Here is a 72,089-nt window from a genome sequence, read left to right on the forward strand (position 1 = left end):
TTCTTTTAATCGTTAATATAGGAAATAAAACATCTACTAGGTTTCCTTCTAGCACGAGCATAAGCACATTTCCAAAAGACATTACATTGTGAATAAATAAAAACAATTGTAGAGACTACAACACCATCATATATACACAAAATTTCTCTCTTATAGTCAAGTATATTCTTAGTTTTCTTTATAAAAAATAAAAGCAAAACACAATGAAAGAACATTAACTATGGTGATCATTAGATTTTCTTCTAGATCTTTGTCTAGCACAAAGAGAAACACATAGCAACTTTGCAAGGTGAAAGAAATATAGAATGTGATAGAATTACTTCTAACAGGAAAAAGCATATTTCCAACAAGAATCTTGCAAAGCAAAATTAATATCCACATCCTAGATTTATTTCTATTGAAATGCATGGATATTATCAATAAAAACATTGTAAGTTGAAAGAAATCTAGCACGTGCTAGAGTTATTTTTAGCACAAACACGTTCATATTTCCAAGAAAAACATTGCAAACCAAAATAAATATAGCACAAGCTAGATTTCCTTCTACCACAAACACAAACACATTGTCATTAGAAATATTGCAAGGCGAAGAAAATGTGACTAATGCTAGACTCTATTCTATCGCATACAAGAAGATTGCCAACAACAACATTGCATTGTAAAGAAAATCTAGTGCATGCTAAAATTCCTTCTAGCACAAACATAAACACAATGTCAAAAAAAACATTACAATAATAATATTTCCTACGACATCTCCATCCTTATGACATTTGACCTTGCCTTTTAGAGACGGTGAGATTTTAGTCCATGCCTACATAGACTATTGTTACAATACAAAAAATGTTAAAACCTCAAATGATTAGAAGGCCCTTCAGATGGAATATGTGGTCCAAGAATGGGATATTGTACAAAAATAAGTAAGTTGCTAACAGCAACATTGCATTGTGAAACAAAAAATTCTATGTAACCCTCTATCACAAACGCAAACACATTGTCAATAAAAACATTGCAAGGTGAAATAAATATATCACATGTTAAATTTCATTTTAGCATAAAAACAAACAAATAACAACATTTTAGGGTGAAATAAATCTAACATGTGCTAGAATTACTTTTAGCAAAAATACAAACATGTTTCCAATGAAAATATTGCAAAGAAAAGTAAATGTAGCACATGCTAGATTTATTTCTAGTGCAAAAGCAAGCACATTGCCAATAACAACATTGAAAGGGGAAATAAATTTAAGCATGCCACATTTCTTTCTGATAATAATAATAAAAAGAAAAACTCATATCAACATTGGTAGGTGAAATAAATCTAACATGTGATATATTTAATTCTAGCACAAACGCAACTATGTTGTCAACAAGAACATTACAAGAGAGTAAAAGAAAATCTAGCACATGCTATATTTCCTTATAGCACAAACATAAGTAAATAGCATTATTGTATGTCTAAAGAAACCTAATACATGTTGGATTTACTTCTAGCACAAATAATAGCATATTACCAATAACATCATTGTAAGGCAAAAGGAATCTAGCACCCAGAAGATTTTCTTCTAGCAAAAACAAAAACATATTATGAATAATAACATTGTAAGGTGAAAGAAATCTAATGCATGCTATATTTAATTCTATCACAAACACAAGCACAAAACAACATTGCAAGGTGTCAAAAATCTAGTATGTGGTAGATTTACTTTTATCACAAACACAAGCATACTGTCAACAACAACACAACAAGAAAAAAAGAAATCTAGCGCATTCTAAATTTTCTTCTAGCATAGAGAGAATCACATTGAAAAATAAAAGCAATGCACGGCATTTGATTTCCTTCTAGCACAAACAACTATATTTTCAAAAATAATATCACATTGTGAAAAAAATATAACACATACTAGGTTTCCTTATGGTACAAATCCACAAACATATTGCCAACAACGACATTACTAAACAAAACAAATCTAACACATGCTAGATTTCCTCCTATCAAAAACACAAGAACATTGCAAATAAAAACATTACAAGGTGAAAGAAATATAATGCATACCATATTTCCTTCTAATGCGAACATAATCACATAGCAACATTGTGGGGTGAGAAAAATTTAGTCTACATTACATTTACTTCTAACAAAAACATATAAATATTTCCAATGACAACATTACAGGACAAAAAAAATCTAGCGCAAGCTAGATTTCCTTTTAGCCCAAAAAAAACATGTTAGCAATAACAACATTGCAATGTAAAAGAAAATCTAACATGTTAGATTTCCTTTTAACGTAAAATCAAGCACATAGAAGCATTGTAGAGTGAGAGATCTAGCAAGTGTTAGATTTATGTCTACGACAAATACAAGCACGCTGCCAACAACAACATTGTAGAGTATAAGAATTTTAGATTGTGATAAATTTTCTTCCAACAAAAACACAAGAACATTTTAATTCAAAAAAAATCTAACACATGCTATATTTCCTTCGACCACAAACACAAGAACATAACAACATTGTAGGACTAAATAAGTCTAATGTGTGCTAGATTAACAACATTGCAATGCAAAATAAAATCTATCATGTATTAGATTTCCTTTTAGCGTAAACTCGAGCACATAGAAACATTGTAGAGTGAGAAATCTAGCAAGTGCTAGATTTATGTCTACCACAAATATGAGCACGTTTCCAACAACAACATTGTAGAGTATAAGAAATCTAGCTTGTGTTAAATTTTCTTCCAACACAAACGCAAGCACATTTAAATATTGAAAGAAATCTAACGCATGCTATATTTCCTTCTAGCACAAACACAAGAACATAACAACATTTTAGGACTAAATAAGTCTAATGTGTGCTAGATTGACAAAATTGCAATGTAAAAGAAAATCTGACATGTGTTAGATTTCCTTTTAGCACAAAGTCAAGCACATAGAAATATTGTAGATTGAGAAATCTACCAAGTGTTAAATTTATGTCTACCACAAATACAAGCACATTGTCAACAACAACATTGTAGAGTATAAGAAATCTAGCTTGTGTTAAATTTTATTCCGACACAAACACAAGCACATTTAAATTTAAAATAAATCTAACACATGCTATATTTCCTTCTAGCACAAACACAAGAACATAACAACATTGTAGAACTAAATAAGTCTAATGTGTGCTAGATTAACAACATTAGAATGTAAAAGAAAATCTAGCATGTGTTAGATTTACTTTTAGCACAAATTCAAGAGCATAGAAACATTGTAGAGTGAGAAATATAGCAAGTGCAGATTTATATCGACTAAAAATACAACCACGTTGCCAACAACAACATTGTAGGGTATACGAAATCTTGCTTGTGTTAAATTTTATTCCAACACAAACACAAGCACATTTAAGTTTGAAAGAAATCTAACACATGCTATATTTCCTTCTAGCACAAACACAAGAACATAACAACATTGTAGGACTAAATAAGACTAATGTGTGCTAGATAGACAACATTGCAATGTAAAAGAAAATCTAGCATGTTTTATATTTCTTTTCAGCACAAATTCAAGCACATAGAAACATTGTAGATTGATAAATCTAGCAAGTGTTAGATTTATGTCTACCACAAATACAAGCATGTTGCCAACAACAACATTGTAGAGTATAATAAAACTGGCTTGTCTTAAATTTTCTTCCAACACAAACACAAGCACATTTAAATTTGAAAGAAATGTAGCACATGTTATATTTCCTTCGACCACAAACACAAGAACATAACAACATTTTAGGACTAAATAAGTCTAATGTGTGCTAGATTAAAAATATTGCAACGTAAAAGAAAATCTAACATGTGTTAGATTTACTTTTAGCACAAACTCAAGCACATAGAAACATTGTAGATTAAGAAATCTAGCAAGTACTAGATTTATATCTACCACAAATACAAGCACATTGCCAAAACAACATTGTAGAGTAAAATAAATGTAGCTTGTGTTAAATTTTCTTCCAACACAAACACAAGCACATTTGTATTTGAAAGAAATCTAACACATGCTATATTTCCTTCTAGCACAAACACAAGTACGTAACAACATTTTAAGACTAAATAAGTCTAATGTGTGCTAGATTAGCAACATTGCAATCTAAAAGAAATATAACATGTGTTAGATTTCCTTTTAGCGCAAACTCAAGCACATAGAAACATTGTCGAGTGAGAAATCTAGCAAGTGCTAGATTTATGTCTACCACAAATACAAGTGTGCTTCCAACAACAACATTGTAGAGTATAAGAAATCTAGCTTGTGTTAAATTTTCTTCCAACACAAACACAAGCACATTTAAATTTGAAAGAAATCTAACACATGCTATATTTCCTTCTAGCACAAACACAAGTAGAAAACAACATTGTAGGACTAATAAGTCTAATGTGTGCTAGATTAACAACATTGCAATGTAAAAGAAAATCTAACATGTGTTAGATTTCCTTTTAGCACAAACTCAAGCACATAGAAACATTGTAGAGTGAGAAATATAGCAAGTGTTAGATTTATGCCTACCACAAATACAAGCACGTTGCCAACAAAAACATTGTAGAGTATAAGAATTCTAGATTGTGTTAAATTTTCTTCCAACACAAACACAAGCACATTTGAATTTGAAAGAAATCTAACACATGGTATATTTCCTTTGAGCACAGACACAAGAACATAACAACATTGTAGGACTAAATAAGTCTAATATGTCATAGATTAACAACATTTCAATGTAAAATAAAATCTAACATGCGTTAGATTTCCTTTTAGCGCAAACTCGAGCACATAGAAACATTGTAGAGTGAGAAATCTAGCACTTGCTAGATTTATGTCTACCACAAATACAAGCACGTTGCTAACAAAAACATTGTAAAGTATAATAAATCTAGCTTGTGTTAAATTTTCTTCTAGCAAAAACACAAGCACATTTAAATTTGAAAGAAATCTAACACATGCTATATTTCCTTCTAGCACAAACACAAGAACATAACAACATTTTAGGACTAAATAAGTCTAATGTGTGCAATATTAATAACATTGAAATGTAAAAGAAAATCTGGAATGTGTTAGATTTCCTTTTAGCACAAACTCAAGCACATAGAAACATTGTAGAGTGAGAAATCTAACAAGTTGTGATGGATTTCTCACACAAAACAATTCCATAATCATCTCCATATCCCTCCACTTTCTCCTCCCCATCTGGGAGATGCATATACATGTTTATAAACCACATCAAGCAAATTGTCTCTCTCACTCGTGTGAAATCCTAGGTCTTTTAATATTTCCCAAACTCTTTCAATAGAGCAAACTCTAACATTATCATCAAGAAATTAAATTCCTCTCTATGCTCACTAAATTTAGAGTTAAGATGGATCTAAAATGTTTCAATTATTAATAATTATAATTCTTATTTTATTTTATTTTATTTATGTAATTTGACTAAATTAAAATGTTTAAATAACATTACATAACCTTACAACATCTCTTTCACTTTGGGCTAAAGTCTCCAGTGGAATCATTCATGTTGGACTAAAGTCTCTCCCTGCAATTATTTAAATTTGTAGATAATTAGTTTTATTTTAATTAATAATATTTAATATAAAGTAGAAAACATAAACTTGGATAAGCCCATAAATATTATAAATATCAAGTGAATTACAATGAAATTTTAACCATTTAATATTATACTTTAATATTTTTATTTTGGAAAAATTTCAAACCATAAAATTGATAATAATAAAAAAAGTTATTAAATATATGGTTATTTTATTTAATTTTATAAATATTATATACAATGATACATGAAAAATGTAATATAATTTCGAAAATTGTAATTTATAACTTTAAACTTACTTATAAAAAATATTAACATACAAAATTCTTTATTATTATTAAAATTTGTAGATATTTATTTTCATTTTAATGGATAATATTTAATATGTAATGGGAAGCATAAATTTGGAAAAGGCTACCCATATTATAAATATTAAGTGCATTATAATGTAAATTGAACCATTTAAAAATATGATTTATATTTTCAATTAGAAATAAAATAAAATTAAAACATATAATTAATTAAATTTATGATTTTACATTTCTAATTAAAAAAATTTCAAAACATAAAATTGATTGAAAACATATTTTTTAAAAATTATATGTAATTTTATTCTCAAATATAATAAGCAATATAAAATTGATTATATAGAGATTATGATTATAATCATATATATAGTTTTTCTCTTATTAAAAATATGGTTATGTCTAAGTATATCATGCATAAGAAGTTATGAACCCATCCCACTGATAACAAAATGGCCAAAAAATAGAATAGATAGCTATGTACGAAGCTTCAAATGTCGACAATCATTTCCACCGTGCTATCCTACATCTATTGATGTGAAGATATTAGATGTGAATCAATTCTTCCTTCTCAAACACCATATCTTTGGACACCTGAAGAATTTGCAGCGAGATATGGGTGAGGGTTTCGATAGGAGTGAGCTAGGCATCCCTTTTCAAATCAATTGTATGGTCGATGTATGAAGATAAAGACAAAAGATAATGGGGCAAGGTCAAATAGCATGCCAAACATTGAAAATTGAGTTCTTGTGATGCCTATTGCTCCAAGCTTGGAAAGCCCACTATTTATGTTATCGATTTACAGGTCTTCCTACTCAAAAATGGGGAGGGAGTCTTATTTAGGGATGATAAGATAGATAATTCTAATTGCATAGTGTCTAATTAGTCCTATTATTCTCGTGATTGAGCGGATTAGCCGATCGATTGATGCTCTTAGGCTTCATAAGATTTTCATTTCTGACCAGAGGGCTTTGGCGATAAGGCATCTTTTCAGTAAGCACAGAGTTTGGCGATAATTGTTTTCATCCCAACTAAAGGAGCTCAGGACTTGATGGGAAGAAATATAGGACCAATGCCTGTCTTATCTTACTTGCCTACGCCAGGAAACCCAACCAGTAATGTCCTAAGAGGTCAAGCCCTAAGACCAACTCACTGCCTGACTGGGTTGACCTTTCATGACCTTACTTGCCTAGATTGGTTGGTTGGATTGAAGGATCTGGTCAAATGCTAGTTGTTAGCCCGAGTGACGGTGATTATTTCTAGAGTTGAGATTGAAAAAACTAGAATTTCTTATTGAGAATTTGGATTGATATTTAGGACTTTGGAATGTCATAGCCACTTAACCAATGGTGGCAGCTTTCTCAGATACCATTTTAGAACTTGGACAAACTAGAAACAAATGGCAGGATCTGTCACTGTGGGGCTGCTTTACAACTCAGTTCATTTCATGCTAGCTGCCAGTTTGGAGAATGGATTGATATTCCAAAGGACTGTAGAACGCTAATTCACAACATGACTAACAAGCTATGCAAAACAACTGAACCTTCTGCAACACGTACGGTTTCATCTCATGGATCTGCACCATCATTTGTTGAATCTTGCTATAGTGGTAGTCCCCACTTGTATTTTTCTTCTAGTCTAAACACAAACTCTCTAATCTTTGAATCCTCATCTACTTTGTCATTACATAATACCTATTGTGTAGCTGATGGAGAAAGTTATGATTACCACCATGGATGGGAAAATTGAGGGATGCAGCATAATGAGAAGGAGGCAATAGCAGGATGGGATAGAAATATTGGACCATCATTGGAAACCATGGATGAGGATGCATCTCATCTCTGGGTAGAAGAAATGATAAATCCCCTGAGGAAGAGCTCTCCTAATGTACCAGTCTACCTGATTCTTAAATACTTGATAGCAGTATTTACTGTTGCAGTAACCCTTTTATAAAATCCAATTGAATCCAAACTTCTCTACTTCACACAATTTAGTGTTCTTCCAAATCATAACACACAAATATTTGACAAAAAAATAGATTAATAACTCAATCTAAAACTAGAGTTTCATTCAGGCACGACTTTGAGAATAACTATAAGGAGAAGGAAAATTCAATAGAAGAATAGAGATTAAATATGCCATCATTTCCATTGCATCACTAATTTAGCAAAATGCAAGAAACTTTGGTAAGAAGGGAAGATTAGAGATTCAATGAATCAGATGTAACAGGGAAGGAAGCTTCAGGAACAGTAAGGAATATTAATAGTCCAACTACAACTTCTCGTTCTGAAGAAGAAGGATTACATCTTCTAGCTCTTCTTCTACAATGTGCAGTGGTTGTTTCAAAGGACAATCATGAAGATGCAAACAATATCCTTCCCTATATTTATGATCTTTCTTCACCTTATGGGAGTTTAGTTCACCATGTAGCTTCATACTTTGCCGAGGCCTTATCATGTCAGTTGATTAGCTCATCACGGAACCAAAGTATTGTATCAGCATTCCAAGTATATAATGGTATCATCCCATTTGTGAAGTTTTCTCATTTCACTGGAAATTAGGCAATCCAACAAGTATTCGAAGATGAAAATAGTGTGCACATAATTGATCTTCACATAATGCAAGGTCTACAATGGCAGAGAACAAATCTAAGTTTGTAAAAACCTATCAATCTCAAGTACCACCATGGATGGGAAAATTGAGGCATGCAGCATAATGAGGAGGCAATAGCAGGATGGGATAGAAATATTGGACCATCATTGCAAACCATGGATGAGGATGCATCTCATCTCTAGGTAGAAGAAATGATAAATCACCTTAGGAAGAGCTCTCCTAATGTACCAACCAAATTCTTAAATACTTGCATAATAGTATTTACTGTTGCAGTAAACCTTTTATAAAATATGCAGTTGAATCTATACTTCTCTAGTTCACACAATTTAGTGTTCTTCTATAGAATTTCCCACTGTAGATCAATAGATTATGCAATAAACTAAAGAAAAATACAAGATCTAATTCTACAACAAACTTGCAGAAGCTTAATCGATTTTGAGCAAGATTAAATAGAGCACATATAACTAAGAATGAGAAAGCAATCACACATGACATAGAAGAATACTCTAGGGAAATCCTCAACTAAAAACCCCACTATCTGTATTATCATACAAGTGGAAATATCTTAGGATTACACAAAGCTTTAGCTCACAAGGTATCTAGCTCTCAGTACAATCCCTCACTACTACTCATAGACAAAATAGACACAACACCTATGCCTTTCTGCAGTCCTCCAAGCCTCCTATTTCCTTCCGCAGTTTCTCTTAGGTCCTCAAGCTACAACATGTGTGATTCTCACCTCACACAAAACACTGACCTCTGAAATAGCTGCACAATCCTAAAGGAGATAATTCCTTCTGCATGGATGAGGTTCCTGTATAGGAAAATTCCTCCAACTAATAGTACAATGTCCCTTCCTTTAATCTCAACTGGGTCTCTGTCTGAACTAACATGCATGAGTTATTTATGAGAGAATATTCAGTTATCTGGAGAACACTAGTTGCATGCATGCATGCATTAACTGACTGAACTCACAATCATTTCCACAAACTGTTGGAACTAATCTAACTGGACTTAACTCAGTTAACTGAGCTAACTAATTACAACTCAAAGTACAACTCATCCTGGTCTCCTTAATTAAGTGATAACTTCCTCAATAAAAGGAATAACTATTGCATGTCTTCTCATAGACTTCACGTTTGATTTTCTCCAACTAATTAACTCAAGATGAATTAATTAATTATTTTTCAAATAGCTAGTGAGACTAAATTCGAATTTTAATTCTCAATTTTAATTTAGGGACTAATTAAAATTGGAATGTATCCTGAAATGCTACTTATAGCAATTTTATTTTTAGCATTTATATTTTTTGCTATTTCCAATAGAGTTGGACTATATCCTAAAATGCTATTTATAGCAATGCTATTTTTAGCATTTCTATTTTTAGCATTTATTGTTGCTATTTTGAACACTTCCTCTCAACAAGAAAGGCATTCAACTCGAACCTGATCCTAAACCTTTGGAATGTCCTGCATGTAGCACTTCTCTCAAGTGTTGTTGCTCCAGCAACTCCAGAAACAAAAAAGTATCCAACTTGAACTAGAATGATGCCTCTGTCATCAAAGTCTCTAACTGCAATTGCCTCTGTCAATTGAAAACTCTGTACCTTTGTGCCCTTCAGTATCTAACTGCTCTAGCCTCTGTCACTTTGATCTTTGATTGCGTCAATCACGTTGATTCCTCCTGCTACATCCATGTTGTTGTTGGTCCTGTCTCCCAGCACTACATCCGCACTGCACCTCCTCTCATCATGTTGCATCATGCTACTCACTGCTGCACTACAACTTAGTTACTAAGAAGTATGTAACTGGTCTCCCAACTGACCTGCCTGTTAGGCTAGAAACACCCTCTGATGTTGAAGCTCCCTCTGTCGCTCCATCCACATCCGTCTCTACCAACTCAGCCAGTCTTGCTACTCCACGTCGGAGCTCCTGTAGCAAGGTATAATCAAAGAGGCTGGGTACCTCAAGGATCCTGCCCCCATTTCAGCCTTCTTCGGACTATCACTTCACATCACCCCACCTCTCACCTGGAGATATGGCTGCATGTGATCCCTCTGCCCACATGGCTCAAAATTTCCCCCTACTAGAGGTCTCTGCATGAGTGGATGCCTCCACTCGATCTCCTCTCGGTTTCTCCTGTTGTGGCTACTCCAAAACCTCCTAAAGCTGCTTCATCAATTGTGGCTCCTCCATAATTTTCGGAGACTTCTTCTAGCACTACATGTTGAGAGGTAATGTACTCTCTCTCTCTACCACCAAGTATCTAACCTCTGCCTTGCTCCTGAAGGCTTTGCATGCATCTTGAACCTCAAGAGCATACAGGTTCTTGGCTAGCACACCAATTTGTTTCATCTTTCTCGAAGTCACGAAATTTTCTAGAAGAAGAGCTAATTTTAAATCAGTGATATCTCCCTCATCCGAACTCCAATTCAGCCAATTTTTTTTCGAATTTGGGTATTTTTCTGCAACGAATCCAGATCTGCTATTTTTTCTGAAAAGATTGCAAAAAAATTTTTAGATCTACTCTTAAAACTTGGGACCCAATTTTTTACTTTTTTTTTACTTTGATTTTTCTTCTTCATATATTATTCACTGCTTCGATCACCTTTGCTCTAATACCATGTATAATTTCCCACTGTAGGTCAACATATTATGCAATATACTAAAGCAAAATACAAGATCTACTTCTAAAACAAACTTGCAGAAGCTTAATAGATTTTGAGCAAGATCAAATAGAACACATATAACTAAGAATGAGAAAGAAATCACACATGACACAGAAGAATACACTGGGGAAAGCTTCAAATAAAAACACCGCTATCTGTATTATCATACAAGTGGAAATATCTCAAGATTACAAAAAGCTTTAGCTCACAAGCTATCCATCTCTCAATACAATCCCTCACTGCTGCTCATAGACAGAATAAACACAACACCTGTGCCTTCCATCAGCCCTCCGAGCCTCCTATTTCCTTGCGCATTTTCTCCTAGGTCCTCAAGCCACAACCTATGTGATTCTCACCTCACACACAACACTGACCTCTAAAATAACTACACAATCCTAAAGTAGATAATTCCTTCTGCATGGATAAGTTTCCTATATGGGAAAATTCCTGCAACTGATAGTACACTATTGCTTCCTTTAATCTCAACAAGATTTTTGTTTGAACTGACATGCATGAGTTATTTATGAGAGAATATTCAGTTATCTAAAGAACACTAGTTGCATGCATGCATGCATTAACTGACTGAACTCACAATCAGTTCCACAAACTGTTGGAACTAATCTATCTAGACCTAACTCAGTTAACTAAACTAACTACTTACAACTCAAAGTAAAACTCATCTTGATCTCCTTAATTAAGGGATAACTTCCTCAATCAAAGGAATAACTGTTGTATGTCTTCACATAGGCTTCATGTTTGATTTTCTCTAACTAATTAACTCATGATGAATTAATTAATTATTTTTCAAATAGCTGGTGAGACTAAATTCGAATTTTAATTCTCAATTTTAATTTAGGGACTAATTAAAATTGGAATATATTCCGAAATGATAATTATAGCAATGCTATTTTTAGCATTTCTATTTTTATCATTTCTATTTTTTGCTACTTCTAATAGAGTTGGAGTATATCCTGAAATGATATTTATAGCAATGTTATTTTTAGCATTTCTTGTTGCTATTTTCAACATCTTCCAAATCATAACACACAAATATTTGACAAAAACAATAGATTAATAACTCAATCTAAAAATAGAGTTCCATTGAAGCATAGCTTTGAGAATAACTATAAGGAGAAGGAACATTCAACAGAAGAACAAAGACTAAATATGCCATCATTTCCATTGCATCATCAATTTAGAAAAATTCAAGAAACTCTAGTAAGAAGGGAGGATGAGAGATTCAATGAATCAAATGTAGCAGGGAAGGAAGCTTCAGGAACATTAAGGAATATTAATAGTCCAACTACAAATTCTTGTTCTGAAGAAGAAGGATTGCATCTTCTAGCTCTTCTTCTATAGTGTGTAGAGGTTGTTTTAGAGGACAATCATGAAGAGGCAAACAATATCCTGCCCTATATTTATGAGCTTTCTCACCATATGGGAGTTCAGTTCACTGTGTGGCTTCATACTTTTCTGAGGCCTTATCATGAAGGTTGATCAGTTCATACTTAGGAATCTACTCCCTTATCATGGATGAATCACAGAACAAAAGCCTTGTATCATAATTCCAAGTATATAATGGTATCGAACCATTTGTGAAGTTCTCATTTTAATGCAAACGAGGCTATCCAACAAGTATTCCAAGGTGAACATAGTGTGCACATCATTGATCTTGACATAATGCAAGGTCTGCAGTGGCACATAGCAGATATCAGTTTGTAAAACCTATCAATCTCAAGATTTTAATCCTCCATGGCATGCATGGTTTGAAGTTTGTTTTGATACTTTTCTACCAAATTGGGATTTTCCACAAGATGAGTAATCACAACTTGTCTTTTGAATTTTCTAAAAGGATGAAGAGCGTAATCACTTGGGCAGTAATTTAGTGTAAATAGTTTCAAGTCCCATGAATCAATCTTCTCTAGCCACTCCTGGACCTTGCTCTGATCTACCCTTTTATGGCATACGAGCTTTCTATTCTTGGAAAGATACATTTTTACCAATAAAAATTATGGGATACAAATCATGAAATAGACTTCAATACTGTCTCTCAAAATAATTCTCATAGTATACATTCTGTAGCTGAGAAAAACTTACTAAAACATAGACAGTGAGTCACAAAAAACTTGATTCACAATGACTAGTACAACAATGCTACCATTAGAACTTTGCCCGAAAAACTCTGCATCCAAATTCCTTGCTTTGAAAGTATCCACAATGCGTGGGTTATACTTTGTATTTTTCTCTTCCATCACAAAGCATACCTTTTGGCAATCAAGTGAAAGGGGATGGTAATAAAAACCCATCAAGTTCATAGACCTTGCAACTAATAATTCTTAGATCTGCTTCATATTGTTGTTTCCGACAACAATGGATGTGATGCATATAACAATATGAAAGGGACATAGGGTAAATTTTATTATGTATATTGCATGATGAGCTTGATCTATTATAGAAAAGGGAAAAATCCCAAGGAGACTATACATCGATTTCTCTTCAATCCAAATGTGGCTTTGTCTAATGGGGTGCACTATTCTTAGCAATGTTATCCGTGCATGATGGCAAACTAATCTAGGATATTTGGGTTAGATTTTTTTGACATCATCATCTAGGGCACATCATTGGATTTCTACATGCAATGTATCTTCCACTAGTATGGTTAGTATAATTAGGTGTTGTACTATAGCAATGTAATTTTCTTCTTTCAATGAAGTCAAATATCATATTGAGAGCTCCACATCTCATGTTTGATGTTAATATTTACAGTGGTATGTGTTTATGGATTGACGTATTCAGAGGTTGAAAATTTGATAAGAGATTTCATGTTTTAGCTACCTAATGCTCAGGTGAATTCTTTGGGTGGAGAACTTGCTTACCATTCTTGGAATTGATTTCTGTCCAAAATCCCAAATGCAAAAAAAGGACAGAGCATCACCATCATTCGGCGCATGCAGATCTAGAGATCTCCTAACAAAAGAATCAACCTTAGCCGTGCTTGGAATTGATTTCTATCCAAAATCCCAAATGCAGAAAAGGAACCAAGCATCACCATCATCCATAAATGGCAATTCATAAAGTTGAGGGACAGAGCACCTATATAAGCATATGAACTAGTGAAATAAGTTCTTAATGGCTCTTTGAATTTTCTTTCACAAAAGGAAATGGTTGCATTCAATAAAACAATGGAGAAGAAAAGGAATGAATCTAAATCCCTATGACAAAAGGGGACAAAATGCAAAACAATGTTGATCTGGATGTTAAAAAATAGATGCGGTATTTATATATTGATTCAAAATCACAAAAGTTTTAATTTTTTTTATTTGTTTCTTCTATTGATTATGATGTGTCATAGTGTATGTTCTCATGAGATCGTGTAGAATGCAGGAATGATATTTGTTGCCAAAAAAAATTGAATAGAGGAGAGTGAAGAATTGGTAGAGTATGCTCGCCAGGGTAGTTTTGTCGAGACCTCCCATACCATGCAAGCCAACAATGGTCGCCTCACTATGGAGCAGAGATTGCTTTAAATTCCAAATATTTTTTTCCAACTAGTAATAAATTCGAGGCCAAATCGGTCCATTGAAATCGAGTAAGAACAATTCAAAAACTTAGTTTAGACTAAAAGTGTTAACAAGTTTCTATAGTGGCATGGCTACTAAAGAAAGAGTCCTGACAACAGACTCGCAACCGATCACAATTTTTTTCTGTGCATATGCATTGTATTGTTTAAGGACTAAATGCAGCCTGAGCAGATAATTAATGTGTCAACAAAGTGATCAAACCAACCTATATCAACTAAGAAAATTGCAAATACTTACAACCCATGATGGACAAATTATGTGTAAAAGTATTTTTCATTAACAAAAAAAGAGATTATATTAAAAAGACATGACAGAAACTGTTTTAAAAAGTGCACAAAGGTAATAAAAATTGCAATCAGAAGTAGGAAAAAACCTATATTTTGTATGAACTCTCACTTTCAAAAGAGAAAAATCTGAACCAAAAACTTGTGCTGCTTGTAAATTTGAAGATTTGTTCTTGTGAAAATCAGATAAAATCATGCATGGAAGTAAGTTTAATAGCTCAGTTGTGGTGGGATCTATTGTGAGATCAAAACTGCCCTATTTTTACTGACTGATGAGATCAGATCAGATATCATATGATGCGGAGGGGTCAACACTTAGTTCACTATGAGTGACTTTACTCTTACTAACTACTTTCACCTACTTCAACAGTCTATATTTACTGACAAAATCGTGCATGTAGATATCGTGCTTGTGACTTTCTAAAATCATGTCAATGAAAACTTTTAAATTTTAAAAAATCATGTATACTTTCTATTTATGTAAAAAATGGTATTTGGAATGGAATTGTAAGTAAAAGTTCGATATGCATGTAGTGAAAAATCTAATTTTCTATTTTGTTATTTATGTCAAATAAGGAATTTAGTAATTATTAAAAGAAAGAAAAAAGTAGAGATTTTTCCTTATTTCAAATAAAGAATTAGTTCAAATAAAGAATTTAGTAATTATTAAAAAAATTAAAATTAGAGTTTTTTTCTTTATTTCAAATGACGAATTTAGGAATTTATTAATTATTCCTTATCTCTACTTTGCTAGAAATATATGCTTGTCTCATATAAAACCTCAAGCAATACGCTTGGTAACACCCTTGAAATAATATATAATCTCATTTATTAAATATTTTGTATTTCCACTTTTCAACTTCAAACACAAAGAAATAATAAATCTAGTTAACAATAAGTAAAATCCATCAAAAATGCTGCCTAAAGTCGTAGTTATTTGATCTATTACAGATAATGAAACTATTTGTCAAATTAATGATTTCAATATGTGACATAGTAATCAAGATCATTTATGGGAATTCTTACCTATAACTATTCATGTGATACATAACTTTGGTTCCATTACAAGAGATATTGAATAATCAGGCCATGTTCATTTTAGCAATGATATAAACAATAAGATGGGATCCTAGTATCTTCTTTACAAATTCTCATTTTGGATAGTCTAAAAAAAGGTGTTTTATTTGACCTTTGGTATTATTTAAGTTTATATTGTAACTTCTCTCCTATACATATTTATTTGCTTCTTGTCAAACACGTGGCAGCCCTTTGCCCACATGTCACCATTATAAGATGGCATATCAACTTCCACGATAGCTTACCTAGTCAATTCATTTGACTATTATATCCACTATCAACCACTTGGGAAATATCACATTAGTTTAAAACTTGCTTACTCAGTCTTCACATAACCAAACAATGGTCATCAATTAACACAGCTGCCTTTCCATCATCTACCTTATCCATCTTCTGGATCACTAAGCCCCTATCCCCCCAGGACACTTAATGCTATATATATGCTTACTGTCTTGATACTCGACACCTAACATACAGACGAGATTTTAGATTGAAGCCCTAATGCCTTAATACCCAATATCTTGAAAGGCCAATAGTCAGACTATCAAGCCACCGAGCCCTTGGAAGAGGCTAAAGAGTGTCATTGATACTAATTAGATGATATATTAACATCCAAAAACCCAACATCCACATCATCACTATATGGTTACCACCTAGACATCACCTTGGTGCCAAGTCAACCTTCCATTTCCATGTCAACATGCCACATCACTTGCCACATTGGTATGCCATGTCATCTAGACCCACACTAGTGCCACATCATAATGAGACGTTAGCATGTCAAATCAATAACCACACAATTGATATGTGTTATCCCCAGGTCCACATCCACTCACCACATCATTACTCTATTGATATCAAGGTTTCTTGTTGGTGGGTAGTGTCGTACTTACTAATGTCTACTACCCAATATTGTGACATTTTGATCAGTTGATGTACCAACAACTAATACATTGAATTACTGTGGATTGACCTTGAGGTGTCCTTAATACAATTATCCCAACATTTGACCTCTCGATGGACTATAATCCCCAACCATCAAGTGAGAGTCCTTGAACCATCTATCTCCATGAGCTAATGGATAATGTAGGATGATATGATAATATTGAGGACATGTTTGACATGGCATCTAGGTTAGTTGGGGATTTTTGCACAATTAGGTGATGGGGAGCACTATTTTCCATCATTATAAACCATAGGTATATAGATGTTGTATGGGTGTTAATGTGAGGATAATTTTGCCCAACAAGGATGGATTTGTTTGGGGCCTTGGAAATCATCTAAGGAGAAGCACCATTATCATCCTAGGGCCTACGAGTGGCTTTTAAGGCTTAGTAATAATACAGATTATGCACATGGTACAAAACGACCTCCTGGTGCCTCTAAGGTGAATAGTTGGCCCAGTGGTGCTCATCGCCAATATCAAGGTTTCTTTTTGGTAGTTGGTGTCATACATACTAATGTCTACTACCCAATATTGTGACATTTTGATAGGTCAATGTACCAACAACTAATACATTGCATTAGTGTTGGTTGACCTTGAGGTGTCCTTAATATAGTTAGCCCGACATTTTACCTCTCGATGGACTATAGTCCCCAACCATCAAGTGAGAGTCCTTGAACCCTCTATCTCCATGAGCTAATGGATAATGTAGGATGATATCCTAATATCGAGGACATGTTTGACATGGCATCTAGGCTAGTTGGGGCTTTTTTCACAATTAGGTGATGGGGAGAACTATTTGCCATCATTATAAACCATAGGTATATAGATGTTGTATGGGTGTTAATGTGAGGACAATTTTTCCCCAAAAGGGTGGCTTTGTTTGGGGCCTTGGACATCATCTAAGGAGAAATACCATTATCATCCTAGGGCCTACGAGTGGTTTTTAAGGCTTAGTAATAATACAAACTATGCACATGGTACAAAACCACCTCCGAGTGCTTCTAAAGTGAATAGTTGGTCTAGTGGTGCTCATGGAGACCATCTAAGGGATGGTTCTTAGGCCCTTGAACATTTGTCAAGGATGAAAACTAGTCCCTGAGGGCCCAAAAGAGGTGTAAGATAATGTTCATGGTCCATGTATAAGCTCCTAAGCCACTTCAATACAAAACCTACACAGCAAATATTTCCCCCACTTATGTTGTATAGACAATGTTTATTTCCCTTTAGTGGTTAATTCCTATTGACTGCTACTACGGATTTTGGAATATCTAGCATGGAAAGGTGTTTGAAATTTTTAATGTTATATGCTGATGCCCATTGCTACACTTTTTATCTTTCAATCTCTATTCTTCTAGAAATATATACTTGTCTCATATAAAACCTCAAGCAATAACACCCTTGAAATAATATTTACTGTCATTTATTAAATATTTTGTTTTTCCACTTTTCAACTTTAGTCACAAAGAAATAATAAATCTAGTTAACAATGAGTAAAATCCATCGAAAGTGTTTCCATAACAACAAATGGTTGTACAATATCCTCCACCTCCTCCTAACGGTAATGCGGGGAAATGGTAATATGGTCCTAGTAACAATGCCTAGGTCCTCATGTTACATTCTAACATTTATTTTTACCATGAGAGAAAAATCATATGACCCACCTGAGTCAAGTTCTACTTTTAAGGACTTGACCACCCCTTTCACTTCCATTAGATCTCTCACGTCAGATAAACCTATGGGATTGCTATATCACCAACCTAATGGTGTAGTCCAAAAGTCAACAAACAATCTAGATGCGCGGGCTTCCCAACATTATAGTATTATTGAAGAGTTATTTGAAGCATCATGTGTCATGTCTTCCTTAGAGGATTTACAGTCTTGCCCTATGTAGCACAAATCCTTATTGGCTACTATTGGAAGGGTATATCCCTTGGAATATGACTAGGATAATTTTACCACAGGGGCTTTCACTCTACCTATTGAGCATGACTCCCTGATGACGAATCTCCTTCTGAAAAATTCATCATGGAGGTCATGGATTCACTTGTTGATAATCCTAGGGAGATTATGCGTCTTGATGCATCTAGTCTCCCGAAATGGGAAAAAGTAGAGATTGGTAAACTAAATCTCGAATTAACCTAGGGGGCATTTTCTCAACCATGCTTGGAATTTCCACCCTTGGACCAAATAATGTTTTTGGTTTCTAATGTTGAACTTTCCAGTGAATTTTCCAACACACATCCATAATTCAATGATTTTCTTGTCACCACTTTATGTCTTCATAGTCCTTATCATGGAGCCATAGTAGCTCACAAGACCACTCACTTTTTATGTCCTCTAGTTATTTCTAATAACACTATGATCCTAGGTTTTCCTTGTTATCATCAATCTTTACGAGTCTCACAGTTAAAAGTTGTATGGCATGGCCCCATCATGGCACACCATATGGTTCCTCAACTCCTCCATGAATTCATGTACAAGAATCCTTTTCTTGCATCCGAAATAGGCACACCTTGACATGATCATTTTGATTTAGTTGTGATTGTACCTTGTACATAGAAGTGTGTGTGATGTTTTGTATCCTTTTGTTTTGATGTGTGATGCGAGAACTTTTCTACTATATAATTTTTGAGAAAAAATACCAAAAAATTATAGGGAATGAAATATTCTACAAGAAATATATGGATGTTGGTTAGAAATGACTAATTTGACGCTCTGAATGCCAAACAATACACTAAGTATGGATGTTGGTTAGAAAAGACTAATCTGACGCTCTCAACACCAAACAATACACTAAGAACAAATGGAGGAGCCATATTCCTAGTGTTGAACCAATGTTCGTGCTCCAACAAGCTCAAAATGAAGGGCCCAAGATATGCAAAAGGGTCAAAAACATAATGATGACTACAAATAAATGTAAGGAGGGAAATTGGTTGACAACACTTCATATTATTTTCTTATGCCATACATAATACACTAGTATTATATTTAAATTTTAAAATTAATATTAAGTATAAAAACTATTAAATTGCATAATAATTGATAAATTCAAAATTTGTCTTCTCAATTACATGTGATGAGTCACCCATAAGGTTTTTCTAACCACTCCTAGGAACATAAAGGCTATAATGAACCTAACTTTGTTCACTTAATAATACTTTCCTAGCTTAATGAGTTCTTAGGAGAGTCCAAGATATTTTTCATACTTTATGTGCGTAACATGACTATTGTGTAATATTTGAAGGGATTAGATACACAAATTTCAAGGAGAATCATATAGAGATATTTGTGGGACCTACTACCTTCTACAAAATAAACCCAACATGACTTCCTAAGGATAGTATATCCTCCTTACTACTGCTACATGGTGATCTAAGAAACAAGATCTAGGCTTTTATTTCTTTTTGGAGGGAAAGCAGTTCTCCACTCAAGGATTTTCCCTCCTATCCACTTGTACAAACAATAGGCTTGAGTATCATAATAGGATTAGAAGAAAATCATAGGAAAGCATGTGAATAATACGATACATTTATATTCCAAGCATTTTTTGTAACTTTTTCATGTACAAACAACATTTTTGTTAATTGAAGTGATATTTGATTTCAGCTCTTAGTTTAGCTTTCTTCTAATGTTTTTAAGTTTCCTTGTGTTAAGGTCCAACATAGGTGGTTGATATCCCTCTTGTATCATTTCTATTCACACATCTATTTATGTCTACAAAATATTTATGAACGTTACTTTCATGCATCTTTATTTAGATAGTTTATCAGCAATTTTTTCTTGCAAATTATCTTAACATTTGTTGATGATAGTTGTAGCACTGTTACATTAATTATATAGAATTTTTACTTTGAATTTAGTTCATTTTCATCACCTTTTTTAATTTTTTGTTCATTATGTATTATTCATTGTTTCTTACACTATACTCTATTTTGCAACTACAAGAAACACTACAACCTTGCATTTTGTTAGATTAACCCTACCACAAGTTGTTTTGATGCATTGGATAGGCGCACTTTCCAATTTTCCAACTTCTCCTTAGCATCATTGCCATCTAATATCACATTTAGCATATTCACCTTCACATTAGACTGTTTCTTGTAGAAAAATAAGGACACTTGTAGCAGTTTTCAACTCGACTTCTAAGCTTGCCCAAATTCACACAAAACAAATGATTTTCCTTAATGCTCTACACATACTTACTATCTCGATACTCGACACCTAACATACAAACGAGCTTGTAGATTGAAGCCCTAATATCTCAATACTTTATCAAGCCACCGGGCCCTCGAGAAGAGGCTAAAGAGTGTCATTGATACTAATTAGCTGATACCTTAACATCTAAAAGCCAAACATCCATGTCGTCACTATATGGTTACCACCTAGACATCACCTCGGTGCCAAGTCAACCTTCCATTGCCAGGACAACTTGCCAAATCACTTGCCACATTGGTATGCCATGTCATCTAGACCCACATTGGTGCCACATAATAATGAGATGTTAGTATGTCAAATCAACTACCACACAATTGACATGCGGTATCCCCGGGTCCACATTCACTCACCACAACATTACTCTATCGATATCAAGGTTTCTTGTTGGTGACTAGTGTCCTACTTACTAATGTCTACTACCCAATATTGTGAAATTTTGATAGGACAATGTACCAACAACTAATACATTGCATTAGTGTTGGCTGACCTTGAGGTGTCCTTAATATAGTTAGCCTGACATTTGACCTCTTGATGGACTATAGTCCCCAACCATCAAGTGACAGTCCTTGAACCCTCTATCTCCATGAGCTAATGGATAATGTAGAATAATATGATAATATCGAGGCCATGTTTGACATGGCATCTAGGTTAGTTGGGGATTTTTGCACAATTAGGTGATGGGGAGAACTATTTGCCATCATTATAAACCATATTTATATAGATGTTGTATGGGTGTTAATGTGGGGATTTTCCCAACAATGATGCCTTTTTTTGGGGCCTTGCACATCATCTAAGAAGAACCACCATTATCATCCTAGGGCCTACAAGTGGTTTTTAAGGTTTAGTAATAATATAAACTATGTACATGGTACAAAACCACCTCCTGATGCCTCTAAGTTGAATAGCTTATAGGATGCGAATGTGAGTTTATATAATTTATAGGATGCAAATGTGAGTTGATATTATATGGTTTGTATTAATAAAATAAAAGTGCCAATTAATAGAACTACTAGCCAATTAACATTTAAAATAATATTAGGATGGAGACTTTTCAAACATTTTTGTGGGAAAATTTAAAATTTCAAGTTGCGCTCTAAATATTTGGTGTCCAATGATTTGGGAAACTTTTGAGCAGACAGATAATCTATGTGCTTTGATAATCTATGATCCATTTGCTTTGATAATCTGCGATCCATGTGCTTTGATAATCTGTGTGCTTTGATAATTTGTGATTCGTGTTCTTTGATAATCCATGTGCTTTAAGGAGCATTAGCCAGTGCACACGTTAACTCCAATATGGTCAGGGAGTATCCTGTAGCATTAACAAGTGAGGCGGTTCTATCAACAACCCTTCCAGACCACCAAGATAGGTTTACAAGCTCCGCGTTTACTACCATTTTTTCTGTGAGGCCGATCTTCCATAGTTTTTTCCTAAAATAGGTATGTGTTTTGGCTTTCTATTTGTTTTCTTAAAAAGATCTCTTTCAATAAATTATTATCATCTCCAGTAGGTGAATGAAAAATTTTCTTCGGTCTCTCTTTGATTACACTTTTACCCTGCAGAAAGGATAGGTTGATAGGTTGTAGAAACTGTAGGGCACTTCAATCGAAAATTTTTCATGTATGTTAGTTTTAGCTTCTACATCCTCTCTAGTGCCAGTACTAGAGCCAGTTTCAGACCTATCAGCTATCGTTTCACCCTGCCAATTATTCCACACCTTGCAGCATTGTAGCTCTAGATTCAACACCAAATCTGATATCTTTTGCAGCATAATTTCTCCTCCAACCAACTCTGCTGAAATTTTGTCTGTAGATTTACCCTTTCAAGGGCTATTTATATGGTGTGTAATTGCTAGAGGAAAAACTTCAATGTATAGTTGTTGAGGCTCAACTGCAACTTTGAGAACACGGAATATTTTGTGTGGAGTATATAGACTCTTCTCAATCGATGCCCTTGAATTGCAAGACCTTGATAGGGGTATACCAATTTTATCAATAGGGCACATATGTTTGTATAGTTCTTTATTGTTCTAATCATATGATGAAAGCTAGAGTACAAGAATATGGGTTTCAATGCTTCACAACTGTATAGTTCTTGAGGCTGAGTTGTGACTTGGAGAACTAGGAATATTTTGAGAAGAGCATATATATTCTTTTCAATCCATGTCCTTGCCTTTCATGACCTTGAGATGGGTATATAGATTCTTCTCAATGGAAAACAATTTCCGTTTGTATGGTTGTTTATGATCTTGCCATATATTGACGTATTTATGTAATATGTGAAAAGTTTTAACCTCATTAAATGAAACTTACACAGCTAGAATACACCAGTGCTCAAGATACTGGCCCATTGTATACTCATAATCAAAGGGAATATCCTTCACTTTGACAAGTGAAATAGCCAGTAAACTCAAGGCAGCAATATCAAGATGAGTCCATATGAACTACATTATTAGATTGACTTCGTAAATTGATATCATGTTCCTTGTTCAGATTGTTGGGGCTTCCTTTAGATTCTTTCTTCTTTTATTGTACAAACTTTAAACACATATCCAACCCATTCCTTGTAGGAATTACTAAGCATAGAATGATAATATGGGGAATCTTCTTTGATCGAATTCCAGCTTAGTTATTTCCTTTGCTTTTGGGCATATGTAAAGTTAAGTGCATTTTAATGGAATTTGATTGCTTGTTTCTTTGTGTTAAGATATTTGTGAATTTCCTTGCTAACACACTGACATCAATGTAAGAGAAATCCTTATAATCAAATGGGTATTTATCCCAAGAGTTTATTCTTGCACATTCTCACACTATGAAGGCTTGCATATGTGTTAGAAATCATAGACAAGTACCCAGACTTGGAAGAAAACTCACAGTTTCTATTTAGCTACTTAACCCAACTCCAATTCAAGAGGTACAGAACTCAATCAATAATAGCACTCAAAGGGTTATTTTTAATTTTAGGTATGTTCTATGTTTAGAGAAAATTTAGTTCAATTTTCCATATTAACTCAATATAAATTCCATATTAGCAATCACATTTAACATGATAGTTAAATGCAAATAGAACATAAACATAAATCGCAGAAAACAAGCCAAGACAATAGGACACTAGATGTGGTGCCAACTAGGGACAAACCCAAATGTGTGGAAACCCTTGATCAAATCTTCTTATGATTTTTAATAGTTCAGTAGAGAGATAGTACAAATATACAAAACTGATATTTATGATAGCAGTAGAAAACCCTTGACGAGAGAAGTCAATGCTGGTAAAAGTAGACAAAAACTTCTTCTGAAGTTCATCCATATGGCACCAATAGGATGCTCATCAAACTGAGATGAACATGGTCAACCCTTGACCCAATACAACTCCCAAAAACACTTATAATTTCTCGTTGCACTAGCTATAACTGCTTTATGAGTATGGCATCAAAATTCAGTCCTCTTCCTTCACACAGTTGCCAATGCATGACTTCGAGTTACAGCTCCACCATTGTCACGCTTTCAAGTCAATACCTTTGCTGTTGGCTACAGCTTGTGGCCTAGCCCAGCAGTGAGTCTGGCGTTTGATCTTTAGTCAGCAAATAATATCAATGCAGTAGTATAATTTCTACAAGGACTTGACTCAATCTGAGTGTGTTGATTTGAACTTTGGTCTATCACAGATTTCATTAATATAAGATGGTTGTAGGTTACCAACCTTTTAAACAGCCCTCAAGAACAGTTTCAATCACAATGTTGCCATCATCATGTTGCCACTGAAATACTATGTTGATCCTTCAAGTCTCGATATGTTGTTAGGGCTTCTTCCCATCAGTGGATTGGGGTGTCTCATTGATGTATCTTAGGACCTCATCATAATTTTGAATCCTTCCTTTATAGTGGTTTATAGTTCCTCTAGCCAGCATAGTAGAGCCCTCCTTAACTGCTAGTTAGAACCTCTTTTGATAGCGTATAGGTCCTCCTCATAAGATAGTTTTAGATACTTCTTCCTTCAACGCGACTGGGCTTCAAGACTACGACTAAGACATGTTACGTCTCCTTGAACAACACCTAACACACATCCTTTAGGACTGGGTATTGAGTCTCTTTCTTATTGTGGATTAGGGGTTCATTTAGGCTCCCTTTGACTACATCTTAGCTATGAATAGAAGACTACAAATAGGGCTCTTTTGGAGCTTCCTTTGATAGCATATGGAAGCCTCCTTGCTGTGATGAAGAGCATTCTTTTGGGACAGCAAAGGAGCCTCTCTTCACTGTGATTTAACCCCTTTAGGATAGCATATAAGGCTTGCGTCTAGGGTACATTTTACAGCAGTTAGGGCTCCTCCAAGGTTGTAGCTATGACTCTTCCTTTAAGACTATGTTTAGGGTAGCATTAGCCCTCCCTTGATAGCGTATTAGTGCACAACAGAACAAGAACTTCAACTCCTAGTATGTGCTACGGTTAGGGCATCATATCTCTATTAGGACAATGTATAGAATAATTCTTGAGTATGGCCAGATTATCTAATTTCCTCCTGTGTCTAGGGCTTCATCATCTAGATCTCTCTTGCCACCAAAACCTAGAACAAGTGGAGAGAGATCAAGAGTGAAGTGTGTGTACAAAATGACTTGAAAACCTCATCCATTTATAATAAAATTATGAATATAGATGGGGGTAACTTGGTTGCTGGTCAACCTTGATGAATTTTCACATAACACAAATAAATTCACATCTCCATGAATACATGTTATAATCGGATGATCTTTACATCAATCCTACACCTATTGATGAGACTATCCCATTATGCCACTACTACACTATGTCATGGTTGTCCCATTGTGCCATTGCTGCACTATGTCATGGCTATCCCATTGTGCTATTGATGCACAATGTCATGGTTGTCCCGTTGTGCTTTGCCATACCATAACAACACCATGAATTTGCTGCACTAAATACTAGCTGTCCCATGTTGTACCATTGTACCATTGTTGTCCCATTGTTGTACCATATGTTGCACCATACTACACCAAGTTGCCTTTATTGTCCCATTGTTGTATCACTGCAGCACCATGTAGCATTGTTGTCCCACAGTTGCACCATAAATCTTGTTGTCCATATTGTTGTACCATTGTTGCACCATACATCTTACTGTCCATACATCTTAGTGTCCATATTGTTGCACCATTGTTGCTTCATACATGTTGCTGTCATATACTATGGTGTTTATAATGTTACAACATTCATCATAAGATTTGGATCTATTATTCATGACTGTGATTCAAACCAAACATCAAATAGAGCATCCTTATTTAGAACAACATTAAGGATAGTTGAAAGTGTGGCTTCTTTGTCTCAGCATTTACGTGTGAGAGAATTCCTTCCATGACAACAATGGTATTCCTTTCTCAACTAGGGATAACTCCATCCAGTAATCCATATGTCCAACTGTACTATCTCTGCCATCAGTGCCCAGCACTGCTCTACTCTGCAGAGCTCTGCTTTGCTGAGCTTTGCTTTGCTGAGATCTACTTTTCTCAGCTCTTCTCTACTTAACCATGAAGACAAATAATTCATCGAGAATATCTCATACCATTCTCTACTGACCTGAAGTCAGCTTCATTTGAAGAGAGTGTGTCATATCACTCTTACTGACCTAAATTTAGTTTTATTGATCCCAGATCAATATCATAAGAGAGTGTCTCAAACCACTCATACTGATCCAAAATCAGTTGAAGGTCATCCTAGCATAGGGAGTACGGTAGATGCAACGATGCATCCATTGATAGTACTACTATGGTCCCCAACCCTATTTCCCTACTCATTGATCAGATGAGATTTACTTCCCATGAGTCCCAGACTGCATGGGCAAGATGCCTCAACATGAGAACTAATCATCCTGTCCCACGGGAGAACTAATCATCCTAGCTCACAGGAGAATGAATCATTCTATCCCAAATTCACCTCAGGGTATCACAGGGGAAGGCTGAGCTATTCACCTCGTAGACAGCACACCATTAGAGGAGGGTGAGTTGCCCTATGGTTGTGTGTTTCTCCAGTAAGTACCCAAATCCCCCTAGATCTCCCAAAGCTCAATGCATGCAACATGCAGGACCCTTATGCAAAGGTCTCTCGATGACTCCAAGTCATTTGGGAAAGTCAGAGATTGACCTTTCCTTGGGGCTTTGACAAAATTTCTGCGACCTGTACATCAGTCTCAATGTGATGGAGCATCGTCACTCATCGAATTACCATATCCCAGATAAGGGAGTGTCTAATGTCTATCTGTTGGAGCAACCATCAAATACTGATTCCTCAACAATCAGATCCCCCCTAGTTATCACAAAGGATCACAGTGGTATTCATCATGTGTACAAACAACTCACTGAAGAGATTCAACAACCAGGAAGCTTCACATGAGATCATAATTGTATCTATGTATTTGGTCTTGGCTGTGCTTATAGAAACTGACTTTTGCTTCCTACTCATCCATGATATTGAAGCAGAATCCAAAGAGAACCATCACTGAGAAGTGCTCTAGTGATTCTCCACACTACCTACTCAGTCAAGATTCTAATAATCATGCAGCTTCATATTTCTGTTAGTGTATCTCAATCCATGAGAAATTGTTCCTTGAAGATATCTCAGAATATTATTGGCACCAAACCAGTGAGGCTCAACCAAATACGAGCTCACCATGCTAACTGCAAAACATATTTACGGATGGAAGTTCACTAAGAACATCAATGTAAATGAGTTTATGAAACTCATAGGCATTTCCCAAATCTAGTCTAGCATCCTCGCCATATAACTTCTGAAAGTCAAGATCCTTGAGGTAGTCACGGGCTTGCAGTTTACCATTCCAAATTCAGAATCCAACTCCCTCTTACTTCTGCAAGTGACAGGGTTTGCACCTATCAGAAATAGGTCATTCTTAGAAGGTATCAGTATGAGAGGTCTATCATCCACAATATTCAAACAATGGTTTGGATTAGCTTCACTCTTAGTGAATCTCAGCTTCATCAGATAGCTATCAATCCTCTCATATCAAACCCGGGGTGATTTGCTTCAATCCATAGAGGGATTTCTTCCACCTGCGTACATGAGATTCCCGATGAATCTCAGACCGCTAGAGTTGTTCCAAGCTTGTGAACCAGCTACATGAGGGGAATGGTCCCTTTGTAATATTTTCCTTCGGTACATCTTAGACATGTACCTTCATTCTCCTTTTGAATTCAGGCATCCCAGTCACCATCTGACTCACATCGGGTGGGGCCCCACAATAAGTAGACCTATGGTGCTATAGATGAGATGTTTCCACTGACATGGTTCCCGATGGACCATCCTCCAACTTGGTACAAATTGCCAACCTTGAACCCATGAGTAAAAGCATATTTGAAAATTCTATTTTCAAACAGGTACCTTTCCATCAATGAATTCCACCCTAAAACCTTTGACTTCCATTACCGAAATGGACACCAGGTTCTTCTTGTGATCAAGTACATAAAAGATATTCTGTAAATGAATCGAGTTACCCTCATTCAATTGAGGGGTAACATTTCCTACACCCTTTCTGAGATAGGCGGCATCAGCTCCAAGTATAATCCCATGATTTTTTCTTACCAAATTTGAGAGAGCACCCTTCTATCCGCTAAGGTGCCTTGAAGCACTATAATCATTAAGCTAGATTCCCACAAAATCTAAAGGAGTGTGCCAATACAAGATAACGATTATTTATCTTATTATAAACAATATTTGATTCTTCATACCTAGGGTTCCTTACTTTCCTTGAAGAGTCAGTCATTTCCTTGATGACCTGCGTTATCAGTCATTCCTTCAATCATTGAAGATGTCCCTGGAATGATTGTTATCTTCATCAATAGATGTGTCCCTGCCATTTGAACACTCCCTCACATAATGGCTGAACTTATTGTAAGCAAGGCATTTTCCTTTCTTTTCACCCTGAGATCCATAATTTCCATTGAATTGATCTATAGGTAGGCCATTAGAAACTTCTATTGTGCCATTTTGATGATATACTCTGCTTCGAATTTACCCTTGGTGAATTTGAAGAGGGGTGAGGAATCCATTGATCCTTTTGTCCTCTCCAAATTGTCTTTAGTGATTGCTCTTTCACTCTTGCTTGGGATTTTTCTTCACCTCAGCTCTAATACCATGTTAAGTTTAGGTATGTTCTATGCTTAAAGCAATTTATTTAAATTTTCATAGTTAGCTCAATATATTTTTCAGATTAGCAATCACATCAACATTAAAGTAAACTGCAGATAGAACATAAAGATAAATCACAGAAGATAAGGCAAGACAAGAGGACACAAGATATGGCACTAGCTAGTGACAAACCCCAGTGTGGGGAAACCCTTGGCCAATTCTTCTTATATGTTCTTCAATAGTTCAACAGAGAGAGAGAGAGGGATTTAATACATTTACAACAGAGGTCAACACTTTGACTTATCTAGATAATAGAATAGATCATCTCTAACAAGATCATACATGAGATCAGAAGACATGCTGCTTCAATTGATTTTCCAAGGTGACTCCTTCAACTGTCATTGTTTTTCATCTCATCATCATGCTACACCTCATCGTGCTGCACCATGCTGCACATTCTTGCTGTCCCATTGTGCCACTGCTACACAATGTCACGGCTATCTCGTTGTGCCATTGTTGAACCTATGTCATGACTGTCCCATTGTGCCATTGTTGCACTATGTCATGGCTATCCCATTGTGCCACTGTTGCACAATGTCATGGTTGCCCCGTTGTGCTTTTCCATACCATAACAGCACCATGAATTTCCTGCACTAAATACTAGTTGTCCCATGTTGTATCATTGTACCATTGTTGTCACATTGTGCACTATATGCCATTGACCATTGTTGTCCCATTGTTGTAGCATATGTTGCACCATACTGCGCCAAGTTGCCTTTTTTGTCCCATTGATGTATCATTATAGCACCATGTAGCATTGTTGTCCTATTGTTTCACCATACAACTTATTGTCTATACTGTTGCACCATACATCTTGCTGTCATACACTATTTTGTCTATAATGTTACAACATTCATCATAAGACTTGGATCTATCATTCATGACTGTGATTCAATCCAAACAGCAAATACAACATCCTTATTTAAAACAATGTTAAGGATACTTGAAGGTGTGGCTTCCTTATCTCAACATTTACGTGTGAGAGAATTCCTTACATGATAGCAATGGTATTCCTTTCATGAATCCGTATAGGATAAGGGATTTTCCTTTCATGACAGCAAGGGCATTCCATGTGTAGAGCACTTCTTCTAGGACAACGTTTAGGTTCCATCTCCATTAGGCAGCATAGCAACTAGGTTTAGGGCATCTCTTCTCCTTAAACCTATGGCTAGGGTTTCTGCCTTCATTTCCATGGCTACTTATTACTACTTCTTCATAGGGCATCGTTTAGGGATTCTCCATAGGGAAATGGTTAGGGCTTCTCTATAGGGTAGCATTAGGGCTTCCTTCACCGTGATAGATCTCCCTTTCCTCCTACATCTAGGGCTTCTTCATTAGGGTAGTGTAGAGCCTAGGACACTCCCTCTAGACTAGTGCTATAGCTGGTCACTTTTGATGATGGTGATCCTCTTGAGTGTTCATCCTCCACACTAGCAGATGCATAGATTGGATTAGGTATAGAGGAGGAGGATGATGGATGAGACAACAGTGGTAATGCATAAATTCTGATAATTATGGCATTGAGGAGGAATATTGATAGTCATTGGCTATGAGATTCTTCCATCTATGGTTCTACTATCCATTCTATTTTGTATTTTCCATTGTCTTTCCAATATATAGTAGCATTGAGTCAATATCTATGTAGTATGATTTCTACATTCTGATTTTTATGACTTAATGAGAAGACCGTAGTTTATGGTTCTAACTTGTTGTGTTTTCCATTTGATCATCATTGATGTAGTACTAGTAAGTACTAGTTGTATGATTGAATTTGTATCATGTAAATGTTCTAGTTTCTAAATTCTAAAATAATTGAAATCCTTATTGTCATGTTTTTAGAGGCGATGTGTCTTGTCTCACATATGAGAGATGAAACACTTTGTATTACCTTAGATTGGCTATTTATTTGGTACTTTCCACTGTAAATGGGTTGTTGTTATTTGGTTGCTTCATGTTGTTCATGTGTTGTACGTGTAGAATTTCTTTGCTAACAAAATTCAGAGTTGATTTTCCTCCGAAACAAATTATTCTTTGTGTGTAGATTTTTTGATTTGTTGATCTTATATGTCTTGCCATGATATTACAAGTGTCCACAATGAATTAAAGTCTATGATTTCTTGTTGTTTTTACACATTCTCTAAGCATGCTCCTATTTGGATCACAGGAAAAACAAGGTTATGGTCTTGAATACCAACATGATTGAGACAATAACAACATGGCATCTCATTTTCAGCTTTAAAGGTTTTAGTTAAGTTGTTGATTTCTCCATTTATTTTGGCTTACACTTTTTTGGACCAAGAACCAATAATTTATGTCTAACAATAGCCCTTAGGCATCAGAAAGGACACACCTCTTTATGACACCTAGAGAGACAATGGATTTACATGTCTTTGCAAATTTTGAAATCACTGTAAGGTGGACAAAATTGTATAACTTTACAGGCCCTTAGTGTGGGGGGTGAGAGGCTTATTCACATGCTATCTCATTGCTTGGCTGCTATCACTAGTCATATTGAGGATTTTCCATTGCAAACTCCAAACCCATAAGCGGCATCAAATGTTGAATCGATAGGCATAAACTAAAACAATGCCAAATATTGAGTTTGTGATCATCATTCAGAGTGGGAGACTCCCTTTTTAAACCCCAAATTTGACAAGTGTTGAATCCACCATATTTTGAGCTTTGATTTCACCAAAGGTTGAAAATAGATCTATTTTCCCTTCTACGTTAAATATAAGTCAATTGAGAAATGTGGCATGTTAGTGAGTACTTATGAAAGACTAGCAGTCAAATCTTTCGTTAGCTTCTCCTCATAATTAGGATAATTGGTGAGATTGAAGGCAATTTTATTAATCACGAAAAATTCAGTCATGACTTCATCTACCTCTTCATAATGCCAGGTGATATACATATTATTAACATTCTCAGAGGGCATCCTTTTCCTTTAAATAGAGGACCCAAACTTTGTCCTTCGTATTTAATATAAGACAGTATCAAGAATTCTCAACTAAAATTTGAGGCTACAAGATTTTCTTTTGATTATATTTTCCCTATTTCAACTGGTTTAGATAGTTTTAGCTGTGATTTTAAGTCTTTATCATTTTAGACTTCTCTTTCAGAGAGACCCCATAACCACCAATACATAACAATTATGATACACATGGGTCTAAATACCATGAAATTCAAAGTTACAGATATGAATTTCCTTTTAATGTTTCACTCTTATTATACTTGTTCTGAGTGATGTTTCTTTCATATTGTAAAAATGGTTTAGATGCAGGCTTTGGATTTTGTGGCTTTAGGATTTATGTGCTTAGTTTGATCATACTAGAATGGTCTATTTCGTTTCCTTCTTTCCATATTTCTTTTTGTTGGAAATAATACTGAGACGGGGGGGGTGAATCAGTATTATCAAGTCAGATAATTTTTCATTTTCAAACTTAGATATATGCTAATTCAGATATGGAAACTAGCGTATACAAGAAATTGTGTCTACAGTAACTATCGTATATTCAGTAAACTTAAGATTTAATTAATCTATTTGATCTTTAACCAGTGCATCAGAACTTCATTAACCATAAGGATAGTAAACAGGTGCACTAAACAGAACAGATCATCACACATATGAACACAAGATATAAGGTGGAAACCCAATGTGGGTGAAAACACCTACTGCAATGCTTCTCTATCTTCTTGTTAATAAGAAACTTTTTTTACAAGACTTCTGTACTAGGGCAATCTTATACCAGTACACAGGCTTCTACCTATAGAAGGCTACAACCTTCTCTCGTTCTCCAGCTTCTCCTAGAAGGGAGCTACAACCCGCTTAGCTCTTGTACTAGCTGATGTACTAGTACGTAGGTGCTGACCTACAAAAGGCTACAACCTTCTCCTTTCTTCCAGGGACCATGTTTCATAAATTTTCAGACTGGATCCATAAGTAACATCAATCAAACGTCAAATATATCTGCATCAACCAATCCCCTTTGTACCAACCAAAACTGAATCAATAAATCACTTCTCTGAATGTTGTAACCAGAATATAGTAACAGTAACCAGACACCAATCTCGAACCCAGAATACTGCAGCAATAAACAGAAGTAGCTAAAACATATTTCATGAGACGTATGCTACTTCAAGATGAAGAACCTACATGCATATGCTTCTATATTAAGTCAGACCAGCGTATACACTGTTTCGAATTACCGAACCAGCGTGTATACGCGCCTTAGCTGTGTCGAACCTGTGTATAGATCTATAAAAGATAATTTACCCTTTTCAATTACTTAGACATCAGTTATACACAGATTATCAAATTTATAGATCAATTCATGCACCAAATATAACATATCAAAATCACACAAAGATACTATAATTCAATCCTTAAGATCTTGACCCATCAATAGAACTTATCCTTCTCCTAGCGCTCAGGTTCCTCCTTGGATCAGATCCAGCTATGCACCATAACCCAATGACTAGTATTCTAGATCTTGCTCTTCATAAGATATTCAATCCTTGAGTGAATGCCTTTGCCTAATGATCTCCTTCCCCTTTTATAGTCTTAGGCCTTACTCAATACCATGGTCCAAAACCGCTTAGAACCAATACCTGGGTTCAGAACTTCGGATGAGATACCATGGTCCAAAACCATAGGTCCAAATACCAAGGACCAAATACCATGGACTAGAAATAAGTTTTCCCACATGTACATGCTTTTCCATGCATGAAAGTGCATGCATACGCATACGTGACTTTTGATCAACAATCCTGCGTGTATACACAACATGGTTAAGTGGAAACTGCGTATATCTCTTTTTCTTTTATTCTGAGAGCCTGAATTGTGATCTGTCATCTGAGTGAGTTTCCATCAAGGAAAACACCTGTGTCATAGTGCCAAACCTGTGTCATAATGCCAACAATCTCCCCCTTTGGACTTGATGGCGACCTCGAGTCACTCCAAGTCACTCTCCCCCTTTGTCATCAAGGGCAAAGTGTGATGCTCCCCCTAAGTACATGCTAAAATCTTCTGCTCTGTTGTGTTGTCCATGCTCCCCCTGACTGTAGGCAAGGTCTACAAAAAGATGTTCTACAAGAAAGAACATGACTCTATAAATGACCTTCCTATCACCAAAGACTCATACATACATCCATCTCCCAACCAAGTGGGGATATACCAATATTGACCAATCCACCCAACCAAGTGGGGATACACCAAAAGTTTACACATGATAAAACAAGAACATTACATCATCCATCCCAGGCATAGTGGGGAAACAAGATATACATGACATACAGACAAAATATCTACAACAAGACTATGATAGTCATCAACAGCTATCATCAGTAGCATCATTCAGACCAGCAACCATGTTCTCCCTCAACACCTGTTTCACCTGAAACCAAAAACGATTGTGAAATTGAACTAAGATCTTCTAAGATAATGCCAACAATGCATTATTAGAAGTATATGCTGTTGGAAATAATACTGAGAGGGGGGGGGGTGAATCAGTATTATCAGATCAATCAAACTTTTCAATTTCATACTCAGAAACATATACGCTACTTCAATTAAGTGAACCCGCGTGTACACGCTACTGTGTCTAATGAAACTCGCGTATATCCAGAGATCTTATAATTCAGTTAGCTTAATCTTCAGTAAATGCATCAGATCATTATTAAGCATATTAACAGTAAACAGGTGCAGAATAACAGAACAGAACATCACACAAGAGCCACACACATGAACACAAAGATATAAGGTGGAAACCCAATGTGGGTGAAAACCCCCTGCTGCAAGTCATCTCAATCTTCTTCTTAATAAGAAAATCCTTTTACAATATTTGTACTGGTGCAGTCTTATACTAGTACGGGAGCTACAACCCCCTTTGCTCTTGTACTAGCCGATCCATTTACTAGTACGCAGGCTGCTACCTGCTACAATGCTCCAAAGATCTCCTTTAGCTTTTGTACTAGCTTAGATACTAGTACGTAGGTGCTTGCCTACAATCTTCTCACCTCCAGGTACCACGTTTCATCAATTTTCAGATTGGATACACTGAAGCACAACACATAATCTGTAAGGCCACTTTTCATCCAATTTTCATACTGGACCCATAACTATCATTGAAGCTCAAAACAATCATCAAACTCTGAATCACTGAAACCCTGTTAACAACAGTCACCAGAACACAGAGCAGACACAGAACTCTGTAATAACCATCAGATCCATCTGCAACTTCAAATATTAAGATTTACAATGTATACGCTACTTCGATGAATCAAACCTGCGTGTATACGCGCTTTTATCAAAGCCAACCCGCGTACAGATCTAAAAATAATTTCTCATAACTTGCAGCTGTACCAGACATCAGTCATACTCATAACACTTATAGAACAATACATGCATCAGTATGTAGATCTAGAATAAGCATCATAAAGATAGTTCATTTCAAACCATTTGATCCCGATCTCTCCTTAGATCTAGTTCTCCATCAATAGGTGAGATCTCTCCTTAGCTCAGATCAAGCAATGCATCATCAACCCATAACCCTGCATACTGGATCTAATGCTTCATCAGATATTCAAGACATTTCAGATTCACTTGCCTAATGATTTCCTTCTCCTTATATAGCCTTAGGCCTTGTTCAATACCAAGGGCCACAACCATAGAAATCCAATACCATCAACTTTAAAACTAGGGATCAACACGTCCGTCGAGACACTAAGGTCCAAAACCATAGGCACAACTTCCAAGGACTAACCGTCATGGACCAAAATGAGTTTTCCACATACACGCGCTTTTAATGAAGCCAACCGTCGTGTACACGCGACTTGGGCTTAACGAACCTGCGTGTATGAACTTTCTCTTCTTCTTATAGTCTGATCATCAATTCCTTGCTGCTGACCTTCTGTACTATGATTTGTCATCAGTGAGGTTTGCCATCAAGGACAACACTTATCTCATAATGCCAACAATCTCCCCCTTTGGACTTGATGGCAAAGCTAACTTGTCACACTTAGAACTATCATCTGATTCCTTTGAGCTGTCCTCCATCAGTCACATCTGATATCTCTTCTGAAGATTCATCATCTGATTCCTTTGAGCTGTCCTCCATCAGTCACATCTGATATCTCTTCTGAAGATTCACCCAGTTATACATAAGTGAGATATTCTTCTATGAGAGGGTTGCCATCAAGTACAACATGTGCATCATAATGCCAACAATCTCCCCCTTTGGACTTGATGGCAACAACACCAAATCACTCTCCCCCTTTGACATCAAGGGCAAAGGGTGGACCAAGATATTCTCTTCCTTTGCTGAATCATTCCACTGTCCATACTCCCCCTGAGTACCTGCTGAAATCTCTGAATAGTCTCCCCCTTTGTATATGCCAAGGTGTACCAATCTATCCATGCTCCCTCTGAGTACATGCTGAATCTCTGTACTGCTGAAGTGTGCTGTTCATGCTCTTCCTGACTGTAGGCAAGATCTACAAAAGATTTTCTTCAAGAAGAACATGACTCTATACATCATAAAAGACCTTCCTATCACCAAAGACTCATACATACATCCATCTCTCAACTAAGTGAGGATATACAAACATTGACTCATCCACCCAACCAAGTGGGGATACATCAAAAGTTTACATAACCAAACATATTGCATCAATCATCCCAGGCATAGTGGGGAAACCAAAATAGGTCGTTATATGACCTTGACACCATGACAGAGATACCACAAAAGAGATATATGACATAGAGACGAAAGAACTAGACCAAGACTTATGAAAGTCACCAACAGCATCTGATAATCACCATTCAGACCAGCAACCAAGAGATCCTTCTGTTCTCCTTTCGCCTTTGTTCCTCCTAAAATCAACACCAAATGTGAACTAGAACCAAAAGCTTTAAGATAATGCCAACAATGCATCATTGGAAGATTATCTGCTCCCCCTGAACCTGTGCCAGATGATCTCTGTCAGACCTATATCAGACTTTCTGCAACCAACATCTGTCCCTGCTGATTTCCTTCAAATCTCCATATACGCGTCTGTATACACATAAACAGGCGTATATACGTAGATATCCCTTATGCAACACGCGTACACCATATACGCGACTATCCCCTTGTAAAACGGCGTATGCATGCGGATATCCTTTACACAACACGCGTACACAAATTTCCATATCAGCAACCTGTAAATGTCCTGTAGAGAATAGGTCATCAACCTATAACATGGTATGTCTGTAGCAATTCATCCCTCTGAACAGAATTCAGAGTCATTCACATTGTATCATGTGTGAGACCATCATAGCCATTTCACCAAGCTCTGCATGATCCAAGTATCATTAATTGGGAACATCTGCATCAACCAACATATGTAAGTATAATCCTATCATCATATAGATACGAACTCATCATCATGTCTCCAACAAAGTGACTTTGAGGAGTCATCCGTGTATCAGCACTATGTATCTTGAGCTCAAACTCTTTTGACAAAGCTTCTTGATATCATCATCAGCAACAATCCTTATCCACATGAGTGCCTGCATCATAACTGTATGATCTTTATGCATATGACAACAGCAGTATATGAGTGACTCATCATCAAGTGAGGAAGATGTGTATTCAAGCTTTGTACTTCTCTTTGTCCTTATGAAGATTACCATGTAAGCACCATATATGCATCATCAAAGAATCAACCATAAATCTGATCTGAACATCTTCTATGTAACTTCAAGAATCATATGAGAGTTTATCATAGAAAACTCACAACCACATCATAGCAAGATATATCATTTAGCCATATAAGAATCATCACCAAGGATTATTAACCATAATGCCAACAATGAATTACTAAAGGCATATGCTCCCCCTCAACCAGTGCCATCTGTTAGATCTGATCATGCATATATCAGCAATAAGCATCAAAACATCATCATCCTCAAGTTAGGATCAAAAACACTTCTAGACATCATACAAGTAACAAAACATTTCCACACATCCTCAGCAGACTGTAACCAATAGAGCAAATAATAGACTGAATCATATCAGATCCTTTTTCTGATCCTGTCCCCACTGCTTTTCCTCAGACTGACATATACGCGACTTTGCAGTGTCTAACTCGCGTATACACGCGACTTCTATTTAAGGAACTTGCGTATGAGATTCAGAACACTGAAGTTTTACACCTTCAGCTCCCCCGAGTCTGATATGTCTGTGCTGTGCTGTGTCTCAGTACATTGTGCTGACTGTACTTCCTTCTTCCTCCATATCTTTAAGTGTGATGAGGTTTTCTCCTTTTGGTGTGATGTCCATCCTTTGTTCCTGCATTCCTTTGCTATATGTCCAAGCTTGTTACATGCATAACATCTTACATGTTTCATATTCCTCCTGTAGCAATTAGCAGCTTTGTGACCATACATATTACAAGCAAAGCAATATCCATTAAAGTACCTTGATTGAGATGACTTGTCTGCATAATGGTCTTGAACTCTTCTTCTTTTACATCTAGCTGCAACATGTCCAAGATTATGACATACATAACATTCAACATTATTCATAGGAGGAGTAAAAGATTTTCTTTGAAGACTTTCTTTCCTTGGTTGACCTTTCATCTCCTTGTTGATCATTTTGGATTTCTCTTTAGAGTTCCTTGCCTCACCTTGTGAACTAGATTCACCTTCAACAGATTCATGAAAACCAAGACCAGTCTTGATAGCAGGAGACCTTTGACTACTAAGAATATCATCCAAGGCTTTAGTACTATCTTGAAATCTCAAAAGTTTATCCTTTTCTTCTAATTTACCTTTCAAGATATTTACCTCAACTTGAAGTTGTTCCTCCTTTTCTAGACATTGCTTCTTCATGTCTTCTCCATCTTTTCTTCCTTCTTCCATTTGTTGCCTTAGATTGAGTATCTCCTTTTCTTGCTTTTCATACAGATCCTGCTGAATTTGACGAACTCTGAAGGCACATTCCAACTGTGATTTTAAGCTGATGACTTCGTTGTCTTGTTTTTCAATTGCTTGGTGTAGATCTGTATTCTGCTTCTTTGATTCTTCAAGATCTCCTTTTAGTGAGAGGATTGTAGCTTCAAGATTTTCATAGTAGCTGGATCTATCTTTGAGTTTCTTGATGGTTGTGCTTCTTTCGTTGATTTCTTTTCTTAATGATGTCACTTCATGCTGTAATTTTTAACATTGGTCTTCCTTGTCCTTGAGTAGCTTTCTTACCTTGTTTCCTTCTTCTATTTGGGCCTTTAGTTTGGTAACTTCTTCTTTGAAAGCACATTCCCTTTTGTTCAATAGATCTTGTTGATCTTTAACTTTGTCTGCAAGCCTTCTAAACATTGCCTCTATTTGACACTTTTCTTGCTCACCCATAAAAGCATGTTCAGTAGTTTCACTATCACTTCCATCACTTTCACAAGGAAATATAGCAGGAACATCAGAGGATAACACATTCATACCTGATAATGATTCTGAATCTAATTCTGAATCTGATTCTGAATCTGAAGAACTTCTTATACCTAATCCCCAATCGACTCTCCCACTGTCATAGATCTTCTGAGATGTCTTCTTCTTCTTATGAGCTTTCTTCTTAAGCTTCTTTCCCATTGTTCCACGAATCTCCTTCAAGCGATCAAGCTTCTACCAAAGGACCTGCTCTGATACCAATTGTTGGAAATAATACTGAGAGGGGGGGGGGGGGGGGGGGGTGAATCAGTATTATCAGATCAATCAAACTTTTCAATTTCATACTCAGAAACATATACGCTACTTCAATTAAGTGAACCCGCGTGTACACGCTACTGTGTCTAATGAAACTCGCGTATATCCAGAGATCTTATAATTCAGTTAGCTTAATCTTCAGTAAATGCATCAGATCATTATTAAGCATATTAACAGTAAACAGGTGCAGAATAACAGAACAGAACATCACACAAGAGCCACACACATGAACACAAAGATATAAGGTGGAAACCCAATGTGGGTGAAAACCACCTGCTGCAAGTCATCTCAATCTTCTTCTTAATAAGAAAATCCTTTTACAATATTTGTATTGGTGCAGTCTTATACCAGTACGGGAGCTACAACCCCCTTTGCTCTTGTACTAGCCGATCCATTTACTAGTACGCAGGCTGCTACCTGCTACAATGCTCCAAAGATCTCCTTTAGCTTTTGTACTAGCTTAGATACTAGTACGTAGGTGCTTGCCTACAATCTTCTCACCTCCAGGTACCACGTTTCATCAATTTTCAGATTGGATACACTGAAGCACAACACATAATCTCTAAGGCCACTTTTCATCCAATTTTCATACTGGACCCATAACTATCATTGAAGCTCAAAACAATCATCAAACTCTGAATCACTGAAACCCTGTTAACAACAGTCACCAGAACACAGAGCAGACACAGAACTCTGTAATAACCATCAGATCCATCTGCAACTTCAAATATTAAGATTTACAATGTATACGCTAGTTCGATGAATCAAACCCGCGTGTATACGCGCTTTTATCAAAGCCAACCCGCGTACAGATCTAAAAATAATTTCTCATAACTTGCAGCTGTACCAGACATCAGTCATACTCATAACACTTATAGAACAATACATGCGTCAGTATGTAGATCTAGAATAAGCATCATAAAGATAGTTCATTTCAAACCATTTGATCCCGATCTCTCCTTAGATCTAGTTCTCCATCAACAGGTGAGATCTCTCCTTAGCTCAGATCAAGCAATGCATCATCAACCCATAACCCTGCATACTGGATCTAATGCTTCATCAGATATTCAAGACATTTCAGATTCACTTGCCTAATGATTTCCTTCTCCTTATATAGCCTTAGGCCTTGTTCAATACCAAGGGCCACAACCATAGAAATCCAATACCATCAACTTTAAAACTAGGGATCAACACGTCCGTCGAGACACCAAGGTCCAAAACCATAGGCACAACTTCCAAGGACTAACCGTCATGGACCAAAATGAGTTTTCCACATACACGCGCTTTTAATGAAGCCAACCGGCGTGTACACGCGACTTGGGCTTAACGAACCTGCGTGTATGAACTTTCTCTTCTTCTTATAGTCTGATCATCAATTCCTTGCTGCTGACCTTCTGTACTCTGATTTGTCATCAGTGAGGTTTGCCATCAAGGACAACACTTATCTCATAATGCCAACATATGCTCCCCCTGAACCTGTGCCAGATGGTATTTGTCAAACCCATGTCAGACTCTTTTCATCCTAAGTCTAGCCCGTTGTTTTTCTTCAAATCAACATATATGCAACTGTATCCACAGAAACCGACGTATGTACATGGATGCTTGTCATGAAACTCACGTACAACCACTTTTCTCTGAAACAGATAAGTTTCAACAGCAAGATGATGCATCAACTACTCCCATATTCTGTCTGAGGTATTCAAATGTCTCCCTGGGCAGTGGTTTGGTGAATATATCAGAATGTTGTTCCTTGGAGGGAACATACTCCAATTTTACCTTTTTTTCAAGCACTTGTACCCGAAGAAAATGATATTTAATAGGTATGTGCTTGGTCTATGAATGCATTATTGCATTCTTTGAAATACTGATTGCACTTGTATTATCACATAAAATGGAGATAGGTGGAGTACAAATGATTTGAGAGTCTTGCAAAGTTTGCATCATCCAAAGGATTTGTGTGTAGCAAGATGCAGCAACCACATATTCTGCTTCAGTTGTGGATAATGCAATTGAACTTTGTTTCTTGTTGAACCAAGATACTAATCTGGAACCCATAAGGAATGCACCACCACTAGTGCTTTTTCTGTCATCCACGCTTCCTGCCCAATCTGCATCTGTGTATGCATGAAGTGTGAGATCTGTATCTCTAGGATACCATAAGCCATATTTTTTTGTTCCTTCAAGATATTTGAAAATCCTTTTAACTGCCTAAAGGTGTGCTTCTATTGGATTTTCCTAGAATATTCCAACTATTCCCACTGCATGCATGATGTCTGGTCGGGTATCTATCAGATAGAGCAGACTACCAATCATGGATCTATAGGTTGGTTGATGTACTGCTGCTAAATCATCATTTGCGCTAAGGCTACATCCTGTTACCATAGGGGTACATACTGGTTTCGAATCTTCCATGCCATATTTCTTCAATATCTACTTGAGGTACTTGGTTTGTGATACAAAGATACCGTCCTTGATTTGTTGGACTTGTAAACCAAGAAAATATGTCAGCTCACCAAGTAGGGACATTTCAAATTATTTCTGCATCACCAAAGCAAAGTTTTGACTCATGGCTTTTTCATTGCTACCAAAGGTGATACCATCAACATACACAACAAGTGTTAGCAATTTATCATTATAAATTTTTATATATAGATTTCTATATATTGATCCTTTTGAAAAACCTTGTTGATGTAGGTATTTGTCCAGATGATAATACCAAGCTGTTGGAGCCTGTTTAAGACCATGGAGTGCATTATTAAGTTTGCATACAAGTTTTGGATCATTTCGAAGGATGAATCCATCTGGTTGCTCAATATACACTTCTTCTTCTAAATCTCCATTTAAAAAGGCAGATTTCACATCCATTTGATATACTTTGAACTTCTGAAAGCTAGAAAGAGCAAGGAACATTCTTGTGGATTGAAGTCTAGCAACCGGTGCAAAAGTCTTCTTATTGAGCATACCCTTTACAAACAAGTCTGGCCTTATTTCTACTAACCTCTCAATTTTCATTCAGCTTGTTTTTGAATATCCATTTGGTCCCTATGACATTCTTATCATTAGGTCTAGGAACCAATTCCCAAGTGTTATTCTTTTCAATCTGCTCCAGTTCTTCATTCATGGCCTTGACCCAACATTCATCTTTGCATGCTTCACTTACATTTTGTAGTTCAACGGAGGAGAGCAATGCTAGATAGCTTGAAGCTTCTATTATAGTTCTTCTTGTTTGAACACCAGCCTCTTTCTACCCCAAAATTTGAGTTTTTGGATGGTTCTTCTGAACATACCTTGATGGAGTCTTTTCTTCTATTCTTATCTTTTCTTCTGGTGCCTCATAAGTTTCTTCTTCGGCATTAGTCTGATATGATGTTGAAGGATAGTCCTCTTCATCTTCAAAATCTTTGGTTTTTATTTGTTTTGAATTATTGCCTTCTTCATCAACCACCACATCATTACTTTCAACAAATTTTCCAAGTATTTTATTATAACACTTATATCCTTTACTTTGGGAAGAGTAGCCAAGGAGAACGCCTTCATCTGCTCTAGGTTCAAACTTGGCAAGATTTTCATCAGTCCTTTTCATGTAACATTTACTTCCAAAAACTTTGAAGTATTTTATTGTAGGAGTATTACCATACAAAAGTTCACGAGGAGTTTGAGTGTTGTTTACCCGGATGTTTGTTTTGTTGAGAATAGTAATGGCAGCAAATGCAGCTTCACCCCAAAAGGTTGCAAGAGTTCTAGATTCATCAAGCATAGCACGAGCCATTTGTTGAACCGTTCAGTTCATCCTTTCCACTACTCCATTTTGCTGAGTCCTTGTAGTAGAGATTTCCCTTCTTATTCCATGTTCTTCATAAAAGTCAAAAAATTCATCCAAGGTAAATTCCCCTCCTTGATCATACCTGAGGCATTTGATTCTGCGATCTGATTCATTTTCAACCAAGGCTTTGAAATCTTTGAACTTTTCGAAAGCTTCGTCTTTATGCTTCAGAAGTCTTGTCCAACACATCTTGGAAAAGTCGTCAATGAACAATATAAAGTATTCTTCTCCTCGAGGTGAATTTTTCCTTGATGGACCACATAAATCAGTATGGACAAGTTCAAGTGGCTTGCTAGCTGATCCTTCCTTCTCAGGGAAATTAGTTCTAGTTTGCTTACCAAACTGACATGATTTGCATATTGTATTGTCTACAATTCTGATGTCAGGGAGATCATGAACCACCTAATATTTGCATGCTTTCCTTATCTGAGGGAAGCTAAGATGCCCCAATCTTCTGTGCCATAGCCAATGTCATCATTTTTTCTTAGATAGCATTGTTTTTGTCCTCCCTTGAGTATGTATAAATTATTTGGAGTTCTTATCCCTTTGATCATTGCTTCTCCTGTATCAACCTCACAAACAATACATCCATTTGATTGAAATATTACCTCATTTCCTTGATCACAAATTTGACTAACACTCAATAGATTATGCTTTAGGCCATCAACATACATAACATTTCCAACTTTGACCTTTTCTTTCAAAAGAACAGAGCCTTTACCTTTTATGAGATCAGGGATGTCATTTCTAAATGAGACCTTCCTTTCCTTTTCTAAGGCACTATATGACTGAAGTTTTTCTTTATCACCTGTCATATGTTTTGAGCATCCACTGTCGATGTAACACTAATTTTCTTGTCCTTCCACATATAAGGCTATACCACATCTTTCTGGTTGTTGTTCTTTCTTTCTCCATGTTTTGGGACCCAGTGAAGGTTTCTCCTTCTGAGATGTTTGCCAAGACTTACTTCTACATTTAGAATATTCATGACCGAAGTTGTTACAAATAGAGAATTCTATTTCATTTTCAAGAGCAGAAAAGTTATTGTAGGTCCTCTTCATGATCCCAGTCACACTCCTTTGATTTTGTGCTTCTCGAGTCATGATGGTCTTGTAGGCAACACAATGAGAAACTTTGTGTCCAAAGTTATGACATGAAAAACATTGGCCATTAAAGAAATTCCTGCGATTATCAAGTCTACCGTCTAGGTGATTGTAGTTTCCATTAACATTCATTCTTGAGGCAAATTGAGAATGATTCACCTGTGGTTGGTTGTAGCTTTTGTTCATCCTTGAAGTAGTTTGACCCTGATTTACTTGGTGATTTGTTTTATGCCTTTGTTGATGATTTTCAACCTGTTCACTTCTCCTTGCTGCATAAAGATAACTTTTGGAGGTGGATGGCTTCTGTGCTTGACATGCTTCTTCAGTATATCCAAGACCTATCTTGATTAGAAGAGAATGCTGCACTTTGATAATCTCATATAAAGTTTCAGATCCTTTAGAAAATCTAAGATTATGAGCTTTTGTTTTCTCAATATCTTTTCTAAGTCCCACAATTTCACATTCTAACTTTTCATTATGTTTTTGTCTTTCAGCAAGCTGGAATGTCAGAGTATCTATGTTCATACTCTTTTCTACTAAATAGATTTTAAGTTTAGAAATTTCTTCATAGAGATTATCTTCATATATAGCATCCAAGGAATCATCATCCTCAAAAGCCATCAAAAGTTTATAATCATTACCATGTTCGTCTTCATCACTATTTGAAAGTCCATCGATGTCTTCATGTGTATAATAGCTCTTCCTGCTTACATTCTGTTTTCTTTTCCATTTAACTCGTTCCTTACCTTTATCAAGATTATCTTTATGAGGACATTTGGCTGCATAGTGACCGACTCTCCCACAAGCAAAGCATTTGAGAGGTAGCTTACCTCTAAATCTTCCAGAGCCCTATTAAAGGTTCTTGACAAAGTTTCATTCTTCCTCTCCTTATGACGTATTTCTTGACTCATTGTATTCTCCTTTTCTTGACGCTTTGAATGTGGCTTCTCTCATGTCTGATGGTCCCCCTTTTCTCATTTCGAAAGTAGCTAGGATTCCATGCACCTATGACATAGTAATACTCTGAAGATTCTACTTTTGTTCTATGGCAGAAACTTTTGATTCAAACTTAGAAGACAAAAATATTAGAACTTTTTCAACTGGAGTAACTTCTTTTATTTCTTCACCCAAGTTTTTCATGCAATTAAAATCTCATCTATACATAAGAAATAATTAGCCACACTTTCATCATTGTGCATTCTGAGAGTTTCATATTGAATTTTGAGAGATTGTAGTTTTTCATGTTTTACCTGATCGTCTCCTCCATAGCTTAGAATGATCTTGTCCCATATTTATTTGGTGGTTTTGAGCTGCATAACCTTGATGAATTTTGATTGAGATAGACTCCCTAATAGAGTATTGACAACCTTTGCATTTGTTTCATACTGCTTTTTACCAGTTGTATCTGTAGGAGTTGCTGATGGGAATGTGTATCCTCCTTCCACGGTATCCCAAACTTCTACTCCAAGAGATTGAAGATAGGCTATGTTTCTTACCTTCCAACAGACGAAGTTGCTCCCATCAAAGGTTGGTGGCCTAATGGATGCCTTCTTTTCGTAGTTGCGCATGATGATAGATCTTCCTTCAAGTGATCAAGCTTCTTCTGAAGGACCTGCTCTGATTCCAATTATTGGAAATAATACTGAGAGGGGGGGGTGAATCAGTATTATCAAGTCAAATAATTTTTCATTTTCAAACTTAGATATACGATACTTCGGATATGGAAAGCAACGTATACACGCAACTATGTCTACAACAATTAGCATATAATCAGTAAACCTAAGATTTAATTAATCTATTCGATCTTTAATCAGTGCATCAGAACTTTATTTACCATAAGGATAGTAAACAGGTGCAGTAAATAGAATATATCATCACACATATGAACACAAGATATAAGGTGGAAACCCAATGTGGGTGAAAACTGCCTGCTGCAATGCTTCTCTATCTTCTTGTTAATAAGAAACTTCTCTTTACAATATTTCTGTACTGGGGCAGTCTTATACCAGTATTCAGGCTTCTACCTATAGAAGGCTACAACCTTCTCTACTTCTCCAGCTTCTCCTAAAAGGGAGCTACAACCCCCTTAGCTCTTGTACTAGCTGATTTATTAGTATGTAGGTGCTGACCTATAGAAGGCTACAACCTTCTCTTTTCTTCCAGGGACCATGTTTCATAAATTTTCAGACTGGATCCATAAGTAGCATCAATCAAACATCATATATATCCGAATCAACCAATCCCCTTTGCACCAACCAAAACTGAATCAATCAATCACTTCTCTGAATGCTGTATCGAGAATACACTAACAGTAACTAGACACCAATCTTGAACCCATAATACTGCAGTAATAAACAAAAGTAGCGAAAACATATTTTATGAGCCATACACTACTTCAAGATGAATAACTTGCATGTATATGCTTCTGTATTAAGGCAAACAAGTGTATATGATGTTTTGAATTACCGAACCAGCGTGTATATGTGCCTTAGCTGTGTCGAACCTATGTACAGATCTATAAAAGGTAATTTACCCTTTTCATTTATTCAGACATCAGTTATACGTAGATTATAAGATTTATAGATCAAGTCATGCACCAAATATAAGAGATCAAAATAACACAAAGATACTATAATTAAATCATTAAGATCTTGACCCATCAATAGAACTTATCCTTCTTCTAGTACTCTGGTTCCTCCTTGGTTCAGATCCAGCTATGCACCACAACCCAATGACCAGTATTCTACATCTTGCTCTTTGTAACATATTAAATCCTTGAGTGAATGCCTTTGCCTAATGATCTCCTTCCCCTTTTATAGTCTTAGGCCTTACTCAATACCATGGTCCAAAACCACTTAGAACCAATACCTGGGTCCAAATACCTAGTTTCAACACTTCGAATGAGATACCATGGTCCAAAACCATAGGTCCAAATACCAAGGACCAAATACCATGGAATAAAAATAAGTTTTCCCACATGTACATGCATTTCCATGCATGAAAGTGCATGCATACGCATACGCAACTTTTGATCGGCTATCCTGCATGTATAAGCGACTTGGTTAAGTGGAAACTGCGTATATCTCTTTTTCTTTTATTCTGAGAGCCTGAACTGTGATCTATCATCTAAGTGAGTTGCCATCAAGGACAACACCTGTGTCATAGTGCCAAACCTGTGTCATAATGCCAACACTTTTAGGGTTATGGTGAAGATTTAAGGCATATGATGGTTTGATAATTGATATCAAAGAATTTTTAGACTCTAGTATCAGTTGTAGTTTCTTAAATAGTTTCTTCTCCTATGATTGAGTGCATAGTTATACTTATCTATTGATTTAATTTTGTCAAAATTTAGGTTCAAAAACTATCTTCAATTCATTTCTGGAGGGATTTAAAGATAGTGATCACTGTAAAAGGTAAGTTATTAATGGTAGATGTTGCCCATATTTCAGAAATTTTGATATGAATCGCAGATTTGTTTGTAATCACAACTTAATTATGAAGAGGCTTCCGACAACATAATTTTGAGATTCAAAGGTATAATTTGGTCTCATATAATTGTGTGTTGGGTTTGGAAATACGAATTTTAATATGAGCTGAAAGATTGTGGAAGTGGATTATTCACATAATTGTACTTAAAATTTAAACTTGGTGCCTTTTTTTGATCATCATTAGTCTCTCATGAAAATTTTGGAATAACAAAGAAAGTTTTGATTGTTGTCTTTTTGTTACAGATCCATTTAGCAAGAGCAGTGGAAGTCAAGAAGGTGATAGAGTGGATTATGGGAGGTCTTGATGGTTTTTATGTTGTTGATGCCTGAAACAGTGAATAGGAGCCTGAAACTAAAGCTGAATCAAATGAGATCGAAACATAGCTTAACCATTGTAGTGTCGAAAACATAGTTAAATCATAATGAGTGGAGAGTCGGGCCTTCCCTTTTAATCTTGATGCATTACCAGTAATTTTGAACTGTCTTAGAGGATTGAAATGTTACAGATGGAGTATAACCCTTGACTACTTCAGAGTCCAAAATTTATGACATATGGATAACCACCTGCAAATGAGCTCAGCCATTAAAAGAATAAAATACGCTATAAGGCCATAAGCCCTTTCAAATTTTGTTTGCTTGTCAAATATTTTAAAATTCCTTAAGGCCATACTTGATTTTAGAGAGAACAGTGAATTATTCTTTGGTGTTGACTATTAATCCCAATATTGGTCGGTCTACTAAAGATATATATGCTAATCAGAATTATATTGAGAGAAGGATCTGCAAAGAACAGAGCTTGGCTTCAAATGGTCCTTCTTGCACCCGATCCTTGCTCTTCTTCAATTAGTTGTCATCAAAAGTTCATCAAAAAGATACAAAGTACAAAATCTCATGAATCAAGCTTCCTAGATGTGAATCAGGCTTCTTCACAACTTCGTTTGTGAATAAGACTACTGCATAACATTGTCTCGGTCAAATGAGTTGTAACATAGCTATCATCACTATTTCAAGATTTTAACTATATATATTTGACAAGCATACAAAATTATCTATACATAATTACAAGTGCAGTGAGACTATATGCAATGTGAACTAATCATAGACTAAACCTAACAGTGATGACACCTTCAACAAGGCCTTTGAGTTGCCATACCATCGTGATAACTGATTCATTAAGATGCCAATGTGCTGAAGTATGGATATCAATACTTTAGTTTAGGATTACAATGATGCCACTATCCTAAACAGAAGGCCAGACCAACATATACAGTGAAAAAAATATTCTAAAGAAACCAGATAGTGGATATGGATAATCCATACATCAAATAATGTCAAATGCAGAGATGACAAATCATAGTATCGAAATCACTATCATAAAGTAGAGAATAACCAAAATGCATGGTAGAGAGACATTTCAATTATAGATCCTCGGGGTTGGAAAAATAAGTAGTAGATGGTAGTCTGGTTAGTCTATCATCTGCAATGAGAATGATTCTAATGAATCTCTTCGAATTCGATCGAATATCCAATGCAATTTCTGTTGATCCAAAAGACCAATAATACCCACAAAAAGTCGTTTCTCATTCAAAAATTGAACACATAGTGAAGGGAATTATAGAGATGGAACGTGATTGTTTTATAGTGGTCCACTAAAAGTAATGTATTATAGTATGTTTATGAAATATAATTCCTAGAAATTGATACACATACACAACACAGCACAACACTTCATAATGGTGTTTGTATCACCATAAAACCCTAAACCCCATAAGCTGAGTGGTCAGAGTAGCCAGATCTTGTTTATTAATACGTTGAGAAAATTTCCTCTTACTGGTTTCAAGATCATTTTGACTTATATCATCGATCATTCTAGAGTGCACCTTTTCTAGGCCCCAAAAATTGTCCCTCAACGTTGACTTCATCTGGATTTTTTAGAGGTTTGTTCCCTACATTTCCTTTTAAAAATCTAGTGCATGAATGATTGTCCGCATGTTCATGGAGAAGAGAACATATTTGCATTTGATGTGGTCCATAGAGAAAAATTTTGTTTGGTCAAGCCTGTATTCTTCATTAGTTATTTTCTTGACATCATTTTCATTCTCAACACTGTAGTTTTATATGTAATCAATGGTTTTACTACAGGTTCAATCAATCTTTTGGGGCTGTCCAACTTTGTTATTGTCAATAATAGATCTATCTATAGGTGGAAATGGATTTATATGACTTAAAGCTTCAATAATTGTGTGTTTATAACATACCCTTTTTTTGTCTACCAAGGAATATCCATCACATATGTCAATAACTTTTTCTTCCAGATGAGTATTGACAGTAAAAGGAAGAGACTTCCCTATCTCATCTATCTTGAGGAATAAATTCAGATCATAGGCATAAAAAATAGCAAGACTGTCGGATTCTGTGATATAGGACCTTTTAGGATTGAGCTATAAAATTAATTGTTTCTTCACTCATATAATCATAATGGTCACATTATTGCTTTGTTGACTTTGAAAAACTTTATTGACCTCAAACTCTAGGAAACAATGATTACTTCCATTTATTTCTGACACGATCATGATTAACATCAAAGTGCAACATGGGGGCTACACTACTCCTACTCAAACTCACAATGAAATATTGAGGTGCCAAGTGTATTACCATGAAAGTCTACAGCTCCCTTACTTTTAGTGTCTATGAAAATAGGATTAGTTTATTGAACTGTATTTATGTGACCTCAAATGTGTTTTCAGGATTTAAATTATTAGCAAGGAAAGAATGATCTTCATCATACTTTTCATATGGTTGATATTTCGGGGTAGAAACATGGTTTCTACCTACCTAGAAACATGGTTTCTGTTGGAAATAATACTGGGGGGGGTGAATTAGTATTATAAAATCAATAAAACTTTTTCATCTCCATACTTAGATACATATACGCTACTTCATTTAAGTGAACCCGCATGTATACGCTACTGTGTCTAATGCAACTATCGTATATCCAGAATACTTATGATTCAGTTAATCTGTTAAATGTTGATCTTTAGTTACTGCATCAGAACTTCATTAATCACATGAACAGTAAGCAGGTGCAATAAAACATAATAGATCATCACACACAAGAAGCACACATGAACACCATGATATAAGGTGGAAACCCAATGTGGGTGAAAACCACCTGCTGCAAGTCGTCTCTATCTTCTTTTAATAAGAAATTTTTTACAATAGTTCTGTACTGGTGCAGTCTTATACCAGTACGCAGAATTCTACCTAGAAAAGGCTACAACCTTCTCTCATTCTCCAGACTCTCTTGGAAGGGAGCTACAACCCCCTTAGCTCTTGTACTAGCCGATCCATTTACTAGTACGTAGGCGCCAACCTACTGAAATGCTCCAATCTTTATTCATTTTCCAGCTGCTACTAGAAGGGAGATACCACCCCCTTAGCTCTTATACTAGCTGATGTAGTAGTACGTAGGTGCTGATGTACAGAAGGCTACAACCTTCTCTTTCTTCTAGGGACCACGTTTCATAAATTTTCAAACTGGATCCATGAATAACATCAATCAAACATCAAGAATTTCTGCATCAAACAATCTCCTTTTCACCAATTAAAACTTAAACAAATAGACATTTCTCTGACAGCTATACCTAGAACACAATATTAGTAACCATACACCAATTCTAAACCCAAATCACTGCGGTAATCAATAGAATCATCAGGAACATAATTTAAGAGATGTGTGCTACTTCAATATTTAGAAACCTGCATGCATACGCTTTTGTGTTAAGGCCAACCTGCGTATACACACTTTTGACTTACAGAAACAACGTGTATACGCACGTTCGCTTCACTAAACCTGCGTACAGATCTATAAAGATAATTCACTCCTTCAAATATTCAGACATTAGTTAACCCAAATCATAACATTTACAGAACATTACATGTGTCAGTATAGAGATCTAGACTAAACAAGATCAAACCGTATAGAGATGATTCATTCCAAGCCATTAGATCCTGATCTATTCTTAGATCTTGTTCTCCATCAACCGTTGAGATTCCTCCTTAGCTTAGATCAAGAAATGCATCATGAAAGCATAACCTGCATACTGGATCTCATACTTCATCAGATATTCAAGACTTTCTCAATACACATTGCCTAATGATCTTCTTCTCCTTTTATAGTCTTAGACTTTTCTCAATGCTATGATCCAAAACCATAAATAATCAATACCATGGACCCAATACTTGGGATCAACACTTTGGACGAGATACCATGGTCCAAAACCATAGGTTCAAATACCAAGGACTAAACACCATGGACCAAACATAAGTTCTCCCACATGTACGGGCTTTTCCTTGCGTGAAAGTGTGTGTATATGCATATGCGTCTTTGGAACGTCTAACCCACGTGTATACGCGACTTGGTCATGATGAACCTGCGTATATATATTTTTCCCTCTTCATTCTTGTAGTCTGATCATCAATTCCTTGCTACTGACCTGCTGCACTATGATCTTTCATCTATGTGATTTGCCATCAAGGACAACACTTGTCACATAATGCCAACAATCTCCCCCTTTGAACTTGATGGCAAAGCTAACTTGTCATACTGAGAACTATCATCCTATCACATCTGATATCTCTTTTGTAAAACCATCAAGTTATATATTTTTCTTCTATGGGTGGGTTTCCATCAAGTACAACACATGCATCATAATGCCAACAATCTTCCCCTTTGGACTTGATGGCAACAACACCAAATCACTCTCCGCATTTGACATCAAGGGCAAAGGGCGGAGCAAGATATTCTCTTTCCTTGATAAACATTCCGTTGTCCATACCCTGCCTGAGTACCTACTGAAATCTCTGAATGAGCGCCCCTTTTGTATATGCCAAGGTGTACCAATTTAACCATGCTCCCTCTGAGTACATGCTGAAGTCTCTGCTCTGCTGAAGTGTGTTGTTCATGCTCCCCCTAACTATAAGCAAGGTCTACAAAAAGATGTTCTACAAGAAGAACATGACTCTATCATAAAGGACCTTCCTATCACCAAGGACTCATACATACATCCATCTCCCAACAAAGTGGGGATATACCAAAAGTTTACACATGATGATACAAGAGTATAACATCATTCGTCCCAGGCATAGTGGAGAAACCAACATAGGCCGTTACATGACCTTGATAATAAAAGAAATACATGACATAGAGACCAAATATCAAGAGTATGATAGTCATCAGCAACTATCATCAGCAGCATTTGTTAATCATCAGCAATCATGTTCTCCCTTTGCACCTTTTCCTTCTGTGCCAGATGGTCTCTGTCAGAATTTTCTCATCCTGAGTGTGGCCCACTGATTTCCTTCAAACCAACATATATGCGACTGTATCCATAGAAACTGGCGTATATACGCGGATGTTCCTCATAAAACTCACGTAAAACCACTTCTAGATCAGCAACCTATAAAAGTCCTGTAACAAGGTATGTCTGCCTATAGATATCAACTCATCCTTTTGAACATCATCATAAAATAATTCACATTATATCATATGTGAAAAACACCATAGTCATCTCATCATCAAGATCTGCATGACCTTCCATGTAACATTTACACGGGAATATCCCTCATCTGCATCAATCATATGTAAGCATCAACCTATCATTATCTAGATAAGAACTCATAATCATCATGTCTCCAATAATGTATCCAGCACTATGTATCAAGACTTCTTGGTATCATCAACAGTAGCAATCCATGTGAGCGCCAAGAACTATAGGAATCCGGCATCATAACTATATTATATGATCACTATGCATATGAAAACAACAACATATGAGTGTATTCAAGCTTTGTACTTCTCCTTATCCTTATGAATATCACCATGTAAACACCATATATGCATCATCAGAGAATCAACCACAAATATGATCTGAACATCAACTATGTAACCCCAAGAATCATATGAGATTTTGTCATGGATAACTCATAACCATATAAGAATCATCACCAAGGACTACTAACCATAATGCCAACAATGCACTCCCCCTGAACCTATGGCATCTGTTTACTATCAGCTCTGATCATGCATATATCAGCAAGAAGTATCACGACATCATCATCATCAAGTTAGGATCAAAAACACTTCCACACATCATTAGCAGATTGTAACCATTATCAAACAGAGCAAATAATGTACTAAATCATATCAGACCCTTTTTCTGAGCCTGTCCCCTTTGCTTTTCCTCAGACTGACATATACGCGATTGTGCAGTTTCTAACTCGAGTATATACGTGACTTCCCTTTATGAAACTTGCGTATGAGATTTAGGACACTAAAGTTTTACACTTTTAGCTCCCTCTGAGTTGATTGTGTTGTTCCACATCTTTCTAACTATACTTCCTTCTTCTTCCATATCTTCAAGTGTGATGATGTTTTCTCCTTTTGGTGTGGTGCCCATACCTTGTTCCTGCATTCCTTTGCTATATGTCCAAGCTTGTTACATGCATAACATCTCAGATGTTTCATATTCCTTCTGTAGCAATCAGCAACTTTGTGACAAAACATATTGCAAGAAAAACAATATCCCTTAAAGTGCTTAGAACTTGATGATCTTTCTGTGTGATGGTCATGAGCCATTCTCCTTCTGTATCTAGTTGCAACATGTCCAAGATTATAACATTCAACATTATTCATCAGAGGAGTAAAATATTTTCTTTGAAGAATTTCTTTCCTTGGTTGCTGATGGGATTGACCTCTCATCTCCTTGTTGAGTATTTTAGATTGTGCATAAGAGTTCCTTGTCTTATTTAGTGAACTAGATTCACCTTCAACAAATTCATGAAAGCCAAGACCAGTTTTGATAGTAGGAGACCTTTGACTACTAAGAATATCATCCAAGATCTTAGTATTATCTTGAAATCGTAAGAGCTTATCCTTTTATTCTAATTTATAATTTAGAATATTTACCTCAACCTGATGTTGCTCTTCCTTTTCAAGATACTTCTTCTTCATGATTCCTTCAACTTTTCTTCCTTCTTCCAACTGATGTCTTAATTCAAGAACTTCGTTTCCTTGTTTTTCAAGAGCTTGGAGTAGTTCTTATTCTTCTTATTTGATCCTTCAAGATCTTCTTTTAGCGAGAGAATATTAGCTTCAAGACTTTCATAGTAATTGGATCTATCTTTGAGTTTCTTGATTGTTGTGCGCCTTTCATCCACTTCGTATCTTAACGTTGTCACTTCATCCTGCAACTTTTGACATTTTTCTTTGAATAGCTTCCTTACCTTATTTCCTTCCTCTAGTTGAGCTTTTAGATTGGTAGATTCTTCTTTGAAGGCACATTCCCTTTTGTTCAACAGATATTGTTGATTTCTAATTTTGTCTGTAAGCCTTTTAAATTTTGCCTATATTTGATATCTTTCTTGCTCACCCATAAGTGCAACTTCAGTTGTTTCGTTATCACTTTCATCATCTTCAAATGGATAGATAATTGTATCACCAAAGGATAACAAATTCATACCTAATAGTTCTTGTTCATCTTCATTCTAAAGTGCTTCTTCCACATATTCCCCAATCGATGCTCCCACTGTCATAGTTCTTTTGAGATGTCTTCTTCTTCTTAGGCGCTTTCTTCTTAAGCTTCTTTCCCATGGATCTACGGATCTCCTTCAAGCGATCAAGCTTCTACCAAAGGACCCGCTCTGATACCAATTGTTGGAAATAATATTGAGAAGGGGGGGTGAATCAGTATTATAAAATCAATAAAACTTTTTCATCTCCATACTTTGATACATATATGCTACTTCATTTAAGTGAACCTGCGTGTATATGCTACTATGTCTAATGCAACTAGTGTATATCCAGAATACCTATGATTCAGTTAATCCATTAAATGTTGATCTTTAGTTAGTGCATCAGAACTTCATTAATCACATGAATAATAAGCAGGTGTAGTAAAATAGAACAAATCATCACACACAAGAAGCACACCTGAACACCATGATATAAGGTGGAAACCCAATGTGGGTGAAAACCACCTGTTGCAAGTCGTCTCTATCTTCTTTTAATAAGAAACTTTTTACAATAGTTCTGTAATGGTGTAGTCTTATACCAGTATGCAGTCTTCTACCTGCCAAAAGGCTACAACCTTCTCTCATTCTCCAGACTCTCCGGGAAGGGAGATACAACCCCCTTAGCTCTTGTACTAAGCCGATCCATTTACTAGTATGTAGGCGCCGACCTACTGAAATGCTCCAATCTTTACTCGTTTTCCAGCTGCTACTAGAAGGGAGCTACCACCCCCTTAGCTCTTGTACTAACTGATGTACTAGTACATAGGTGCTGACCTACAGAAGGCTACAACCTTCTCTTTCTTCCAGGGACCACGTTTCATAAATTTTCAGACTGGATCCATGAATAACATCAATCAAACATGAAGAATTTCTACATCAAACAATCTCCTTTTCACCAATTAAAACTGGAACAAATAGACACTTCTCTGACAGTTGTACCCAGAACACAGTACCAGTAACCATACAACAATACTGAACCCAGATCACTGCAGTAATCAATAGAAGCAGCTAGAACATAATTTAAGAGATGTACGCTACTTCAATATTCAGAAACCTACGTGCATACGATTCTATGTTAAGGCCAACCTGTGTATACACACTTTTGACTTACAGAAACAACATGTATACGCGCCTTCGCTTCACTGAAACTGCATACGGATCTATAAAGATAATTCACTCCTTCAAATATTCAGACATTAGTTAACCCATATCATAACATTTAGAGAACATTACATGCGTCAGTATACAGATCTAGACTAAACAAGATCAAACCATATAGAGATGATTCATTCCAAGCCATTAGATGCCAATCTATTCTTAGATCTTGTTCTCCATCAACCGTTGAGATTCCTCCTTAGCTTAGATCAAGCAATGCATCATAAACCCATAACCTGCATACTGGATCTCATACTTCATTAGATATTCAAGAATTTCTCAATACACATTGCCTAATGATCTTCTTCTCCTTTTATAGTCTTAGGCGTTTCTCAATACTATGATCCAAAACCATAAATAATCAATACCAGGGACCCAATACTTGGGATCAACACTTTGGACGAGATACCATGGTCCAAAACCATAGGTTCAAATACCAAGGACTAAATACCACGGACCAAACATAAGTTCTCCCACATGTACACGCTTTCCTTGCGTGAAAGTGCGTGTATACGCATACACATCTTTGGAACGTCTAACTTGCGTGTATACACGGCTTGGTCACGGTGAACCTACGTATATATATTTTTCCCTCTTCATTATTATAGTCTGATCATCAATTCCTTGCTACTGACCTGCTGCACTATGATCTGTCATCTGTGTGATTTTCCATCAAGGACAACACTTGTCACATAATGCCAACAATCTCCCCCTTTGGACTTGATGGCAAAGCTAACTTGTCATACTGAGAACTATCATCCTGTCACATCTGATATCTCTTATGTAGAACCATCAAGTTATATATTTTTCTTCTATGGGTGGGTTGCCATCAAGTACAACACATGCATCATAATGCCAACAGTTTCTACCTGCATATGGCTTCTATCATTGGTGGAAATATTCAAAAAATCTGCATTTCCTCTATTTATCACTTTGTAATGTAGGAAAACAGAGTACAAGGATATGGGTTAGTCTTCCTCGTAACTGTATAGTTGTTGAGTCTGAATTGTGATTATGTGATCTTGGCAGGTTTTGAGAGTATATAAACTCTTCTCATTGTATGTCCTTTCCTTGCAAGACTTGGAGAGGGGGATATAGAGTCTTCTTATTGGAATGCAGAGGTTTTTTGACTTTGTATATTTCCTTATTATCAAATCATCTGAAGAAAAAAAGAGTTACAAGAATACAAGTTTAAATGCCTCACAAATGTACAATTTTTGAGGCTCAGCTGCAACTATGAGAAGATGGCATACTTTGTGTGGAGTATATAGACCCTTCTCAATAGATTCCCTTGCATTGCAAGACCTTGATAGGGCTATACAGATTTTATCAATAGGACACATATGGCATGAGATTCATGGGGTATTATCCTCTGACCATCTTAATCGCTTTTATGTTAAGTGATTGGGAGTATCAAGACTCCTCCACTCATTATTTAAATCATGGAAATGATACTAGTAGATTTGAGTGAGATCCTAGGTGAGGTTCTGTAAATTAGACCTTCTTATACATTTTACTGTGCTATTACTTATTCTCAAGCACCTGAGGATGTGATTCCTAATGGATGGAAATAATACCTTGTGAATTTATTAAAATTAGTCTTCCAAACAAGCCTTCTTCTACTTATGTTTTAGAGAACACATATCACCTGATCGTTCTAAACATCAAAACCCAATATCCAAACTCATTCCTATACCTCTTTAATATTTTTCCTTAATCCAAATAGGTTGATTGATCCTAGATTCAGAGGCAAAGTACCAGCCTTCTCTTCATGCAATCTCAAAACAACTATGAGGGCCAACCCACCTCCATTGGATGAACAGAAGGTATTAGCACATCTATTTTAGGGTGCATCTTTATGTTCATTTGTGGTTTCTTCAGCACAAGTGTACACCACAATGATGATTCAATTTTATGCTTCTATTGGGGCGAGAAATGGAATTTTATGAACAATATTGCTCAATGTTCCTTGAATAGATTTTAGATTTTTATAATCCTTGTTGTCAAGTGAAGGTTTGTTAGACCTTGTATATTATCATGATGTAGATGTATTGATTACGTTAGTGAAATTGGCACCTCCCTGTTGACATATTTTCATTACCAAATTTCCAAATGCTATAAAAAAAAGTTGTGCGAGGTTGCAGTGAGTGAACTCTAGTGTTTTTGCTGAGGCAGAAGCCATGCTTCTTTCAAGTCAAATTTCTAGTGATACATTTCTCAAGGTACTTCAGGACTTGTGCTCTCTTTCTTCCTCACTTAACGAGGGAAAGGATGATTAGGTACCAACTTATAGATATCATGATGAAAGTATTATTATAATCACGAGTCTAAATTTAGTTGTTGAACTTCTATGGCAACAACTGGGTCTCTGCATCAGTAAGATAGAAAAATTGGTCATCTTCATTGTCTATTGTACCTTGTGTGAGATTTGAGTGAGATTCTGGGTGAGGTTCTATAAATTAGACCTACTTATCCATCTAGCTATGCTATTATTTATTCTAAAGCACTTGAGATGTGATTCCTAATAGATATAAATAATACCTTGTGAATTTATTAAAATCAATCTCCCTAATTGTCCTTCTTCTACTTATGTTTTGGAGGACACATATCACCTTATCATTCTAAACATCAAAACCAAATAGCCAAACTCATTCCTATACCTCTTCAATATTTCTCCTTTCCAAATAGGTTGAATGATCCTAAATTTAGAGGCAAAGTACGAGCCTTCTCTTCATGTAATATCAAAACAACTCTGAGGGCCAACCCACATTCATTGAATGAACAGAAGGTATTAGCACATCTATTTAGGGTGCATCTTTGTGTACATTTGTGGCTTCTTCAGCACAATCGTACACCACTGTGATGATTTGGTTTTGTGCTTGTGCTGAGGTGAGAAATGACATTTTATGAACAATGTTGCTAAATTTTCCTTGAGCAGAGTTTAGATTGTTATAATCCTTGTTGGCATGTGAAGGTTTGTTGGACCTTGTATATTCTCATGATGTAGATGTATTGATTAAGTTAGTGAAACTGACACCTCCCTGTTGACATGTTTTCATTACCAAATTGCGAAATGCTATAAAAAAAGGTTGAGCAAGGTTGCAGTGAGTGAACTCCAGTGATTTTACTGAGGTAGAAGTGATGCTTCTTTCAAGTCAAATTTCTAGCGCTACATTTCTCAAGGTACTTCAGGACTTCTGCTCTCTTTCTTCCTCACTTAACGAGGGAAAGAATGATTAGGTACCAACTTATAGATATCATGATGAAAGTGTTATTATAATCATGAGTCTAAATTTATCTATTGAACTTTTATGGCAACAACTGGGTCTCTGCATCAGTAAGATAGAAAAACTGCTCATCTTCATTGTCTATTGTACCTTGTGTGAGATTTGAGTGAGATTGTGGGTGAGGTTCTATAAATTAGATCTGCTTATCCATCTAACTATGCTATTATTTATTCTCAAGAACATGAAATGTGATTCCTAATATATAGAAATAATACCCTGTAAATTTATTAAAATCAGTCTCCTTGATAGGCCTTCTTCTACTTATGTTTTGGAGGACACATATCACCTTATCATTCTAAAAATCAAAACCCAATAGCCAAACTCATTCCTATACCTCTTCAATATTTCTCCTTTCCTAATAGGCTGAATGATCCTAAATTCAGAGGCAAAGTACCAACCTTCTCTTCATGCAATATCAAAACAACTCTGAGAGCCAACCCACATTCATTGAATGAATGGAAGGTATTAGCACACCTATTTAGGGTGCATCTTTATGTGCATTTGTGGCTTCTTCAGCACAATCATATACCATCGTGATGATTTGGTTTTGTGCTTGTACTGAGGTGAGAAATGACATTTTATGAACAATGTTGCTCAGTGTTCCTTGAGCAGAGTTTAGATTGTTATAATTCTTGTTGGCATGTGAAGGTTTCTTAGACCTTGTATATTCTCATGATGTAGATGTATTGATTAAGTTAGTGAAACTGACACCTCCCAGTTGACATATTTTCATTACCAAATTGCAAAATGCTATAAAAAGAAAAGGTTGAGCAATGTTGCAGTGAGTGAAATCCAGTGATTTTACTGAGGTAGAAGCGATGCTTCTTTCAAGTCAAATTTCTAGTGCTACATTTCTCAAGGTACTTCAAGACTTCTGCTCTCTTTATTCCTCACCTAACAAGGGAAAGGATGATTAGGTACCAACTTATAGATATCATGATGAAAGTGTTATTATAATTAGGAGTCTAAATTTAGCCGTTGAACTTTTATGGGAACAACTGGGTCTCTACATCAGTAAGATAGAAAAATTGGTAATCTTCATTGTCTACTGTACCTTGTGCCTTCTGATGCTAATGGATTTTTACTCCCTCTACCACTAGGCACATAGAAGATCTTGACATATATTTATGTATTTTTTTAATATGTGAAAGGTTGCAACCTCATTAAATGACACTTACATAACTAGAATACACTAGTGCTACCTCTAGAGAGATAAATTCAGCTGCAAGTTCATTCCATTCCTCAGTGCTCAAGATATTAGACCATTTTAAGAGATACCTCAACGAGTTAAAACTCAATCCATGGACCATTGAAGAGTTATATCCAACATTCACTATTGTAATGAGATTATATGAAATACACCAATCTTATCTATGCATTCATAAAAAACATCTAAGAAACACTTTTGGTAACTAGCCTTTAGTTTTTACTAGAGATGCATGAGAATATATGAAATATACCAATCTTATCTATGCATTCATAAGAAAAATTTGACAAACACATTTAGCATCTAGCCTTTAGTTTTTACTAGAGATGCATGAAGCATTATATAAACACAATGCAATCTTTTGGGAAGTCCATTCAAATGTGAAACATTACTATGAAAGCCAAGTTAAGCATTGATTTTAGACCTTGCATGCACATTTCATGGATTGCTGTAGTAGTGACATAAAAATGGACTAGGTCAGTTATATCATATATGTGAAAGATAGTTTAACTTAAAGTATGAAACTGCCATTTAAGCTATAAACCTCACTAAATGGTCCAAACTTGAAATTGTGACCCTTCAATGCAAATTGCATGTGCTACCAATTAATCATAGTTAAATGGTTTTAGATTCAATACAAGAGTAATATTATGGAGGAGCTATTGGGTTTGGAAAGTCACCACAAAACAAAGGCCAGTGAGTTAATATTCTAAAACAACATGTTAACATAGTTTGCCAAGAGGTACATTTTGCATCAGGATAACCCCTAGACTGATATCGTTTTATGAGGAAGCAAAAACATGGAAAATGTTTGGTTAGGTAGGAATATAGCTTGTCAATTTTGGTCTAGCTTGAGTGATTAAAAGAAATTTTTTTTAGGCTCTCCATAATTTCATGGATTGATATATTGATGAGACAAAAGAGGCTCTCTCTTGAGAATTGACTAGGTAATTCATAACAATTGTGGTGTTGGTGCCTTAACTTAGCTAGAAAATTCAAAACTCTATTGATGCACAAAATTTATTACTGAATCTACCTCAGAGTATGCCATAGTCATTTAATATGACATGCATGGTTTTACTGAGGCCCTACACTTTTGAACAATGAAACTTTACATTGGTATGGTCAACCTACATGGGGAGAAATGAAACTTTTTTTAATAAGATGCTAGCAAAAGCTGGACACTACTGTGTGGGATTACTACTTAGTACATTTAGATTGCACAACAACCTATGTTGGTTGAGCCAGTAGGAATTGATTTCTTCAAGTTGATCTTCCTAGTACAAATATTCCTTTGCTTGTAAGACCTTGATAGGGGTATATAGATTCTTGTCAATAGAATGCATATTTGTCTGTATAGTTGTTTATTACATAATGATATAAAGAAAAATTGATTACATGAATATGGGTTAGGCTACCTCATAACTGTATAGTTGTTGAGGCTCCATTGTGATTACATGATCTTGGAATATTTTGAGAGTTTATAAACTCTTAACGTATTATGCTTTCTCTGGCAATGTTCTCAAGAAAACTATTCCAAAAATAACAAAAGAATATATCTTTTCATTAGATAGAGATTGTTTTCCTTTAGAAATAGAGAGAGATTGTATTTACAATACCTTCTTTTCTTTGTGGCATGTAAGGAGATCTTGAGAGTAATCTAGAATAGGAAAACTAGTTGATGAGCTTGTGATAAAGGTGAGTAACTGCTTGGACAGTAACTTTGAAGCCTGCCACATTCTTCTAAGAACATTGGATATAGAAATCTTGAAGGCTTCAACTACGTAGATTATGTCATAGAAGTTGGAAGAACCAAAGATGTCATGGATGTGTAACTGTTAACGTTATGAAGATGATAGCACGTGTGTCTTTCAAGGTACATTAACAATCATAGTGAAAACAATAAATTTTACCACTAATATAGTTCATGAGGCATCGATATCAATCAGGCCTAGTTAACCTTACTTTCTTGGTAAGGAGACAAGGCTTCACGTTTTCCACCCTATTTTCCCCAAAGAAATTTATTCTAGCAGGAAAAAATATTCATTCTTTACCCTTTTACAAGAAAATACTTTGCATAAAAAGGATTTCGCACCTAGGATTTTTTTGTAGGATAAAGGGAAAGGTGAGTGTGTATCCTGGCAGTAGCTGCATTAGTATTATTAGCATCATGCCACTTTTCATATGGGTCTTCACAATAGAGAACCACCATTACACTTTGTTGATTTGTGTTAAAAACAAACATAACACGAAATAGATTTATTTTGGCATGCAATGTTGTTGTTGGTAGTATGCTTGTATTTGTGCCACATGTAAATCTAACATGCATTAAATTTCTTTCACCTTGCGACGTTTTTATTGGAAATGTGCTTGTGTCTCGGCTAGAAACTATGCTAGATTTATTTTTCTTTGTAATATTTTTGTTGTCAATTTGGTTGTTTATGATAAAAGGAAGTCTAGCAAGTGTTATATTTCCTTCACCTCGGCAATGTTATTGGAAATGTTGTGCTTATGTTTGGGCTAGAAGTTGTGTTAGATTTATTTTGCTATGCAATATTGTTTCTTTCAATTTGGTTGTTTGTTATAGAAGGAAATCTAACATGTGTTAGATTTCCTTCACCTTGGTAATGTTCTTTTATTTGTGTTAGAAGGAAATATAGCATGCACTAGATTTCTTCTGGCATGAAATGTTGTTTTTGGTAGTATGCTTGTATTTATGCTAGATGTAAAGCTAGCATGCGTTAAATTTATTTTTCCTTGCGACATTGTTATTGGAAATGTGATTGGTTTTGTGATGGAAGTTGTTGGATTTTTTTGGATTTTGTTTGCCCTACAATGTTATTGTTGGCAATGTGATTTTGTTTGTGCTAGAATTAAATCAAGTGTATGCTAGATATCTTCTACATGCTAGATATCTTCCACACTGAAATGTTGTTTTTGGCAATGTGATTGTGTTTGTGCTAGAATAAACTCTAGAATGTGTAAGATTTCTTTTAGTTTGAAATTTTTTTGTGAGTAATATGCTTCTATTTACATTGGAAGGAAATTTATCATGTGGTGGATTTCCTTTGCCTTAGAATATTCTTATTGGCAATGTGGTTGTGTTTGTGCTAGAAGGAAATCTAGCATGTGCTAGATTTATTTGACCATGTAATGTTGCTTCTAGTAATATGCTTATGTTTGTAGTAGAAGGAATGATATTGATTGTTAGCTTTCATTTGAGGAAACAATGTTTCATTACATACAATATGACTACCATAATATTTTAATTTTTGCATCTATATTACTTTTTCATAAGTTGTGTGTTTTTGCGAAAATATAAACTCACACTTTACATAGTTGAACCTTTTAATTACAAGTTACGATTTAATTGTTGTTACCGAATTGACACAAGCTACAATGGAAAACATAACTTTGGCAAAAGGGGACTATGTCGATCTCCTTATTAATGATCAAGTCATTGGGCTAGGAAGGGTCGAACCTGCAGAGTCTAGAACTTATTATGTTGTAGAAAGGGTTAGTGATGGTTATGTTACAATTTTGATAATTGATGTCAGTCAACCACATTTGATTGATGAGGATGTTAATGAAGGGGACATACATCCATGGAAGATCATGGATTTGAGACACAACATAGGTAAATAAAAATATTGAAGCATGTGTTATATATTATTGATAGTATAATAAACGTTTTTTTTAGTAAATACTAACCTTATTTACATTCGTTTATAGGTGCAAATGTTTCTTCTACATTTTCTATTGGAGACAAGGTAGTTCTTCTGCAACATGGAGTGAAGGTGGGCAAGGGCTCTGTATTCAATATAGATATTGGGCATAAAGTGCATGGAAAGATGGTAAAGAAAGGATGCATAATGGTTAAAATTGAGAAGGTGTTAAAACATAATGCTCCTCTACCACATCCAACGGGATTTGAGCATACACTTGGGGGTGCATTAGAATCTTATGAAATTTGGCCAAAATCAGATTCGGAGCCTCACTATCATGATAATGCCGTAAATATTCCCCAAGATAGGGTTATATTCATATGTATAAAGGTTTCTCTTACACATTAACGCATGGGAACAAGCATGTGCATTGCCAAAGGAATGCTAGTTAATGTCCACGAGGATGACATTGTTGAGGGTGAAACACTAGGTGAAATGAATTTTGGTGTTTTTCTAGAAGAGATAGATGGAAATTACGAGATATGCAGAATTGGGGATAAGTCTATACACTATTTGGTTATATGGCCAATAAATAAGTTGGTGTACAAAAATGGTGTGATATTAAGGGTCAAGGAAAATTTCAAGGATCCGCTGAAGGAAATGATTATATGGGATGTTATAGATGACACAAATCCCTTAAACAAATGGTATCGGTACCTTTGTAATGAAAAAGATAGAAAATCAATTGATATGCATGTAACAAGGCCATATAAAACGATTAAATGAGTTACGGCTACAAAAAAATTTGAAAAATGTCAAACAAAAATAGATGAAGAAAAAGAAATTCAACTTTTGGTAGCAGATGTATCTTGTAGAAAATATTGTCTTCAACATGTGGATAGGAAATCCATTGCAGGTGCTAAAATGGGTATGAGACAAATGAATACAAATGGTATTAGAGAATTCGTCTTGAATTCACTCATGTCAAACACGGTCATGTCAAAGGACCATGTCGTAGCACCTATTGCTAGAAATGTAAAGGACATGAGATTTAATGGGAATATTATTTGTAAGAAAGCATGGTATAATATATATAAAATTCCTCAAAGCACATTATATAACTACCATGAATATTTACAACATGGACAGATCAAAGCTATTCATGGTAACACAAACACATGCAAAGCATGAGCTCACAATGTGGTAGCCATAGAAATATTACACAAAATTGTAATGGATAATTCAAAATTTTCACCAAAATAAACATGTCAAGTTGAAGAATATGGAACATCTTATCCTTTAAGATTGCTTCCTTCGACTTACACACAAAATTCTTTGTTAAAAGAGATCAATGAGGCTCTTCAAAAGCTCAATTACCCATTAATATCACAGTCAACAATGAGCAAGATCTAGAATACTAAGTTTCGAGATGTGGCATTTTCAAAGAATACCAACTTTAGTAAATGTAATGAAAGTATTTTGTTGAAAGAACAAATGAAGTTAATAACTACATAAGAGTTGGAAGAAAAGGCATGAGGTAGGTTGAAGAAACATAACAAAATTGTTATGTGTGGAAGATATTTCTACTATGCCCATAGAATTATGTTAGAGGAGTTTCCAAAGGAGTATTTGAGAATTATCCATGATAAAATGGACAAAACAAAGACTTCAATCCCAAGGCTACGTGAGAAATCAAAATCTATTGTAGGAACAAATTTAGGTTTGTCGTTAATAGGTATGCTTAGACATGGGCATAAGGTAGGAGGTTTTGGTCATTTCTCCCTACCATTTGTCCATATGGGATCACAATTTACTATTACATCCCTTAAAAAGTTCTTAATGAAGACCCACAAATGGATATGTATGGTGATCTACTTTATGAAAGTGGAATTTCAAGAAACCCACTTACAAATGCATCACTTGACACCTCTATTTTCTCAAAATGTTAAGGGTACAAGGATGATTTTATATGTCATGGAAGTTCGAGAAGTCAAAATGTTGATTTTAAACCTTTTCCCCCACATTTGTTGTTACAGTTGGACAATGCAGAAAGTGATAATAAGAATCATTATCTTTTCATGTTTCTATCACTTTTAACTGCACTTGTTGTCTTCATCACTATTGAGGTTGGGTTCTTGCCTAAGGGGAACACCCATGAAGACAGATGTAACCTATGGAAGAATGTCTTCCAACCTAAAAAGTAAAGATATTTATTCTTTACCTGAAATGATGGATACATATCACATAATTGAATAAAATTGAGTGTTTCCATCTACACTTATTGACGAGGTCTATGACTTCAAAAGTCTCTTTAATGGATACATTAAGGAGGGAAAAAACGCACTAGTTGGACATCCTAATGTCCAATACTTCCAATTTCTTCTACTCAATGATGTTCCAATACTAAGGTAAAAAGAATCAATTAGAGATATTGAGTGGTCAAAACCAGTTGAGTTATGGAATATAGATGATGAAGGTCTACCTATAATTCCCATAGGGAAGCCATCTTTCTTAGCTTCCAAATAGAATGATGTCTATTTAAAAGAAATATAGGAATGGATAACATCATACATAAAAATGTCAAAAGACACTACTGGGAATGAGGATTCACCAATTGTTACAAAGGAATGGATAAATAAAGTAGTGTATTGGGAAGAAGTTCATGATACATTAGAAGGAATCTATAATGATCATAGAATAATAGATGGAAATGATTCATCTTCTAAGGCTTCCTCGCCCAAGACAAGGCAGATTGTTGATGTTGATCGTAATGCACTCCAAGTAATCTCAAGTATTATGGATGGAGATTTCGATAATGTGATAGATGAACCAATATATGTTGGACCCAAATGCAACAAGCCAAATCTAACATTCAATCCGATAATTGATGTTGAGAAAGGAAAGATGTTGTTAGTTAGATCAAGAAATGAGGATAAAGAAGAGATGATTTGGATGGAAAAATCCATCTCAGATATCTTTAGGGATATTGAAAGTGAGAATATTCATTTAAAGGTTGACTGGTGGAAGCCTATGTCAGGGAAATTCAATGGAAACTTTTTTGAGCAATATTGGGTACCAAATCCTGATGACATAGAACTTGGCTCTATTCCAATTAATACCATAGTGTGGTCATGGATTCCATAGAAAGAACATTACAAGAAGACCAAGATAGATAAATATGGTGTAGAAGCCATTCTTGATCTACTTGAGAAAATATTTTAAGAGTAGGTTTATATGATTCATGAATGTAATTTTTTTTTGAAGGATCCATTAATATACATTCAGACATTCTTTTCCATATTTGTTGTATATCAAATATTTTCTTCATATTCTTTTTGGAGAAGTTTTATATTATTTAATATTTCAATGTAATCATGTGTTATACAAATTACATGACAATGTCATAAAATATTTAAGTTTTCAAAGCTTTATCTGACCAACATGACTTCTCACCATATCAAATATGCATAATCAAATTCAATAATGCACTTAAAAACATCTTCTAAACTTGGTCTATTAAAACAACAGGGGAGTACCTAATTAGTATTCTATTTAATATAAACCATTTAAGCACTTAATGAATAAATGCTAGACACTTGATATAATTTTTTAGGTGAGTTTTCCTTAATTTTCCTTATTATAATTGACATAAATCAATTTCGCTATTTTGTTGAACTCTAATCTATAAAAAAAAAAAATTGATCATTGAACAACACAACTAGAATTATAAAATATTTCCTCTTATAGATTTTGAAGTGGTGCCAACATTGTACTAGTATAATTAGTTTGTACTCAACTTAGCAAAAGTAGTTAGCGTCAATTTAAAATGGTCAATAATAGTAAGGAAAACAATATTAATATATTGTTAAATAACTTTATAGGTAAGATTTTTTTTACAAATCTATTATTCACTAGTCAAATTTAATACATAAATATAAATGTTAATGATAATAGAAATAATGTAAGGAATCTAAGTTTTAGATGAATGTTAATATGTTATTTTCAATATAATATCGTTAAACACTACAGGAATAAAAACTAAACATTTGTAATAAATATCTTAGTCAATTTTCTCTCTTTCTTGTTGTATTTGAAAATAATCAATTGTACTACTTTGTTACTATTCTAACTCATGATTGATTTTGATCATTAAAATGATTAGTAATTGAGACGAAAGGCTCATTTTATAGCCCAATATGGGGGGATGTGTAAGATTGTCATTCCATCTGTGCCCCTTCAAAATAAAAATTGTGTTCTAAATAAAAAAATAAAAAAATGAATATTTTGTAAAGTAATTAGAAGTAAAAAAAAAATGTGTGAATTAGATGTTTAAATCTTATATTTTTCAAAAATATTTCAGCTAGAGATACAGAGAAACTATTTCAAGATTTATGTTAACTAATTTATGTCAATATCAACTTCATATACATACATACATACATACATACATACATACATACATACATACATACATACATACATACATACATACATACATACATACATACATACATACATACATACATACATACATACATACATACATACATACATACATACATACATACATATATATATATATATATATATATATATATATATATATATATATATATTATGGTTAAAATTTTTATTTGGTCATATATATACTCTATTTAGCATTCAAAAATACAGTTTCAGCAATTAAAAATAACACATTGTATCTTTCACTCTAAAAATGTTTGGACGTGAAGAAATTTGATCCCTACATTTGCACTTAAAATGGATCTGTGATGGTATATATTGGACACATTACTATGATCATTTGTCATTAAATAGCTTTATACTCAATGTATAGCTTGCATATTAATCTATTATTCATTAAGTAAGCCTCAACCAACTTCATTTTTGACATAAAAGTACAAATAATAAATAAAAATAAATTATGCTACTACTCGCATTCAACAATTAATTTGATCCTAAAAAAATATTTTGTCGTCAACTCTAAAATGGTGCAAACTTCCTACAATAGTATATAATGATGATGGTGATAATGATGATTATCATCCACTAAGACAAAATATGGTATATAAGAAGGTAAAAAGATAATCCTAAATGTTATTTCGAATTTTATTGTTATGCTCAAGAAGAATTAAAAGAAGTGTTTCATGATCATCATAATTTTTTTTAGTTAAACAATCAAGAATCTTGGTAGCATCACAAATATTTTGAAATTTAATTCCAATATGAGTATAAACTGGATAATCTATGAGAGTTTTTAAATCATCAACCATATTACTAGTGTTGCAAAGGTGATAGACTTTTAAATTGTGCTAACACCTTTTTAGTAATAATCATAACTTAACACATACATGATATTTACTATATCGGATTATAATTAAATTGGTTATTAATAGAAACATACACATCATTATTTTCATAAAATAACCTTAACAAACTTATCTTTTAATAAAACCGCAAAAAATATTAAAATAGATAATGTAAGGAATCCAGATTAAGATGTGAAAGATTTGCTTTTGCAAGTTTATATAAATTTGTTTTATAAATTTTATCATGAAAATTTTTACACAAAAAAAGGTGAATATCTACATTAAAATTAGTGAACTACATGACTTTCTAATTCCTGATTTTGAACAAAACATAATCTAGTTAAAGTTATAAATAATGGTATATATTGTACACATTACTAAGATCATTTTTCATTAAATAACTTTATACTTCACATATATCTTTCATATTAATCTATTATTCATTAAGCAAGCCTCAATCAACTTATTTATTAACATAAAAGTACAAATAATAAATAAAAATAAATTATGCTACTACTCACATTCAACATTTAATTTGATCCTAAAAAAAAATCTCCTCAACTCTAAAATGGTGCAAACTTCCTACAATAATATGTAATTATGATGGTGATAATGATTATTATCATCCACTAAGACCAAATATGGTATATAAGAAGGTAAGAAGATATTACTAAAAGTTATTTCAAATTTATTATTATGCTCAAAAAGCATTAAAAGAAGTGTTTCAAGATCATCATAATTTTGTTTAGTTAAACAATCAAGAAGGTCGGTAGCATCACAAATATTTTGAAATTTAATTCCAATATGAGTATAAACTAGTTTATCTATGAGCGTTTTTTAATCTTCAACCATATTACTAGTGTTGCAAAGGTGATAGACTTTTAAATTGTGCCAACACTCTCTTAGTAATGATCATAACTTAACACATACATGATATTTACTATATCAACTTATAATTAAATGGGTTAATACTAGTAACATACACATCATTATTTTCATAAAATAACCTTAACAAACTTATCTTTTAATATAAACCATAAAAAATATTAAAATAGATAATGTAAGGAATCATGTGAAAGATTTACTTTTGCAAGTTTATATAATTTTTTTTTATAAATTTTATCATGATAATTTTTACACAAAAAATGGTGAATATCTACATTAAAATTAGTGAACTAAGTGACTTTCTAATTTCTCATTTTGAAAAAACTTAATCTAGTTAAAGTTCCAAATGATGGTATATATTGGACACATTACTAAGATCATTTGTCATTAAATAA

This window comes from Pinus tabuliformis, chromosome 1_1 (assembly GCF_031772625.1).
Source record: "Pinus tabuliformis cultivar Carrire ecotype Pingquan chromosome 1_1, CPIR1, whole genome shotgun sequence".
Classification (NCBI taxonomy): Eukaryota; Viridiplantae; Streptophyta; class Pinopsida; order Pinales; family Pinaceae; genus Pinus; species Pinus tabuliformis.